The sequence below is a fragment of the Haliotis rubra genome, unplaced genomic scaffold, assembly GCF_003918875.1.
Source record: "Haliotis rubra isolate DU_JTF1 unplaced genomic scaffold, ASM391887v1 Scf690, whole genome shotgun sequence".
NCBI lineage: Eukaryota > Metazoa > Mollusca > Gastropoda > Lepetellida > Haliotidae > Haliotis > Haliotis rubra.
In genome coordinates, this window is record NW_025767402.1 from 347,731 (window position 1) to 406,877 (window position 59,147).

At 42.6% G+C, this 59,147-nt stretch overlaps 2 protein-coding genes across 2 annotated transcripts; one reads left to right on the top strand and one right to left on the bottom strand.

Moving 5' to 3' along the window:
• Positions 1-2,365: 2,365 nt before the first annotated feature.
• Positions 2,366-35,494, bottom strand: LOC124258388 (probable methyltransferase-like protein 24). Its single transcript, XM_046692483.1, has 6 exons — positions 35,032-35,494; positions 17,935-17,999; positions 16,455-16,583; positions 4,045-4,125; positions 3,216-3,345; positions 2,366-2,845 (listed from the first exon to the last, which is right to left on the bottom strand). The coding sequence occupies exons 1-6, from the start codon at positions 35,188-35,190 to the stop codon at positions 2,528-2,530; spliced, it is 882 nt and encodes a 293-aa protein (XP_046548439.1). The 5' UTR covers positions 35,191-35,494; the 3' UTR covers positions 2,366-2,527.
• Positions 35,495-38,112: 2,618 nt separating this feature from the next.
• On the top strand, positions 38,113-54,767 carry LOC124258386. The gene is made up of 6 exons (XM_046692481.1): positions 38,113-38,198; positions 48,331-48,729; positions 50,061-50,177; positions 50,628-50,771; positions 51,940-52,204; positions 54,289-54,767. The coding sequence occupies exons 2-6, from the start codon at positions 48,342-48,344 to the stop codon at positions 54,605-54,607; spliced, it is 1,233 nt and encodes a 410-aa protein (XP_046548437.1). The 5' UTR covers positions 38,113-38,198; positions 48,331-48,341; the 3' UTR covers positions 54,608-54,767.
• The last annotated feature ends 4,380 nt before the right edge of the window (positions 54,768-59,147 follow it).

Consider the following 59,147-nt stretch of genomic DNA (forward strand, 5'->3'; position numbering starts at 1 on the left):
CTTCTAGATTCCTTTTAAAGATGTATGCCAATCAGATCTTGGTGTAACAGATCTAACTGAATGATTGATTACAGGTATAACTAAAGCATGAACAAAATGACGGATGATGGAACAAGATATGATGACTGTTTTAATTGAACTGTATATTTTACTTTTACAATGCATATGTATATGTAAATATACAGATAATATATACATGGTCTTATGTTCAGTCTCCAAGGATATAAGCACTTGAGATGGGAAAACCATGCTAAAACCATCATACATTTTTATTTTGACAGTTAAGAAAGGTTGAAAAGGTTTAACTGCAAGACATCGGGTTTAACTGCAAGACATCAGGTTTAACTGCAAGACGACAGGTTTAACTGCAAGACATCAGGTTTAACTGCAAGACGCAATGTTTAACTGCAAGACATCGGGTTTAACTGCAAGACGACAGGTTTAACTGCAAGACGACAGGTTTAACTGCAAGAAATCAGGTTTAACTGCATGACATCAGGTTTAACTGCAGGACATCAGGTTTAACTGCAAGACATCAGGTTTAACTGCAGGACATCAGGTTTAACTGCAAGACATCAGGTTTAACTGCAGGACATCAGGTTTAACTGCAGGACATCAGGTTTAACTGCATGACATCAGGTTTAACTGCATGACATCAGGTTTAACTGCATGACATCAGGTTTAACTGCAAGACATCAGGTTTAACTGCAAGACATCAGGTTTAACTGCACGACATCGGGTTTAACTGCAGGACATCAGGTTTAACTGCATGACATCAGGTTTAACTGCATGACATCAGGTTTAACTGCATGACATCGAGTTTAACTGCGAGACATCAGGTTTAACTGCATGACATCAGGCTTAACTGCAGGACATCAGGTTTAACTGCATGACATCGGGTTTAACTGCGAGACATCAGGTTTAACTGCAAGACATCGGGTTCAACTGCGAGACATCGGGTATAACTTATCGTCATGGTAGTATTTATAAACATCTATTCATTCGATGGTGCATGCATGTGAAATGGTTTCGAAGAATTGAACTGATTAATACCATGTGTGGCAATACGACATTGACCATCAATAATTCTTTCATATTCAAAATTATATGATTTCTTTTATAGAAATTATGATTATTATATATTGTTAAGATGTTGCTCGTTTCAAGTAACTATTGACATGAAACGTGTGACCCATGGAGATCCCGATTAGAGATGGTCTTCAACAATTCAAGTCATCGGGTGGTCAGGCTCACTGACTTGGTTCATGCCTGTCATTGTATCCTACTTGTGTTGATCGATGCTTATGATGTCAACCACTGGATTGTCTGTCCCAGACTCGGTTATTTGCAGACTGGCACCATATAGCTGGAATATTGCTGAGTGTGGCGTTAAACAAAAAACAAACAAAGAAAACGAGTCTACTGCATTTCCGTACTATTTTTATGTTAGGTTTTTCAAAGAATTAAATCCATCGGGAAGCTAAAGTTCATCATACATAGTGCCAGAGTTACTAGGATATAGACAACCTAGAACTTGATAGCATGTGATCATCCTCCGGCCAGGGGGGCGGTGGGGTAGCCTAGTGGTTCAATTGTTCGCTCGTCACGCGGAAGACCCGGGTTCTATTCCCCACATGTGTAAAACTCACTCACTCGGGGAAGGGTGACCCACAACACACCAGGTAGCTGTCATCGGCCATGAAGACCTCTTTGACTGCTTGCTGGCTCGGTAGTTTGTGACAGTGTAAGCACCAGGTATTTCGTGTGTAGTTAAATCCGTTGCATGGGTTACGAACCAAGGTACTTTGATGCTGCCAGGTGTGACGTATGTAGCAGAGTGTGACGTAGGTACAGAGTGTGACGTAAATAGCAGACTGTGACGTATGTACAGACTGTTGACGTAGGTAGCAGACTGACGTAGGTTGCAGACTGTGACGTAAGTAGCGGGATGTACACGAATACACCGGTGGCTCAGTGGTAGAAGCGGCCACATGTGTCACCGAGGGCCAGGGTTCGATCCCCAACGTCGGTAACATCCATCCATCCATCTATCCATCCAGAACATTATCATGTATAAAATGTATTCCAAATGAAAGAAATTAACAGCCAAAATCAGACTAAACAACGGAGAAGAAATGCACAAAATACGTCTTAAAGGGGAGTTACGCTCGGGTCTGCAGGCCCATGAACTTAGATATAAGATTTTCCACCACTTACAGAGTGAGACAGCATGCATGGATCTCCATCTCACGTGGACAAACAGGCCCCAGTTACACGACCTCTGTACTGTGTTGAATACAGCTCTCAACGCTTAGTGGTTCAACTTCGACCATATTTTCAGTCTCAAGAATGAATTCGAAGCTGCTTAAGCAGGCAAATCTCGACTTTATTATGTATACCAATTCAACTTTACAGTCAGTAGTTGCACGTCGTTTCGCTTTCTCCCGTGTAAGTAAATACAGTGCTGGGTAGGGAACTGACACTACATTGCACAGATGGCACCAGTGTATTCAGAATTAAAGTACAATCATTGTGTTAGGAAGGTGTTGACATAATGCACTTCATAACACCCCGTATCAATGTTCGTCCACAACTCTTCAGGGACACCATTCATAAAGAGTGTACACTCCTGGTTCTTGCGGATGTTGAACCGTTTGAACCCGGCCTCTTCTATCGCCTTCAGCGTGTAGAGTCGTCTGAGGAGCTCGCCTGTGCTGGGATTTATGTCGGTGTTGTACTCCACAAACAGCTGCCGGACCTGGCTGAGCTCTCTGTTCTGGATCATGTACCGGAGCACCTTCCACTCCCTGCCATTCAAGTCTATCCTCAGGACGTCTATCGTCGTCTGAAACAGGTGACCAGGTGTGTCAACCTTGCATGTAGGATACAAGTTTGTGTTTACTCATGTTAGTACATACTACTCAATGTTTGGGTATTCGGAGTGTCCACACATTGACAGCTTGCGTCTGATCGCTGGAACAAGTTGCCACACAAATACTATACGATATAGCCCAGGAACTGACTCGGTAATTAATTTATCATTCACTTAAACTACTGTTTTAAGTTTTGTAACGGTATGAAATATATCAATGCCCCTATCAACAGTTGAGTATCTATCAGATCAAGCAGCTCGTATAGTTTTGTACATACATATGTTTATGTGCATTGGTAAAGGGCTGACATCATGACAACTCATGTCAAATGTAGAGACTGACCTCGTCGTGATTGAGTGCATGTCTGATCTCCGTCAGCGTCATCACGCGGCTGCTTTTACTCAAACTGTTTCCCAGAGCGTAGTCGAAATACTGGACCGACTTGGCCTTGACCTCTTTGTCTTGCTTCATGCTGAGGACAAGAAGATTCACGAAGTAGACACACGTATTTGAACAGTGCTTCAGTCATATCATGTGTCATGATGTGTCATGATGTGTCTGCATAATGTGGGAGGAAATCCCGAAAGGCAAGTCATTGATGTTTGTGGTGCTGAAATACCATAGATGGACGAATCTGGGATTCGAACCCTGGCATCGTGAATGGATCAACAATGAATGGCTACGACGAATGGATGTAATGTCTTACAGAATATGTCAGTTACTGAGTTAGACAGTAACACTATCACAGGAATTCTAGGCTAGCTATTCTCGAAACGTTCGTAGCCCTACAAACTTCTTAAGCCCATTCTTAACACATTGGCTACGATCAAAGTTAAGATTTCTTGGTGAGTTAAGACAATCAGCATCGTAAGACATTAGTAAGTCCACGGGTGATCAGGCTCGATGACTTGGTTGACACGTCATCATATCCCAATTGCGTAGATCGATGCTTATGCTGTTGATCACTGGATTATCTCGTCCAGACAGACGCCATATAGCTGGAATATTGCTGAGTGCTGCGTAAAAGTAAACTGACTCACTCCTGATTTTGTCTAAAGATGAATATCGCGGTAGAAAGTCAAGCAGTGAGTGCAATTACTAAGTGCGGTAAAAACAATGACCCACATAACAATGTTCTGAAGGAAACACAAAGAGATCGGGGTTGTCTTACGTCGGGTCGAAGGAAAACACCTCACAGTCGTACAGCCGAGCGAGATCCTGGTCAAACTGGAAGCTTTTACCCCAGTGTGAACTGTAAGGGAAGGAATAAACAATATTGGAAAGTAACTGTATATAATGATGTTTTCAGTATTGCAAACAACACGTGCGTATTGACTGACATAGAGTCTCTGAAAAATAGTACATGTTATTCTATAAATCAATCCTCGAATATTAAGGGACCTTTTTTTATTTTCCATATTTCATGGGACAGGCAAACATGTATAGATATGTTTTATATTAATACAATGGTATGTGTATACATGTATAAACATGTAAAATTTGCTCAAAATGTTCAGTTGGTAGGATTATTTTCCCAGTAATAAATATAAAGTTGAGCAATATTGAAAATACAATTGCCTTCAAGTCTTATTTCAGGGCCTATAGGGGGCGGTGGGGTAGCCTTGTGGTTAAAGCGTTCACTCGTCACGCTGTTGACCCGGGTTCGATTCCCCACATGGGTACTGTGTGTGAATCCCATTTCTGGTGTCCCCCGCCGTGATATGATGGAATATTGCTTAAAACGGCGTAAAACCAAACTCACACTACAGGGTCTACAGCTGAAGGAGTGATGAGTAAAGGCTGCAGGAGAAGAGGATGGAATTGGCTGATCATCTTCTTGAAGACCTGCTCTGTGGTCTCTGGGAGGGATTATGGATTTATGAGTTGTCAAAACATTGAACGCACGTACCCGACTGAGTTAGCAACACCATCCCATTGCCACCCGGTTAAGCTTAACGTTGACTGTACCTACCCACACTGTCAAGCAAGGCTTACGAAATAACTACGAATGATCAAGCTCAGCGTTGAAGTGTCTACCTGAACGATCAAACGTTTAAAGTGCCTACCCGATTAATCAAGTAAAGCTTTGAATGCATCTTCCCGAATGATTTAGTTAAGCTTTGAATGTACAAGTAGTAGATATTTACCCAGTTCCGGACACAATAGCATTCCTCAGAGTACAAAGACATTCCAGGGGAGAACAATAACATTCCTGACGAGAACAATAGCATTCCTGAAGAGTAGCTCCACACATTCCTGTGGAGCAGCCTTACATACCGGTACCTGTGGAGCTAGTGGAGCACATTCCATAAATTCCTCACATATCATGAGCTGTACTTTTAACCCTAGCAGGTAAAGAGTTAAGTAACATCATTATATAACGAGATGACTCACCTGGATCGGAATGTGTTATGAAATAATATGAATAGGAGCCAAGTAAATATACATGAATAGGTGTCAATTGGAATGGTTGGAATGTTTCTCACCTGCATAAACACATGCTGTGAACAATAGCATTCCATTTAAAGAATCATTTTATCCAACCAAACTGTATGTGTACTACCCTAAACCAATCACACAGTGGATGTTCTACACAATCCCATGTTGCACCTTTCACTATAAGGCATTTTAAATCTCACTAGCCACAAGGAGTTTGAAAGAGCATCTTTGCTTGTGAATTCAGTATGGCACAGAAGAGTTTGGACATATGCCCATTTCAAATGACCAGTTACTCACTTGTGTGTTTCAAGAAGTGAAGGATATTCTTAATACTCAGGTACATTTGCATGAAACTATGATGCGGACAAGCGAGTTGTACAAGACCACCTAGTATAGAATACGTGGCGATGTCCTGCTTTTGCCGGATCCTAATTAATTATGCACGATAACTCATTAATATGCAAATGTAGGCATGACATCACAAGTCAGAAAGGTTAATGAACAGGTGTTTGTTTTTATGCACTCTTGCAATTAATGAGCCAAGCTTTCATTAACGGAAAACAATGCACAGTAATTATCATAGTACCATATTTAGACAAGCGAGCGCTCATAAACCTATTTAAAAAACGCGCGTGCTAAGTGCTGATTGGTTTATTTAAATCATGGGTTAATTTAATCATGCACATCGATGCAAATGAGGTCAGCAAGGTGAAAGAACCAGTGTTTGTTTTGACGCACTCACGATATTAACAACCCGAGCCTTCATTCATGGAAAGAGATGCATAGTAATTAAGCGTAGTAGCCATGCCATATTTTGAAAAGCGTGCATTTCACGTAACCATGCGACCTTCCTGACATGACATTCCATGCAACGTGAATCGGAGATAATAAATAAGCTTCAAGACGTGATGAAACATAGTAATGCACTAATAAGCTATCTTAAATTACACCCTTCGTTAAGCGAACGCATGTAGCTTACAACACGATCGCGGCCTTGTGAAACTGAACACGTGTGTAAACATGGGTGTGTCTTAACCACCAAGAGAGAGTCCACATGAATCGCTCGCTATAACACGTCCTATATTATTTCAATGTCTGCGACGAGAAAATCTCGCCTATGCACCTTGTAACGAAATCAGACCCTATATGACTCACGTCTGTATCAACACTTATAGTGTCAAATGGTTTTATTTGGCCTGAAAGTATTAAGAAATAAAGTTTAATCCTGAATACATTTTGTAGAAAACAGTTCTATCATCGCATAATGCTAAGTACATTGGATATTACAGTCATGTATATATGCGCATATCCCTGAACATATACCTAACGATACCAACCCTCTGTAATTTCAAAACTGTCAGGTAACAGCTGTTTATACATTCTCATTATATAATCTAACATCGGGAATGAATATTAGAAAATGTATAAAGGTCAGAAAGGTCAACAGGAGTTACGTATGGTTTGTGACACCTATCACTGATCGTTATAAAACAGCATAGTGTAAAGAATGGAATGAATTTTGGAATGGAATTTGGAGTGACACAAATTTGCTATTTATAAACAAGTCTCCACTCTAATATGCTAAGACAGTTTATAAACAGCTGGTCACTGATATAGGGCTCGTAAGCTAAGGGACGGGTGTCAGCTTCTCTCTTCCGCCATGGCCCATCCGCCACACACACAAAGGCACATGACACAGGGGGAATAAGTTTAGAGTTTAAATAACATTTTCTAGGTTATGTAGATAATAAGAACAATAATAAGAATGGTCGATGGCATGTGCTGTCTACGTATCTAGACTTGATTATAATGGGGATAGAATTACTCATATATATCCCTGCAATAATTATTCTCTACATCTTTGAAGCAAGGCTAACTGCATGCCTGTATGGTGGCAGGCACGTGTTTAAAGGTCCATCTAACAAATTTAAATTTAGTTTCAATTGTTATCTGAATCCAGGATATAGAGCAAGTCTAATGCTGAAAACATCCATTTATGAATCAAGTATGGTTTATGAATGTAATTCATTTGTCTTGTACTATAATACGGTATCATATTAATCAGACATATAAACCCTACTGTTAAAAGAGCTGTTTCACTAGTAGGTCGATTATTCCATTGAACTTGAAGTAATATTTAAACTTCAACTGAGCAGGCGCTTGCATGCGAATCGCTTGTAACGAGGTCACTCATAACAAAACAAGACCGGCTGTGTGTCATTTACACTGCAGCTTGCCTTGTCATAATTGTGGTTTAACTGCATTACTCTTAACCGCCAAGATATAGTCCCCCTCAACGAAAACAGACTGTCCACGTCTCCTGTAACACATATGGAAATTTCACTTGATAAATATCAAGAAATGTAATTCCTGGATCCCCAAAAATATACATTTTGCATTAATTCACCATATTTCCATGCTATATGTTATTTTTGGAGGTCTTTTTTTTCAAGCTAAAAGACAGGCTTGGTTGTTATGGTTATATAAAAGGCACAATGTTACGCATTTTCGATACTATTTTGGCCTATATTTTATATATTGGGGACATATGCACTCACAATAGCTTCCAATGGATGCAGTAAAACATAAGAAAAGCAAGATTTATGGATGTCAACACTTCTTTATTGTGAATAACACGACGTTTTGGAGTGTATGCTTGCTCCTTCATCAGGAGGGAGTATAAGGGAGAATATATATATATATACATACGTGAGGCACTTATAAAGAAAACATGTTTAATAAGTTAACAATGTTGAGGAAAGAATATTTAATACAAACATGAGGGCAGTGATACACTAAAACAACATGGTAATAGATCCTAGTAGTATAGGGAATGGGGGTTCTGTGACAGGCCGATTAAGAGCGTCATTATATATCTATTCCCGCTTCCAGCCCCCAGTATAAATTAACAATTTCAAGCAGAGACACCATTCGATGCACATCCCAGACCCCTATAGGAGCCTTAAAATCTGTAGGGTACCATGAGTTTCGGAAACCCCCGGGCGGGAACGAGGACTGCAATACACGGTGTCGGATGCTAAGTTCCCGGTCATAGAATGGGGATTCTGTGACAGGCCGACTAAGAGTGTCATTATATACCAATTCCGCTTCGAGCAGAGACACCATTCAATGCACAGCCCAGGCCAACTAAGAGCACTAATTTCACCACTCAGTGGTTTATGAGCGTGTGCCCGTACGCGTAAGTCGTGACGCCGTCGGCGGCGATCCACCGTTTGGTGTCCATGGGCGACAGCGACGTCTTGTTGAGGGTGATGCGCCGATGATGTTGTGTTTGTCGCTTCTCAACGCTCAGCGTTCATTCGGTGTTTGAACGTCTTATTCTTGAACAGAGCTTGTTTGAAGAGGACGTGCTTGATGTGTTGTTTCACCACGTATTTCTTGACCCCTTTTGCCTTTCGGATCTCACCCTTGTCAGCTTTCAAGATGGAGTACATCTTAGGCCTCAAGCCGACGTATTCGGCGATGGGTGTGCCCGCGCATTCGTCCTTCATCTTACCAAGGACCTTTTTGTTGATCGTGTTGTGTAGGGCATGGTCCTTGGGGTAATCGCTGGTGTCGTACAGGTGTATGTGTTTTGCCATGTCCTTGTACACGTCCTGGGTGTGTATATCCAGCAACAAGGAATCCGTGTCCGTGTACAGCAGCTCGCATCGATCACCGTATTGCTTCTTGAGCTGGTTGTAGTAGAAATCATACATGAGATGTTTGGACAGGTCGAGAATGCTCATCCCCACGAGGCGGTCGGTTGAGCTTGATGTGACTTTTTGTTCATGTGCAGCGCGCCAAGTCGTTATCGAATAGCTTAGCTTGGTTGAAGGCCGGGCTAGCGATCAGTTTCCTGAGTTTTCCTCCTGCTGCGATCGTCTGAGTTTTGACCGTCACCCGTTTTCTCAGGTTCTCCATCGTCTTACCAAACACCGAAGTTGTTCATGAGCTTATACAAGTTCTTCTCGAAGTCACTGGTGGCCAGCTTTCGCGGAGTCCGTGTTCATTCTGATGTAGGGCTCCATCCAAGGACTTTGGTCAAACTTCAGCACCCTATGAATTTTGGTCAGTTTCATACCCAACGATAGGTACAGCTGCAGGTTGCGATAGTGCACGACATACTTGGTCTTGTTCATCAAGTTAGGGACGAGTTTTTCCACCGAGCCAGGGTGTTCTCACCCAACAAGTCCTGCTGATAGTCGGACATCCAGTCTCGCAGACCATCAACCGTTCGGGGCCAGCGGGTAGCTGTTGTGAGCAGCGTGCAATGCCTCGGGATACTCCAGATCCACTTCCAGGATGTAACCCTTCCCGAATCCGTAGCGATGCTCGTGATATCGATCTCATCATCCAACCACTCAAACCCACCCGTAGGCAGAGACTGACTCATAGCCCAGCCATACAGGTTGTTGGCGCCTAGGTAGAGGAGATGATTGGTGGGTTTGCTAGAGTCGTAGCCTTCCACGCATCATTGTTGGCTCTTGCGCACCGTTTGGCGGCCATGGAAATCCCACCTCGTAAGCCTTTCTCGATGAACAGGTGCATGTGTCGTAATCCGTGAGCAATTCCAGCTTAACTCCGGTTTTCTTCAGCAGCGCATCCCACGATAGACCGGGCTGGTGTAGTACCATGCAGGGTCGAGTTGATACTGTTTCAAACACGCCCTCCTAAACGCCTCAAACACATCGGCTAGCAGGAGCACGTCCGTTCTCAAGTACAGGTCATGGTAGTCACCCAGATTCTTACATCCCAGTTTCTCCCCACGCGTTCTGCGGCGTGGACGTAATCATCCTGGGAGATATGGGATTCGGTCAGGTTGCTGTAAAATTGGTTGATAGGAGGTAATCGGGTCTCATCGAACTTAGACCAATCATCCATGTACTCGTATGGGTACACACCCTTCCTCATCAGCAGGGGCGAGTCACCGGCATTGGTGTATCGACCAGTGATGGGGAAGGTGTCATTGGCTTTGACCAAACTATCGGCGATGACAGGAGGAACTGAGCTGTCAATGAATCTCAGACCGTTGAGCGAGAACGAGATGTATTTTTCCATGTTGTTGGGGATGCACTTGATATCACCATCGACCTTCGAGATGGCCTGCATGATCAGGTGGGCATCGTACCCTCTCAGATTGTGGAAGACCACGGGGATGTTGATTGTTTTAGGGTTGATTCTAAGCTGGAGATTGCATCGCAGCGTTATGGGCGGCACCTCGGTACCGGCCGGTGATGTGGCAGTGATCTCTCACAACATCCCCATTCAGCGGCCCCTGACATATATAGCAATTCTCAGCACGCTTGTGGACGACTTGGTCCTTCGGCGTCATGCGCATGGGGGCAGCGGTGTACAGTCTTTTCCTGATGATTTTCTCTTCCTGTTGCAAACACATCAGGAATCGTTCGACGCCAGGACCTCGGTAGATGACTGGAGCGTTCGCCTGTCCATCGCGATCGACGACTCACGTACCGAACCCGCAGGCTTGGTGTTCTTGGGTCTTGCACGTAAAACTTTGCTCAGTGTTGGGCGCGCCGTACGTCGAGCCGTTTGATGAGGGCTCGAAGTCTGCGTAGATCATGTAAGGCACAGGCATCTGATGTTTGTGGTTGGTGAATTTCAAGATGTTGTCGCCTTCCTTAGGCATGTCAATTCGGATCGCCGTCTCTCCTACACCTAGGCAATCTCCCTGGTGTGCTTGCAGCAGGTCGGCTCGCGTAAAACCGTGCAGACATCGTTCGCAGAAGTGTTTCTTTTCTCTGTGCATCGATTGATCGTGCAACAGTCGGCTCAGATTTTTTATTGCCGTGTAGTGATACTGGCCGTCTTTTTCGATGAGGAATATATTGGTTCTACGCACGGTTTTATCACCCACAGGGCTTATCCTATGCACGATGGTTTTGTCACCTTCGTGACCGAACACGTTGACGGCCACCTTGTTCTGCTTTTCGAATTGCGCCCAGTAGGAGATGGGTGTTAAGCGTTCTACACCCGTGAAGTCGAACCCGGATTCTTCGATCGATGGATAGCTGGAACGCCTGCCCGGATTGCCCGTTGGTTCATGCGTAGCAGCTATGACCGCCACCACCGCACAGTAATCATTAACATCGCCGCCTTGGGTTTTGGGGTTAACGAGGGCCTTTTAGCCTTGAAATGCTTGGGCACCGGTATGTGCGACCCACCTTTGAGCGGCATGTAGTTCGCTATGTCGAGATAAATGGTGTTGATTTTGTCTACCACCCATCCAGAGCCCAGGTGGGTATATCTCTCCAACGACTCTTGTATTTTCTGCAACGACGCGTCGATGGAGGATTCAATCAATTCTGGTTGGGTTAGGGCTTCCTGTTTGCCTCTGAAATAAGGTGCAACGCATCAGTACTACCGTCCGTATTCTGTTTTGGAGCTCCATTTTCATCGTTAGTTGGTACTTGATGCTTTTCAAGTCGCCTAGTTCTTCGCGGAGTTTACTAGCAATGGGGGTTTGACTGTACTGGTATCAATATTGGAATCAACTGTCATTATCCAACCCCGGAGATACTTACCCACGGCGTGCTCCGTCTGCACAAATCTCAACTCGACTGGCCTGGTGTCTTCCAGCAAGGTGACCAGCTCGGCTCTTCTCATGCGGGAATAACCCTTCAATCCCCGTTCTTTAGCACGGAGTTTGAGGTCTCGCACGGTAGGGGGCTTGGTATATTTCATATCGAGCAAGGTGAGCAGTTGGGGTTTCCTAAAGCTGGAATAACCCGCCAGTCCACGACTTTTGGCGAGAGCTTTGAGTTCTGACGACAGTAGTCATGGTGTATACCATATGCGGAGCCACATGTCTAATAGGCGTTTTCAATGTGCAGATAATCCCGTCAGCCTTCAAAAATATGAATCACCCTTAAACTTTCGGGTCCTGAGCAGCCCGGTTACGTTCGTTGAGGTAGTCTTTCTTCTTATTGTAAATAAGTTGGTTTGAACTTCGTCCCTCCCATGGTCTTTGCACAGCCCATAATGTCCTTTGACCCCTATGCCGCATACTTTGCATATCGTAATTGACATGACCCTTTCTCACACAGTGGGCATGCGGTGGCAATATTCAGTCATACAGCGTTTATCGCAGGCTGTCGGTTTTGCCGAAAGCAATACCCATTTGCAATAATGGGTTCCCACGGGCCACATGTTGTATACCTTATGCGGAGTCAAATGTCTAAATGAATGTTACTACATGCGGAAGGGGTCCGGGGTTTGGGGCTTGGGTGTTGCTGGGGAAACTGGTTTGCTATGCTTCCAGGTCTTGTGGATGACCTTCCAGAGTAATACGGCAGCTATCGAAACATAGGTTAACTTTTGGGCTGATTCTACCATCTCCCGCACCTTCTGGACACCCAGACGGGTGTCTTCTTGTTCCTCTTCTATTTCTTCCAGGACTTCGTCATTGTCATCATCCTTGTCCAACCTCGATAGGATGTCAACCAACAAATTCGACGATGTATTCGCGGTTTGCTCCACACAAGTCTCGAGACTCCCCAGGCATCGTAGAAGTCCTGGATGGTTGGTAACGATGATACCAGGTATTGTTACTTTCGATCTATCCCGAAGTCACCTTTTGTGGTTAGATCAACCGCAACGATACTTGTTGGTTGTCGCCTGGCAACGATACTTCTGGTTCTTCGATTGGATCTCTCCATATGTCGTAGAGTCTTGTGGACCCAATACCGAAGCGCTTTTTGACCTCGCTTGCTGGGAGCACCCCTCGAAGGGAACGTATTTCTTTGATCTTATCCGAAGGTAAATCTCTTTTTGGTGGCATGGTTGTTTTTCCTGGGCATATATATATCCATACTTCCTATATACCTATATGGGGATCCCAATCCTCTCCCAGGAATCCCAATCCTCTCCCAGTAATCCCAATCCTCCCAGGAATCCCAATCCTCCCAAGGAATCCCAACCTTTCCCAGGAAACTCCTAGCAATGCTTATCAAATGCTTAGCAATGCTTAGCAATACTTAGCAATGCTTAGCAAATGCTTAGCAATACTTAGCAAAACAAGCAAACTTCTAGGTTCTGTCTAGTGTACCCCAGTATGTCTAGTGTGCCCTAGATTCCCATATAGACAATATTTTGCGAATGTAGATATATAGTACAACCAAATGCCCCCAAAACGACAACTATCGCAAGCCCAAGTGGAGGAGATTCGCAAGCTGCGTGGAAAAGCCCCAGCACAAGAAACTAGACAACGATTCGGCATCGGTTCCAATCGACTACGCAAAATATGGAATACAGCCCCTGGAGGGAAAGCGTCGACCCCCCGCACAGACGCAGCCACTAGCGAGAGCGTATTGCCCGCTGCAGAGCCGACTGTGCTCCCCGTCCAGGACTTCTATGAATGCTTGGGGAGGCTTGTGTGGAGAAAACTGCGGTGATGTGGGGTACATCGAATGGTGTCTCTGCTCGAAAACGTAGAGGTGCATGGGCTGTACATCGAATGGTGTCTCTGCTTTCGAAATCGTAGAGGTGCATGCCAGGGGTTTGCGTTGTACATCGAATGGTGTCTCTGCTTGAAATCGTAGAGGTGCATGGGCTGTGCATTGAATGGTGTCTCTGCTCGAAGTGGAATTGGTATATAATGACACTCTTAGTCGGCCTGTCACAGAATCCCATTCTATGACCGGGGGTAACTGGTGGCTGCTTAGCATCCGGCACCGTCTGCGGCTTGGGGACGTATTGCAGTCCTCGTTCCCGCCCGGGGGTTTCCGAAACTCATGGTACCCTACAGATTTTAAGGCTCTTATAGGGGTCTGGGATGTGCATCGAATGGTGTCTCTGCTCGAAATTGTTAATTTATACTGGGGGCTGGAAGCGGAATAGATATATAATGACGCTCTTAATCGGCCTGTCACAGAACCCCCATTCCCTATACTACTATCCTCCCTCACCAGATGTGCCAAGTCCATCTGCCATTATTGTGTTATTCACAATAATAGAGGTGTTGAAATCCATAAATCTTGCTTTTCTTATGCATTCCACTTCTAAATGCCCTTCAAAGATTTGCAGTAAAACAGTTATTATCCCTTACAATTGCCTGTAATTGATAATTGAAAGTTCCAGGCGAACAGCTTCCAGGTAGGAAACACTTGCCATATATGGAACTTAAACAATTGCTCCTTACATCGAAAACTGATGCATGCGGTGTTGTGGGTCTTTGCCGAACTGGTGTTCAATCACTGTAGTATTACAGTATATTAGTAAACAGTGCTCCAAGGGACATGATTCTAAGGGGTTCATAGTTGCATAAATTCATTTTAACTTTTCAATTCATATTGTAATCTAAATACATAATTTCTTTCGGAATAAATTTATACAAACCTGTAGAGGTTATGAATTCTTTGAAGAAAGTCCTCCTTGGGGTACATATAAGCATTTAAATGTCAATTTAAAATCCCACGACAGTTGTAACTATATTTTTTTAATAAAATATTTACAAAACAAAAAACTTGTTTTTGTCTTGTGAGACCACCCCTACAGGGCCGCCTCGGGGCCCCCTACAGCCAATGGAGTGATAGGTGTCACAAACCATACCTAACTCCCTTTGACTTTTCTGACCTATATACATTTTCTAATATTCATTCCCGATGTTAGATTATATAATGAGAATGTATAAACAGCTGTTACCTGACAGTTTTGAAATTACAGAGGGTTGGTATCGTTAGGTATATGTTCAGGGATATGCGCATATATACATGACTGTAATATCCAATGTACTTAGCATTATGCGATGATAGAACTGTTTTCTACAAAATGTATTCAGGATTAAACTTTATTTCTTAATACTTTCAGGCCAAATAAAACCATTTGACACTATAAGTGTTGATACAGACGTGAGTCATATAGGGTCTGATTTCGTTACAAGGCCCATAGGCGAGATTTTCTCGTCGCAGACATTGAAATAATATAGGACGTGTTATAGCGAGCGATTCATTGCGTTCGCTTAACGAAGGGTGTAATTTAAGATAGCTTATTAGCGCATTACTATGTTTCATCATGTCTTGAAACTTATTTATTATCTCCGATTCACGTGCCATGGAATGTCATGTCAGGAAGGTCGCATGGTTACGTGAAATGCACGCTTTTCAAAATATGGCATGGCTACTACGCTTAATGACTATGTATCTTTTTCCATGAATGAAGGCTCGGGTTGTGAATATCGTGAGTGCGTCAAAACAAACACCGGTTCTTTCAACTTGCTGACCTCATGCCTTCATTTGCATCGATGTGCATGATTAAATTAACCCATGATTTAAATAAACCAATCAGCACCTAGCACGCACGTTTTCTAAATAGGTTTATGAGCGCTCGCTTTTCTAAATATGGTAGTGGTACTATGATAATTACTGTGCATTGTTTTTCGTTAATGAAAGCTTGGCTCATTAATTGCAAGAGTGCATAAAAACAAACACCTGTTCATTAACCTTTCTGACCTGTGACGTCATGCCTACATTTGCATATTAATGAGTTATCGTGCATAAATAATTAGGATTAAATTGACACCTATTCATGTATATTTACTTGGCTCCTATTCATATTATTTCAAAACACATTCCGATCCAGGTGAGTCATCTCGTTATATACAGATGTTACTTAACTCTTTACTTGCTAGGGTTAAAAGTTCAGCTCATGATATGTGAGGAATTTATGGAATGTGCTCCACTAGCTCCACAGGTACCGGTATGTAAGGCTGCTCCACAGGAATGTGTGGAGCTACTCTTCAGGAATGCTATTGTTCTCGTCAGGAATGTTATTGTTCTCCCCTGGAATGTCTTTGTACTCCAAGGAATGCTATTGTGTCCGGAACTGGGTAAATATCTACTACTTGTACCTACACCAATGATCAAGCTAAGCTTTGAAGGTACCTGCCGAATGATCAAAATAGCTTTTAAAGTGCCCACCCGTTTAATCAAGTAAAGCTTTAAATCCATCTACCCGAATGATTTAGTTCAGCGATGAACGTACCTACACCAATGATCAAGTAAACCATTAACAGTACCTGCCAAATGATCAATTATAGCTTTGACAGTACTTTCCCGAATAATCAAGTTAAGCTTTCACACTGCCTGATCGAAGGAGTATATGCTACAAGTTGCCGGCACCTACCCGAAGGAGTACGCCAAGCAAGGTTTGACCGGTCTGAACTTTTCATCGTCACAAACCTCCCATCCCTCGTCACCAACTGGACCCGCCTGCAGCATACGTTCACATGGCAGTTCGATGTTGTCCAGATAGCTGAGGAGAAATAGTTCATTGTCAGCCTCTGTACTACCATAGTCCGTGTTGAAGGAGAAATAGTTCATTGTTAGCCTCTGTACTACCATAGTCCGTGTTAAAGGAGAAATAGTTCATTGTTAGCCTCTGTACTACCATAGTCTGTGTTAAAGGAGAAATAGTTCATTGTTAGCCTCTGTACTACCATAGTCCGTGTTAAAGGAGAAATAGTTCATTGTTAGCCTCTGTACTACCATAGTCCGTGTTAAAGGAGAAATAGTTCATTGTTAGCCTCTGTACTACCATAGTCCGTGTTAAAGGAGAAATAGTTCATTGTTAGCCTCTCTACTACCATAGTCCGTGTTAAAGGAGAAATAGTTCATTGTTAGCCTCTCTACTACCATAGTCCGTGTGGGAGATCATGTGACAGAGCTGTGTAATTGACCTTTGTGAATACCCGACTGTGGAGTGAATGACTTATGTGCCTACACGACTGTGGTGTGACTGACCTGTGTGCCTACATGACTGTGGGGTGACTAGCCTGTGTGCCTACTGTGGATGACTGTGGTGACTGACCTGTGTGCCAACACGAATGTGGTGTGACTGGCCTGTGTGCCTACCCGAATGTGGTGTGACTGGCCTGTGTGCCTACATGACTGTGGTGACTGACCTGTGTGCCTAAACGACTTTGGTGTGACTGACCTGTGTGCCTACCCGAATGTGGTGTGACTGGCCTGTGTGCCTAAATGACTGTGGTGTGACTGACCTGTGTGCCTACCCGAATGTGGTGTGACTGGCCTGTGTGCCTAAATGACTGTGGTGTGACTGACCTGTGTGCCTAAACAACAGTGGTGTGACTGACCTGTGTGCCTAAACGACTTCGGTGTGACTGACCTGTGTCCCTACATGAATGTGGTGTGACTGACCTGTGTGCCTACCCGAATGTGGTGTGACTGACCTGTGTGCCTAAACGACTGTGGTGTGACTGACCTGTGTGCCTAAACGACTTTGGTGTGACTGACCTGTGTCCCTACCCGAATGTGGTGTGACTGGCCTGTGTGCCTACCCGAATGTGGTGTGACTGGCCTGTGTGCCTAAACAACAGTGGTGTGACTGACCTGTGTGCATACCCGAATGTGGTGTGACTGGCCTGTGTGCCTAAACGACTGTGGTGTGACTGACCTGTGTGCCTACCCGAATGTGGTGTGACTGACCTGTGTGCCTAAACAACTTTGGTGACTGACCTGTGTGCCTACCCGAATGTGGTGTGACTGACCTGTGTGCCTACACGACTGTGGTGTGACTGACCTGTGTGCCTACACTACTGTGGTGTGACCGGCCTGTGTGCCTACACGACAGTGTTGACACTGACCTGTGGTAAATCTCCAGGACTTCCGCTTCCTTGAGTTGCTCCAGCTCCTGGGCTACATCAAAACCCTGTCAACACACAAAAGGTCATCAAAATGTTGCAGACAGGAGATGGACGGAGGGAATGTAAAGCGTGATGGGTGGTTACCTGTGTACAATTTCCTTTTGCCCGCCGTGTGCATGCGTTAATTGTAGTTTGATTGAATTGTGGTGTTGGCTAGTGGTAAAAGCGCCCGCTCGCCATTGCTAAAACCCGAGTTCGATTCCTCATATGAGTACAGAGTGTGACATTCATTCTCGTGTCCCCTCGCCGCGATGAAGCGGGAGTAAAATCAGACACTGAGACAAAAAAAAACATTTTGTACCGAATAAAATAAACTTAACTAAACCTGCAGAGGTTTCCTAAATTCTTTGAAGAGAGTCGTCCTTGGGGTACATATGTGCATTTTCTTCGGCTGAAAATGTCCTGTGACAGTTGTATCAATGTTTTAATAAAAATATTATACAATAAATAAAATCTTTTTTTATCTATTATACGGCCCCCACCACGTGGAGTTACCTCCCTGCTACGCATGCGCAGCCAACCAGGTAAGCACCTAGGCCCGTATCATCATTCCTTCTGCTGAATAAATCAGTGAACAGAATTGCGGGGAGCTGGGCGGCCCTACCCCAAAGGACGACTCTCCTCAAAGAATTAGAAACCTCTGCAGATTTAGTTAATTCATTTTCAGAGAGACCGTCCTAGGGGTACATATATGCATAAACTCAGACTCCCAAAGACCGGAGGCCAGGGAGGAGGGAATTCTGTCAAAGTACACATGAATAGCGATCGTTAGGAATAACAGACGCCACACCACTCATCTGTCACATGTCCCGGAGCTTCAGCGAGAGGCATTATGGGAGGGTAACCGACAGGGAGGATAAGTACTTAGGACCGACCTCGTAGGTTAAGCATAGCAATTTTGCACACAGTGCGAAAATAAACAACCCCACCCACATCATGGTCTATTAGAGAGCACCGTAGGGGGAAAAAACCAACTCACAACCAACCATAATCTCCGGAGAGAAGTGATAGGAGTTAGATCACACAACAGCAGACATATCAATAAAACACAATTGAAAGAAGTGTCAACTAACCAGATAACAAAGACTCACTCGGTCAGGGTGGCAGGACACTGTCAACTGGAGAGAATAAAACGGCCAAAATGCGCACGATCACGTGAATGTGTATCGAGCTGATAGTGCCTGATAAAAAGTGCTAGGCCTGCTCCAAAAAGCGGCAGAGCATATCTCTTCAATGGGTAGTGCCAATGCAAAAGCTTCTGACGTGGCTACTGCCCTGACCGAGTGAGCCTTCAACCCCTCAGGGGGAGGCTTGCCTCTAGCCTGATAAGCAGCACAAATGACCGAAACAAGCCAGCGAGACAGGGTCTGTTTGCTCGCCAGGACCCCAGCCTTCCCGTCACCATAACAGCAGAACAGATGGGTACCCGTACGGATCCCCTGTGTTCGTTTGATATAGGCCTTGAGAGTCTTCCAGACATCCAACGGGTGAGTGCTCCCCGATGTGGAAGGCTGGATAAGAGTAGGAAGTTCGATAGGAGCTGTCACATGGAAAGCGTGATCGACCTTCGGGCGGTAAGTGATAGCAGGTCGAACCCGATCCACGCCAGCTAAAAAGCGCTGCATGAGAGGGTGGTGCTCCAGAACCGGGTGTGAAAAGTGGAAATAGCGGTGAAGTAGCCACGAATGGTCAAAGCCGCCAAGCCTTCTTCCAAACGAGCTTGCAAAAACTCCAATACTCGGACTAAATCCGCAGAAAAGGGATCTGCAATCCCCTTATCTGAACACCAGCGTGCATAGCGGGACCACCTATCCTCATACTGAACGTTTGTCGAATCCCGCCTCGAGGCCAGAATTTTGTCTGCAACTGCTGCAGGAATACTGCGTGCATCGAGGCTAGACCTGACAGAGGCCAAGCCACCCACTGTATTCTTGGATTGGGGTATGGCGCGCCGTTCTGAGTGAGAATGTCCGGTCGCAAAGGTAATAGAACAGGAGGCTGAGCCAGAAACCTGAAGATTACCGGAAACCAGCTGTGACGGCCATAGTGGTGCCAGTAGCACAAGTAGCCGAGCTGGCTGGGGGAACAGCTGGGAGAGGACCCGGGAAATGAGTGGTACCGGCGGGAATGCCCAGAGCACTTTGCCAGTCCAATCCAGCAGGAAGGCGTCGGAAGCCAACGCCCTGTGGTCCGGTATTCGAGAGCAGAACACGGGTATCTGATTCGTCCCGCCAGACGCAAACAGATCCACCTTGAACAATCCGTACAACTGGGAGATAACTCTGAATATGTGCCGGTCGAGCATCCACTCGCGCGGGGCCAGGATCCGGCGAGAGAGAGCGTCTGCTCGCACGTTCTCCAGCCCCGGGAGATAAACAGGAAGCACCTGACAGTCGCACTGGTCGCACCAGAGGAGAAACTCTCACGCCTCCCAAAGGAGCGCTAGGGACACCGTGTCGCCTTGCTTCAGGATATAGATCATGGCCGTACGGTTGTCCAACTGAAGACGAACCACCTGGCCCTGAACATGCTCCCGGAAGCACTCGAAAACCAACCGCACAGCTCTCAGTTCCAAGAGGTTGATGTGAAGGCGGGCTTCAGCTTCGGCTTCGGACCAGAGTCCGGACACCGACAGACTGCCCAGAACACACACCCCCCAGCCCGTGAGGGACGCATTGGTTTGAATTGTAAGAGCTGGCGTCGGGATTTCCAAAGGGATCCCCTTGGAGAGATTCCCCAGATTGGTCCATCACTGAAGGTGAGGAGACAACCACCCGGGGACTGTGAGACACTTTTCCAGATCCTCCGAGTGAGCCCAGACTCGCCAAAGCTTGCTGTATAGGGCGCATCCTCAACCGCGCCCGCCACACTACAGAGATAGTGGCCGCCATATGGCCCAGGAGCCAAGTCCAAGCTGGTGCCTGGGGCTGGGAGAGGAACGAAGACACCATCTCCCGTACTCTGGTGACCCGGTCGGACGACAAGGAGACAAGATCCTCGTGAGTGTGGAACCGTGCCCCGAGAAAAAACAAGTCCTGGGTGGGTACCAGGTCGGATTTCTTGAGGTTTATGATCCACCCCTGTTGGAGTAAACTGTAGTTATATTGTTTTGTGAATATTGTACATACGCATCAGTCACTTTACTCATTTGTTTTTAGCGGTATGTAAAATACAAAAACAATTAACTCCCTTGTATCTTCCGGAAGTACCTGTACATGTGTTTCCCATGCTCAGTTCAAATGTAACCGCCGATGTGCGAAGAAGGTATATTAAACTTTTAACCCCAACTTGGATGCCTTTGTCGTTCCTGAGTGAGAAGCACGATGTCAACAGGTTATGGGCCCAGGCAACGGTTGATGTTCGACGGAGAGGAAGAGAAATATGAACTATGGGAGGTGAAATTCCTCGGACATAGCGCTTTTGCAGAAATTATACTGACGTGATATTACCGACCGAAGAGTGCGCCGGAGAGCCCTCTGCTAGCAAAATGCTGATGCTTTTGCTGAGTTGGTGCAATGCCTGGACGATAGAAGCTTAGCCCCTCGTAATGAGGGATGCTAAGGATGATGGAAGAAGAGCACTGAAAATTTTACGAGAACATTATTTAGGGAGCGGAAAACCACGAGTCATCTCGTTATACACAGAACTCACATCGCTGAAGATGGGAACGGAGTGTACAACTGACTATGTAATCAAAGGCGGAGACTGCCGCTAATTCTTTGAAAATGGCAGGTGAGACAATTAGCGATAGCCTCTTGATAGCAATGGTACTTAAAGGTTTACCTTCTTCATATAAAACCTTTGCTATAGTGGTAACACAAAAAGATAAGACCATGACTTTTTCGAGTTTAAAAACGGCTCTCGCGAAGTTATGAAGAGACTGACAAAATACAATATACACGTAAAGGTGAAGACAGTATTATGACATTCAAGTGTTATTCATGTGGAAAGCCGGACATAGAGCATCAGAGTGTAGAAGAAGGAATCAGCAACAGACACAAGGACCAAAGAAGTATTATCCAAATGGAAACAAGAAACAAGGCCGATGGTGTGACATATGCAAAAGTCCAACACATGACACAAGATTTTGCCGGAAGAGAGATACTGCCAAAAGTGTGAGTAATGAGAAAGAAAATTGTGAGCCAGATCATTCATATTTAGCATTCAAGGTTAGTGTTCAAGATGAAACTGGGGATCTTCTTAACAATCTTCTTGTGGACTGTGGAGCTACAACACATATCATAACTGACAAAGACAAGTTTGTTAATTTTGACGAGACTTTCCGCACATCTGAACACTACATCGAAGTTTGCTGATGGAAGTAGAACTAACGGGATTGTCCAAGCTAAAGGTGAAGCATGTGTTTCTTTGTGTGATGTCGACGCGGTAAGCAACACAAAGTGATTCTGGAGGATGCGTTATATGTTCCATCGCTCAACCAAGACATTTTGTCTGTGCAGGCAGCTACAAACAAGGGAGCAACCATCAATTTTAATCCTGACAGAGCATGTTTGAAGGCTCCAGACGGTACTACCTTCAACATACTAAAACATGGTAAACTTTATTACTTGAACAACACTGTTTCATCTAAATGTGTTACTCATTCAGCCCAAGACTGGCATAAGATTCTTGGACATTGTAACATGAAGGATGTCATGAAACTAGAAGAGGCAGTAAATGGTATGAAGATTGCTGGTAAGGCACAGAATGATGTATGTGACACTTGTGCTAAGGGAAAGATGTTCCAGTGGATAGATAGGAAACCCTGACGAAAGCGAGCAACTAAGACACTTGAGATGGTTCATTGTGACTTAGCGGGACCCATTGAGCCATCAGCTCGTGGTGGTTTTAGATATGTTCTATCATTTGTTGATGATTACTCAAGTACTGTTACCTTGTATCTCCTGAAACAGAAAAGTGACACACCAGCAGCTACAGAAAAATTCTTAGCAGATATGGCACCATTTGGAAAAGTGGTCACCTTGAGGACTGACAACGGGACAGAATTCACCAGCGAAATTTAGGCACATTCTCATCAAGAACAAGATCGTCACCAGAGGTCAGCACATTACTCACCCCATCAGAAGCGTGAACAGTAGAAAGGGCATGGCGTTCCCTATTCGACATGGCGAGATGCCTCATCATTGAAGCCAAGTTACCCAAGACTCTGTGGTCATATGCTATCATGACTTCAGCGTGCATTCGAACCGGTGTTACAACAAGAGACTAAACAAGACACCATTTGAGGTTATGACAGGTCAGAAGCCAAATCTGTCAAATATGCATGTTTTCGGCACAGCTTGTTTTGCTTATGTTCAAGGGACGAAGAAACTGGACAATCGCAGAGCTTAAAAAGGTGTTTTCGTTGGATATGATCGTGAAAGCCCAGCCTACCTGGTCTACTTCCCTCAACAGGATGAAGTCAGAAGAATAAGATGTGTGAAATTCACAGAAACATTTACAGAAACTGTTTATGAACCTGACTATGAGGAAGAACAGGAAATCTACAAGAGACCTGAGGCTGAAGAAACTAAAGAACAGGAGAAAGAAGAAACACAACATGAAGAGAACAAAGGTCCAATGACAGAAGGAAACCAAAAGCAACAAGAAGTCGAGCCAACAGCCAACGTAGATATCCCAAACGACAAACTACAAAACCCAAACGCATGGAGGACTATGTATGTGAATCAGACATATCTGAATCTGAGGATAGTGCAATGTACACTGTACACTACTGCTACAAAATGGCGAGCATTCCAACTACATATGATGAAGCAATGTCATCGCCTGACAAAAGAGAATTGGTATCAAGCAATGGAGGAAGAAATGACAGCATGCACGTGACAATGAGACATTCGAAATCACCAACCCACCAGCAGGTAAATCGACAGTGGGGAAGATGGGTATTTGACATAAAATCTGGTCACGCGGCGGTGAGAGATATAAAGCAAGGTATGTAGCCAAGGGATATTCACAAGTTCCAGGCATCGATTACCATGAGACTTTTGCTCCTACTGCCAAAATGACCTCAATTCGACTCTATTACAGCTTGCGGTTCAGCGAGATATGGTAGTTCATCAGATGGACGCCAAGACAGCATACCTGAACGGCTAATCGACTGTGAGATATATGTTCACCAACCAGAAGGATTTGAGGTTCAAGGTGAAAATGGTGAAAAGCTTGTGTGGAAATTGAAGAAATCATTGTATGGTCTGAAGCAGAGTGGTAGAAATTGGAATTCATTGCTTCATACATTTCTCATAGAAAATCTGCAGTTTGAACAGTCACTTGCAGATCCCTGTGTGTATTGTCAGAGTATGGATGGTTCTCCTGTGATTATGATAGTGTGGGTGGATGATATCATAGTTGCTGCTGAAAATGATACAAACCTTCAACATGTGAAAAATGTATTGTGTGAAAGATTCAATATGAAGGATCTAGGAAAACTGTCAAGTTTTTCTTGGAATTGAATTCAGCTGGGAAGGAAACAGTGTGGAAATGAAGCAGACCGAAACATATGGAGAAGATGCTGGAGAAATTCGGTATGAAGGACTGCAAACCAAAGGCCATTCCTTGTGAACAAGGTGTCGATAAATCAGGCTTAACGAGCTGGCGACACAACTTGATGATCGAGACTGTACCGGAAATCGTAGGAAGTTTGATTTATATCATGACTTCGACAAGACCAGACCTATGTTATGTAAAGTAACTAAACTCTCTCAATATATGGCCAAGCCAACATCAACTCATCTTGGTATGGCTAAACAAGCATTGAAATACATCAGAGGCACCAGTGACAAAGGTTTGAAATATTTTAAATCATCTCTTCCACTTGAACTTGTGGGATATTCAGATGCAGACTGGGGATCATCACCTGATAGGAAAAGCATTACTGGTTATGCATACCGGTTGAGTGATAATGGAGCTCTGATTTCATGGAGAAGTAGAAACAACCAACTGTGGCTTGTCAACCTGTGAGGTCGAATATATGGCCATGGCAGCCTCAGTACAGGAGGGTAAATTTCTCCGACAATTGTGGAAAGACATGAGTGGAGACTGTGACTCATTTACTGTAATGGTCGATAATCAGGGCGCAATTGCATTAGCTTAGAAACCCTGTGACCCAGCAGAGGTCCAAGCATATAGACATTAAATACCATTTCATTAGATCTGAAGTCCAGAGCGGTATGGTAGAACTTGCATACATTGCGTCAGAACTGAATGTGGCTGATGTCTTCACCAAGCCGGTGTCATCAATCAGACTGAGAAGACTTGTCAAACTCAGTAACCAGTAAGACATTGATCATGTGTATATAGTACATAACTACAGTTCAAGTGGGGGTGTTGGAGTAAACTGTAGTTATATTGCTTTGTGAATATTGTACATACGCATCAGTCACTTTACTCATTTGTTTTTAGCGGTATGTAAAATACAAAAAACAATTAACTCCCTTGTATCTTCCGGAAGTACCTGTACATGTGTTTCCCATGCTCAGTTCAAATGTAACCGCCGATGTGCGAAGAAGGTATATTAAACTTTTAACCCCAACTTGGATGCCTTTGTCGTTCCTGAGTGAGAAGCACGATGTCAAAGTAGAATGTCTAACACTGTGTGAGTAGAATCTAGGCTCGCTGGCTGAGTTAGAGCGCTGAGCAACCAGTCGTCAAGGTAAGGGTAACAACGCCACATGAGCTTGGTGAACACCCTGGGGGCAGTGGATATGCCGAAGGGGAGCACCGTGAATTGGTAACCCATCCCGTCGTAAGAGAACCGGAGGTACTGCTTGAACGATGGATGAATTGGCACATGTAGATACGTCTCCTTTAGATCGAAAGCCAATCGCCAGGCGAAGTGTCTCCATCTTGAAGGATGGAACCTCTAGCATGCGATTCAACCCCTTGAGAAAGTACGTGGAATAAAATCCCACCTGTTCCTCGCCCAAAAGCACCCAAGTGTTGCTGGTAGCCTTCTCCCACTCCCGCAGGAATAGAGAGAGGCGGCCCCTCACTGGGACATGTGGTAAGAGAGCGTGAGTGGTCCCTTGCAGATGAACTGACTGGGACGGACCCACTGCGACGGCGAAAAGGCTGGGAGCCAAACGAAGAGGGCTGCTCCTTGCCCTTACCTTTGGCGGGACAGCTCCTCCTCCTACCCCTGCTCAGCGGCCTAAGCCAGCCGGCAGATTCGGGTGTAGGCTGCACCCTGGTGGAGGAACCCGTGACGGGAGCACGGGGGCGAGAAGCCCGCAGATGCTCCAACAAGGCCTTAGAGTCCTTAAAGGAGGTAGCTGCAGCAGCAGCCTCCCGAATGACCTGCTGAGCCCCAGGAAACAACGTCGCTCCCAGACGGAACAGATGGGCTAGCAAGGTCTTCTGTGTTGCTGCCGAGTAAGGAGACGTCGACAGCCACAGCTTGCGCATCCCCATGACAGCGCACATTTCCGTAGACGCCGCAGACCGCAAGGAGTCACTCGCTAGGTGGGCCTGCACTTCGGACAACTGACGATGCAGAACAACATACGGGGACACGTCCCCAGTGCTCCCTTCAGCCTCCAGAGCCGACCTTTGGACAGAGGAAAGGTAGGCCTCATGGATCACCACCCGCACCTGCTGCATGGCATTCCGATAGACTTCCTGATAAGTCCGGTAAGCCTGCCGCAGAGGGGCGCCCACAAGGGCAAACGGTGGTACTAAACGCCCTTGCTTGGCAGCCGGGGCTGCATCAGAGGCAGCCTAGCCTCCCCCCAGGGCCACCGAAGTGAACACGCACACGTCAACCACCGTTACAAAGAAGAGGGAATAGTCCCTCAGCTGGTACCTCTTTACGAGTTCGGGCAAATCAAACCGGAGGCGTGTCCCAACCAGGAGGGGATCCATCACGTCCTGCACCAGGGAAGGCAAGTTGCGGAGCAGTGTCTGCGAGGGTTGCCTAGGGGCAAACGCCTCGCCCGGCAGTCGGAACTCAGATGAGTCCGAGTGACTGGTGGGTACCGCGGCTTGGGGAATGAACTCGGCAATACGCTGCCGCACCTCCCTGAAAGCCATCGAGAAACGGAAGTGCCCTCCAGCTCCTCGACCTCCCCAACGTCCATAGACTCAGCACCCCAGCCCGAGTCAGAATCCGGGTCTCCTCGCGAAAGAGGATCCGAACCCCGACCTGGTGGGAGGTCGAGCCCCAGACATCGAGGGAAGGGAAGAGCCGAAGGAACTCCCCGCTCCGGCAACTGACACCACACTCGAACCCCGGTCCCGAGACACTGGAGGAAGACCAGGCAGAACCCTCCTCCACTCTCATGGGGCGGGGCGGCGCAGGGAACGGAATCCAAGGAATCCTCAACGGACCCTGCCCCAACACCGAGAGGGGAACTGTGGGAGCAAACCCTCCCCCTCCAGGATAGCCGAGGCGTGCGGACCAGAGGCAATGGATCGACAGATGCCTCCAGGCCAAGGGATCGAGCCGGGCTTGCCGATCCCACCCCCGGACTCTCCGTCCCCTCCAACAAACTCGTGAACAAGGGACTTCACAGAGTCCATATGCTGCTGGAAAAGTTGTGTAATTAAAGACATATCAAAACCACTGTGTGACTGAGGAGGCGCCTCATGTGACTTAGGTTTCTTAGCCAGCTTAGATTTTTTAGCTTTAGACGGGGGGACCTCCTGGGTCAGTTCCCCTCCCGCCTCTCGCAACTCTTTGTAGAAGAGAAAATCCACGGGCCTCCGTTTCTGGGCCCGGGGGGAGAAGGCCATGCAAAGTTCACAAATATCAGTGTTGTGGACGACTTTCTCGAGACAGCACAAGCACTTGTCGTGCTTATCGGCTCTGGGGATGTTCTGCCCGCGGACAGAACATCCAGTAAACGCCTGAAAGCAAACACGCAAGCATGTAGCTAACAGCGGAGCCAGCAGCATAAATATACACGTACAAAACATTGAAAATTACGTGAATGCGACCACGGGAAGAAATACTTGGTTAATAACGCAATATGACAACCACGTGGCATGCTAAACTTCCCGCCATGGAAAAGCAACACGTGCGTAAACCACGGGAAAGTTAGCGTACAGTTAAATACAAAGTCACATTAATGAGAAATAACAGACTGCAACAGTCTTATAAAACTGTTCTGTCAAGAACAAATACAGACCATACATACAGTTGAAGTCTCACACATTATTCTTTATACAAGAGGTATTCAGCAAGGCAACTCAAAACACGCCTGAACAGTTGAGTGACAGCAGAAGGAATGATGATACGGGCCTAGGTGCTTACCTGGTTGGCTGCGCATGTGTAGCAGGGAGGTAACTCCACGTGGTGGGGGCCGTATAATAGATAAAAGGATTTGTATTTATTGTACAATATTTTTATTAAAACATTGATACAACTGTCACAGGACATTTTCAGCCGCAGAAAATGCATATATGTACCCCAAGGACGATCTCTCTGAAAAAGAATGAGTCATTTCCAATTGCTTTACATTAGTAAGTGATAATTTTTTCTATCACGGTAACAAACATTTCTTTACTTAAGACAGAGACCATATAATAGAGGGACGGCCCTCCCCAACAGTTTTTCACTAACTATCAGCGCTACGGTAACTGATACACATCGACACCCTGCTGCTAACTTCCCGCTACCGGTACACATGCACAACAGATGCGCAGACATTCGCAAATGAGCACTCTGGTAACCACGTAAACAATATTGCGTAATATCCGGGCCGAGAGTTAATTCCCTTAGCGGGAACTCACCCGTTGCGTTTGACAGTTAAACATTACATGGACAGCTCCAATAAACTGATTACAATAATCTTAATTTTTATCTTATCTCTCATTTGCACATGTCAACTGACAACATTGCAGAACATGTATCATTCGCGAAATGCGTGTCGTCATAAGCCTGGAATATTTGTTTCAACATTCGGCATTGCCATGGACGACTTAATTCATTCACTGGGATGATTCCGACTTGGACCTTGATACTTTACTTGGACATTTGTCAAACGAAAGGGGTTGTAGGCAGGGTGATCCAATCTCCCCATATTTATTCTTATTCGTTGCCGAAATACTTGGGATTATGATAATAAATAACGAAAACATAAAGGGAATTGTGCTAAACGAAATTGAGCATATTATTGGCCAGTATGCTGATGATACTAAATTATTCTTGGATGGATCGGAAGCATCTCTTGATGAAGCTATGAAAACACTTATAACATTTTGCAATATGTCTGGTCTAAAAATAAATATGGACAAAACCAAAGCAGTTTGGCTTGGGGTAATGGCTTGCAGTAAGACAACTTTATCCCATGATTTTAAGCTAGATTGGCATAGTGAAAATTTTGACGTTCTGGGAATAAAACTTAATGCAGACTTACAAAACCTATGGGTGATCAATACTAAAAAGAGACTTGAAAATATTAAAAGAATTCTTTTGAGCTGGAAAACACAAAATTTAACCCGGGATTGGAAAAATAACTGTTATAAAAACTTTGGCTCTATCTACTCTTGTTCATATCCTCTCTTCTCTCCCAAATCCACCAGATGAGTTTATTACAAACTTGAATAAGCAATTTTTTAACTTCATATGCAACGATAAGAGGGATAAGGTAAAACGAATAAATTTAATGCGAAAGTACGAGGAGGGTGGCCTCAGGATGGTCGATGTTAAAACTTTTATTGATTCATTAAAACTTTCTTGTTTAAAGAGATATGTTTTAAAATCAAACTGCTATAGACTAGCCGGTTTTCCAATAGAACACATCATTAAGTATTAAGTTAGGAGCGAATATTAACAAAAAACTACAAAATTACAAATCCGTACTGGAAAGATGCACTTGATGCCTGGCATAGATATGTAAAGGGATATGTAGTTAATGATATTAACATAAATGAAATTCTTATGCAACCTCTCTGGTTAAATCACCAGTTTCACAATCCATATTTGATAATCAATAACTGGTTCAAACAAGGAATTGTTCATATAAAAGACATTTTCAATGACCAAGAGTTAATCTCATTTGCAGAACTTAAAACAAAATTTGATATTAAGGGCACAGTACTTGACCTAAACCGGGTCACTCTAAGTATTCCAAAAAAATGGAAAGAAGTCATTCAAAAAGCTGGACACCCAAGCATAAAAAATGTATCGATATGTTCCCCTTGGAATGATCTTATTAAACCTAATAAAAGATCTAGGTCATTTTACGATTGTCTCATATCTAAATCCAATTTTCCAAACGTATGCGATAAATGGGAAAGTGAATTAAACAATCATATCGATTGGAAGACCATATTTTTGCAATATACCGGTAAACAAACCATTAAAGACACAAAGCTTTTGGATTTTCAATACATATTTATACATTGAGTTATTTATACAAAACGAGAGTTGTTTAAAATGAAACTAGTTGATAATGACATATGTACATCATGTGGCGTAAGTGAGAATATTTATCATGTATATATTGAATGTCCAACCATTAGAATATTCTGGAAAGAATTCACCAATTTTGTTAATTGTGTCCTGCACAGAACATTCGTCTCTCAGCTCAAGATATTCTATTTTGTGCTAATAGCGACCCTTTGCTCAACCACATGATCATATTAGCCAAACGCCACATTTTTGTCATGAGTGTCAAGGGTGTGAAACCAAGCTTCACCACATAGAAAGGGTTACTAAAAGACGTATATGACATTGAGAAATATATTGCTAGAAACAATTTCAATATGAATTTATTTGAGAGAAAATGGATTATACTCCAAAATGTTCTGTGAATGTGACAATGAAACTAAGCTTGTACCCAAGTGTATCTGCCATTGCTCCAGTTTTACATGCTCTTTTTCCCCCAGTGGAACTTGAAACAGAGTGACATGCCACCCATTATATTATTTCATTACAAAACTATGTCCACAGAATGTTTCATACAAAGTGTATCCAAGTGAAGTGAATAAAAAAAAATGTGAAAAAAAAACAAAACCAAAAAATTCACTAACTGAAAAGTCATGACTGAATATTTCTTGAAGACCCCAGAAGGTTTATGTTCATGATATATCAACTTTAAAGTAAAAAGGTGTATCATGTTATAAATATCTGCAATACCAGCCTGAATAGGAAAATCTGAAAATTGACGCTAACCAATTTTTAACGATGATTGTTCGTGGTAATGAAGCAATCATCAATTATGAGATTTCAACCAATTCCCAACACTATATTGTACTGTGAAGCATTTCAGGGTGTCATCTCAAAAACAACATTTTTAAAATCATTAATTCTCGCAAAGACACGAGGGCCTGTGACTGGCTGGTGTTTCACTAAATGACACTATTAGTCTCTGATTCTAATTTCATACTAATTCGCATAATTCTATATTATAAAGTTGATAGTCCCAACGAAACACGATTTCACATTATCCAAGAGTGTTAATGCTTTTGTAATGCAAGTTTGGGGCTAGCAGTGATTATGCTTTGGGCCGTACAGAGACATTTGGGGTTTTTTCAAAGGGAAGCCACTAAATACTAAAGCCATGAGGACGTATGTAACAATTTTCACAAACGTCACTTTCCTCCGAGCCAATGAAATATTCGTGTTATGGGCTGTACTACATTACGCAATCTATTTTAAAATTTCAGCAAAGTGTCAACTTTAACTTGGCAGGAAACTGCAACCAATAACATTAAAACAACATCATACGTTCTTATATGTACAATGTATTATTGTAGAATAGGACCATAGATCTATATGTACAATTATGTATTACTAAATTCTAAGCCCAGGTTAACTCATAATCAAACTTCATTAGGAAGAATAATGATAACAAAGTCATGATAATCATCACAATTGAACAATAAAGGAAAAAAATACATTTATTTTCAACCGATTAGGTGAATGAGATTTTTGTAGAATGATTTAAATATATATTCGGGTCAACAAACAAAAGGAATGTTATGTCGTCTGCTACAAGGTAATTGAAATGTTCAGTATACGACGCAAATATGGGTTTACGTAAAAAATCATAAAAAATAAAATACTGATCGTAGCCATATAAAATTAGTACCAAGCAAAAGAGGAAATCGCCGTGAATGTTGACATATTTATTCTAAAAATGCTAGTAGTAAACATTTCTTGTGAAAGCGTGCGAAAATCAAGTGTTGTGGAGTAAATATTTCGGAAAACATCATATTTCGTCGCATTGCAGGAGTCAAAATAAGGAATTACGCGACCGCCACAGACTTATAAATGCCACTTAACCAATCTTTATCTTATCTGCTTTTATTACACCCCGGTAACTGAGGATTTGTATTGAGAATTAGTAGCCGTTATTGAAAATCAAAATCGGGACTTTCCCCGATTTTACACCTCCGCCATTGTTCTCACAGAACAACGAGCACACATGACAGTATTCATCAAATACAAAGACAAATATATGCTTTAGCACTGTTGCTAATGAGTAAACATGAAATAAGATGCACTGTTGAAAATATAAGTATACACATGAGAATAGGCTGCGCAAAAAATTAGCATCTTACCTTTGCAATGAAAATACTGCGAAATCGATGACTAAAGTATAATTACACGTTTTCGCCAGCTGAAGAAACTACTAACCGGATAGGCTGCGAATAAGTACAAGCCGTATCCGCGCTGATGGTTTTGCGCATTCTACTCGAGGGCCGTCCATGTAATATAAATATTATCAGTGGTTTGGCTGCATATATGTTTCTGGTGTCCGGCTCCAACTTAACCTCCTTGATGCCACAGGGACATATATGTTCTTCTCCTTCAACCCTCAATTTCAAGTCCAATAGAAATCAATATATCCCACGCACACAAATACACTTCACAGTTTCGAATTCAGCGGGAAATTTCCTGTTTCTTGATACCATCCACGATTATTTTAGACAAACAATTCGTAGCACAGTGCTTTTATGGGTGCGCGATATAAAGCGGAGAATTTTACTGTTTTTTAACGCATAACAAAATGTGGACAACATTTAGCAAGATCTATTTCTCAAACCGCAGAGGTAGTTGCACTTATATTTATACCAACGGATAGGAAATTTAATATTCTACATTTCTGTGTAATTTTATAGCCATACGTAGATCCAGGACCACGCGATCGCAAATCTCGCGTAACGTTAACTTTTCAAACTGTATGAAAATGTGCGCCTGAAAAATAACTCGGCATCCAGGGGGTTAAGCTCCATACCATAGCAAAATCGCGTCAAGCTCCATATCTTGGCTTCCTTGGACAAAGCACTGAGGTGTTAAAGAATGGGAGTTAAGGTTAACCTTAGTAAAGGTTTCGTGAAAGGAGCCCCAGGATTATATGGCGTCAAGCTCTATACCAGGAAGTGAAAATCGATTCACCCTCATCCTGGTTCTTGGAGCTTGTTCCGGATCAGAAAGCGCCATGTTTATCATCTCCCGGGAGAAGCCAGACACTTAACATCAGTCTAACAGTGGATGTATCTCCTGTCTCTTCCTGGGGCGGTGGGGTAGCCTAGTGGTTAAAGCCTTACGCTGAAGCCCCAGGTTCGATACACCAAATGGGCCATTTCCGGTGTTCCCCGTCGTGATATTGCTGGAATATTGCTAAAAGCCAAACTCACTCACTCATCCCTCTTCCCCCGTAGAAGGCACAGTCTGTTCCATCAGCTGGTAAGGTGTTGACCGTTTTCTTGCACTCCTTAGGACTCCTACCGAACTATCCCCCGCAAGATCTGACCATTAAAGGTCAAGGTTATTTCAATCTTGGGCAACTGCATCAAGGTTATACGTCATAGAAAACTCACAAGATTGGTGTTGTTCCACAGGGACAATTCACATTGTCCGTTGTTTTCAGAGAGAATAAAATTAAACATATTTACTTCTATATTTGTATGCCAAAATGGATGAACTTCCAGAGTCTTCATTGTATTGCATTTACATCAAATTTATTATATAAAATATCTTTGAATAATTCAACTGGGTGGCATAAACGATACACTGGGCACAGATGTTTTGGTGAGTGTTTGTGCCCTCCGCACAGAGAGTAGTAGGACTGTAGACGCTTCGTGCACCAATGTGCATCTACGTACGTCCTAACTGTGCATCCATAGTATGTGCATATTAGTGTTGGGAATTGGTTGAAATCTCACAATTGATGATTGCTTCATTACCAACGAGAAAGCATCGAAAAAAATTGGTTAGCGTCATTTCTCAGATTTTTCTATTCAGGTTGTTGTTGTAGATAAGTTTATCATCCAAAACTGTGTTCCACAGTAGATATCGCTTGTGTGAGATCAGACGATATCTCCTAGGAAATATCGTTTTGACAGTAGATTTTGTACAATGCCCTGACAATTTTATGACATCGCTGCACTGCAAATCTAATGGCAGTACTGAGTTAAGAGATGTACAGTTTTCATTGAAAACTAATGAAGAGTGATTTTTGATGATAAATAGAATCTCACCCTCGTGTCTTCTGATATCAAATATATCAACACTCGTTGATGAAAGTAAAAATATCCTCGGCAAGCCTCGGATATTTGTTACTTTATCAACTCGTGCATCATGTTCTCTATATAACATGATGCAACTTGCTACTTTAAAGTGATGACTAATATATCATGAACATAAAGTTCCCAGAGTCTTCAACAAATATTAAGTCGTGACTTTTCAGTTAGTGAAGTAAGTTTTCTAAGAATTAAACACATTTTCAGGCCCTGACAACCTCGAATATATGTTCCATCGACAAGAGTTTCAAACACTAAAACAGTTGTTCCAAAATCGTTTGTGTTCGATTATGAGAACATGTGATCGATTACTTGGTCGTTTGTCTCACTGCGACCAATCTTCGATTATTTCAATTAATCGGAACACCACTAGTGCATATACAAAGTGAATTTGGGATAAAAATCGAATTGAAAATGAAATAACGTGGATATTTCAGTATGTTTATGTAACTACCGATATCGTAGAACGACTTCATGTGACGTACATGTCGGCGGGGTCTATTCAACCAATCGTTACATCCTTATATGAACCCTCCGTGTTCTACTCACGTGGGGAGGGCTCAGAACTGTTCTGCTGAACCAATACAGCAACCAGACCACTGCTGCCAGCACGCCCACGAAGGACCAAAACTTCATCCCCATTATCTTCCTGTAAAGCGTACTGGTCAAGCCTCCCATCGAGGACGTATTGCGTTCAATGTCCATCATATCTTACTGGTGGCAGAATCCGCAAACTCCTTGAATACACGTGTTAGTTTTTTTCCACGTTACGCCGACCGGGAACAGAACAATATTCTTCTAACAGATCGCGTTCTTTCCGCCTAATGATGCCGTTGACGAAGACGTTCAGACGCTGTGAGTGTTTTGCCAGTGTGTCTTCCCCTCATTGGTTAGTATTTTACGTGGATGAGTATACACTTGTGTTTTACCCCTGGCCTTTTACGGCGTCCTACTTACATGCACACCGGTGGCTTATTTAGATGGCCAGGTGATACTGACAGTACGCCGGAAGACAAAGCCATATTCCAACTGGTTCGCGAACTGCGTGTGTCTCTGTCATTCAGCAGATATCAGTAATACCAGGGATAATCTAGAACAGATCGGCGATATGTCATATTTTTCACACACCTCAAATACACCCTAACAATTTTTTTTAAAGTCATAAAATTATCACCATTACTTGCAAACACCTTTCAACTAAAGGTGTATTTCCGTTCTAAAAAATAAACGAATATGTGAAAGAAGTTTTTAGCGGTAGAATTTAGTCTTTCTTCGCTGTGTACCCATTCTCTTCCCACAGAGGTTACTCCTGTCATATCTTCCTACGTAACCTCTGTTCTAATACGGCCCTTTCATGGTGTGAACGTTCAAGACTCGTGATTGGAGGCAATCAGATTTAGTTGTGCAATCAGCGACGTTGTTTCAAAAGTGATCATTCGCAAGGCCTCGGTAATTTCCGTATACTTCGAGAAAACTAAACCTCTACCCCTGCGCGATGCGCAAACGTTTCTTCTAGACAGAACTCAGTCATGTTTTGGCGGATCAGTGGCGTTTCCATCGCCCTCGTTGACAACGGACAAGCTAGCCATTAAACGTCTTGTGTGTAACATCAACACAAGTCCCCGGCAGATGGGGGATATTTGTGGCCTCACATTTGCTTGTGTTAGTCAAGTTGAATCTAAGTCGATGTAACACGTTTTCTGATTGGATAGAAAGAAGGGAGATAATTCGTGTTGGGATCTTTTGCCGCTAGGGGATTTTACGAGAACCGTGAAATATGGCCGTATTAGAACAGAGGTTCGTAGGAAGATATGACAAGTAACCTCTGTGGGAAGAGAATGCTGTGTACCGAGAATTGAAGCCATGCAGTGAGCTATAACATGCCGACTTGAAACTTTACTACAAATCTACTGTACTAATACTGACACTAATAACAATTATTTGACTTAAAATGAAGTGACAGAATTGGTAACTTATCTTCTACATATAGGTTCTCAGTTGTCACAACACTCAGCGAATGTAATCAGCTGTTGAAAATACACCGGGCTCAATCTTAAAAACTAAGCTGCCGCCATATTGGCTACACTGGTCACGTGACGAGCCGGGGCATACGCTTAGGGTCTTTTCGAGGAGTGACCACTCCCCGTTATATTGTCTCCCTGTTAATACGAACAGTGTACCATGTAAGTAGTGTAGCAGCCATAAAATTTCCGAGGCCCGTCCTGGGATCCGAACCACGGGCCTTCTAATCCGAAGTCGAGCGCCTTGTCCACTTGACCAAAGAGCTTACGCCGTCAGCAAGCTGACAAGGTAAGGGTGTCATCTGCGGGGTGACTCCACGCCCTGCTACATGTAATAAAGAAATCTGGTCCAAAATGTAATGCAACTCAATTCACACGACTAGGGGCGGTGGGGTAGTCTAGTGGTTAAAGCGTTGGCTCGTCACGCCGAAGACCCGGGTTCGAATCTCCACATGGGTACAATGTGTGAAGCCCATTTCTGGTGTCCCCCGCCGTGATATTGCTGGAATATTGCTAAAAGCGGCGTAAAACCAAAACTCAGTCAGTCAGTCACACGACTATGGAAAAATAGTTAAGTTTTACGAGTTAGATGACAAAACGGAAGGAAAATCTACATTGTTGGGTTAATTAACACATCAGTTGTAACAACTACATCAGATTGCTTGTGTATATTTGCGTCGGGGCAAAACAAGCCCATCCTCATTAATCTAGGGTATATAATTTCCAGTCTGACGATAAATCCACCAGACCTATATTCTCTACCACTAGTTTTACACACATACACACACGGGATTCAGAAGACTGTTATTTTGGAAAAGACACCATGTCATCAGAACACCAGATACAGTTTGAAGCGGACATATGGGTCAGTGTATTTATCCGTACGCAAGATGTATGCGAAAAAGCTGTGGCCACCATACAAAAGCCAAGACTAAATATGCTTGACAAACCGATAAAAGTATCTGAAGCAGACATAAAATACACCCAAACATGATTAACATAATTATTATTATGTTACATTTGAGATTACACTTTCTTATCAAAGTGCAGATTCTAGTACTTTTGTTGGGTTGAGTCCCATCTGGGATTCGAAAACACACCCTCAGAGCCAGCTGCAGGCGTCAGCCGCCGAACCCGCTCAGCCACCGCGACTTCCACTGACATTGTGTGCTGGCAGTTAGGTGCCGGACTCTGAGGGTGTGGGTTCGAATCCCATATGTTACTCAACCCAACAAAAGTACTATAATCTGTACTTTACTAAGAAAGTGTAATTCCAAATATAACATATGTTACATTTGACCACATTCTAAATGGCATTGTCTAATTATACCCAAATATGATGTAGATCTACATACTCCTTTAAAAATTGGAAAGAGTTGTTTATTTGAAATCTTGCTGTAAAGTTTCGCTGTTAACACACTTTTGTTATTGTCACAATAAAATCACTTTGGGTAAAACATTGAAAGACATTGTGATACATGAAGAGAGAGTTAACACGACCAGAACATCTGAGGTTGAAAAAAGAGCCATGCAGATATCGACCCGAACACTTGCCTGACATGCAACACTGGTGGTTTGCGCCGAGTAAATGTTTTACTGTGCAAGTTACTTCCCTTGGTGTGTACTGCGACCACAAGTGCGGCTAGCATCCAAGAGACAAGTGGTGATGGACGGGTACAGCAACAGTTTCTAGAGGTGATGTATCTATTTATATATTAACGTCATCAGTCAGGGACAGTGAGTCAGGGTTAGTGTCGAGGTATCTTGAAGTATGTAGGCGGGCTGTAGAAACACGTCGATCAGCTGATCTCGATTATTGACACCGACTTGTAGGAATATTTAGGTCTATAGATACGGTTGAGAAGAGGTCTCCTCTGTTTATCATGGGCTTAGATAATTCGCAGTCATTCGATTACAGATGATTACTAACGTTTATATCTGAACCGATGTCTATTTATGTCTATGTGTATGAACAATATATGCAATCTGTCAATTACAAAATCGATCCCGTTTCACGAGAAACGGATTCACGTACGTCACAGATTGCGATTAAATTTTTCTCTAAACGAGTATTTTCACTCTTGACAATTTCAGATTTTCCTTTTTCAAAGATATAACTATCTGATCACTTGACTAACTTCCTTAACTTCCAGCGGTGGTTTGTTAGCATAGTGGTTAAAGCAGTGTTCATTCTTCACATGTGTAAAATGTGTAAAGGCAATGTCATGGCAAGAGTTCCACCCGTAAACGCTGATTGAAATGTATTCTATTTATTAGGATTATTTAGAGGGGTTAGGGTAGGATTAGTTCATAGGCTTAGCCTTTTTTTTTTTTTTTTAAACAAACAAAAAACAAAATATATTCTTAGGCATAGAATGATAATCTAAAAACCCGGGACCGCCTCTGTGGTGTAGTGGTTAGAGCATCCGCCCGGAGAGCGGAAGGTCGCGGGTTCAATCCCCGACCGCGTCATACAGAAAGACATTAAAATATGGTACTTGTTGGTCCCTGCCTGGCGCTCGGCATTAATGGGTACAACAAGGACTGGTCGGCTCAGAGTCAGTATAATGTGTCTGAGTGGGGTATTCATGCTTCACTGCGGCATGGTACCTCAGTGGGCTAGTACTATAAAACCAGCTTAAGTCTGGGCTAGTACAAGCAGCCGCACATACACATACACACGCATGCACGTCGTCATATGAGCGAAATATTTTCAAGCACCGCGTAACACCCAATTTCACCTCACCTCACCTAATATAGAAACCCGGGGTTACGGGCAGAAATCCTTCTGATTTCTGGTGTCTCCTGCAAAGATACAGCAGGAATATTAATTTATACCAGAAATATAAAACTATGCTCACGCACAGTGTTACTCACAACACTGTTATTACATATGAAAACAAATCTATAGAACCATATATTGCTGTTAGAATTAATTTGATTTACCATGTTTGATAAACTTGACAAATCATCCACCACTAAAGCCTATTTTACGCCCCAACCATCCACTGCCCCACCCCCAACCTACCCCAAACCACCCCTGGTGAGGTGGATCTGGAATTTTATCAGGGTCTGGTTTCATAAAACAGAATTCCATGTAAGCAATACTACACAGTGTATTTGCATAAAATATATGTTCTGAATGCATTACCGTAGCCAGGGGCATAGCTACCATTATAATATAAAACAAAGCCCAGGCTTACACATGAATGCTGGTAAAAAGGTTGGGCAAGCCCCCAATACTATATAACTGTATTTATATTAAAGCTTTGCAGCATATCGGGCATACATGAAAAAATTGGCTTGCTAAGCACCTGACAACCTGTTACCAGTTGCATACAGCCAACATGTGAAAACATTATCATGATTATGTCAGTCATTTTCACGAAGAGTGTAAATTTGAAAAGATGAAAAGAGAAAAGATAATTGTGGGGTAATGATGATCTGTCCATTGATTTTGTAAAAGTATCAAATGAAGTTAATGAATTCACAAAAATGCAAGCTTAACCTTTCTTAGATTTTTTTAAAATGATCATTTTTCAAGGTATTTACATGAAAAATGTCCTTACCGTTACCACCATTAAAAGCAATTAAAACAGTAAGTTCTATTTCATTTTCACATCTATATTTGTGCTCCAAGATAAGAATGTCTTTATATTTTATCATAAATTGAAAAAAATAAATGATTGGTTAAAAATATTTTAAATTAAATATTTTTAGAATTTGCTTTGACGGAAAAACCGGAAAGCTGCCAGCTATTATGTTGTATAAAATATATTGTCCATGCTTCATTATCTTTGAGAGTCACAAGTCATATGCAGGTAAATAAATGAAAGTAATTTATAAAATATTTCACATGCGTTTGTAAAATAATAAAAAATTCTGAACAATAGTCATGGATATTGACGGTAACAGTAAGGATGACAATAGTAACAGTTTGGACATCAAAGTAAATCTTTTCATATTACATAATGCAAATGGATCAGAAGGACAAAATATTATTTTGTATTGCTGAGTTGAAATAGATAAACATTATGGACATTGTAGAAAGAAATATTTTCACAGAAGAATATTGAACAAAATAAATGTTTATTGGTTACAATTTCCCAAAGTAACAGTATGGACATAAGTGATACTCGTATTGACATCTATGACAGTTAATAGGATATGTGGTTCTGGAAATATCTCTTTACTTCTATCCCTTTACTAAAAACACCACTTATATATTCTTTTAATTATTATTAGATAATTTTGTTTCAGTGAACCCATCAATTTTACATTTTTGTCTAACACTATACCATTACAAAAAAACAAGTTTCAATGAAATTTGGATGAAAGTTTAAATTTTCCAGCAATGACTAAAGTTTCCAATATTTTTAGCAATGAAAAAACATCAATACAGAATGACAAGTATTATCAGAATTTTAAATATAAATATTTATGGATTTTGAATAATTTTGTCCATACTGTTACCAAACATTAAGTTTCAATGAAAATTTAGATAAAGTTGATATTTTCCAGCAATGATTACAGTTTCCAATACTTTTTAACAAACCAAAAGCTTGAATAAAGAATTCAAAATATTATCCGCATTTTAAATGTAAAGTTCTTTTGATTTTGAATAAATTTGTCCATACTGTTACCTTTTTAGTTCCATACTGTTAATGAAACTAATAACAGTGATGAACATCTTGTGTAATTTAATGACATACATAGAGAATACTACACGAGGTCTCATTACATACAAATTATACGAAACAAGTGTCCCTCCTATTTTATTTATTACCCACGTCTTACATGCATTAAATTGACAAAATAGCGTATTTTTGTTGTGTTTTTGGTTTCAAACCAAACCGGTTTCATAAAGAGGTTGCGACGGATAGAGTTTTGTACTGTGTAATTTAGCACTATAAATGGTTTTGGTGACCAAATTTAATACTTTTAAAGATAATTACGATTAATTTAAGGCAGGCAAACAAACAAACCTGGGCTGTTCTATTAAATGTCCGCCCCTCGTTAAGACTGAGCGTTACCAGAAAAAACAAATGATAACAGTTTGATACGGTTTACGTTGGATTAAATATCTTCTCTGAATTATTTTAATTACATCTGTCATTAACGTAAACCATATGGGGCAATATGAGCGTTGCATTTCTACTACCAGACGTTACGTGTCACTGAAAACTTGTTAGTCGAAATGACACATTTTAACCGTCGTAAAACATAAGCGTAATGTTTCCACCAGTGATGTTAGCTGCGTGGAAGCAACAGCAAACCAAGAAACTGGATGCAACGTGTAGTTTACTGTAGGAGGCCGTGACTGGCGATGACAACTGACATGCATCGTGGCGCCGCTTACATTGTGACGTAATGTAAAATGGTTCGATTGAGGGGCACACTAGAATGGCGCAGTGGCGGGATAATGTCATTCAATTATTCGTCATCAAAAACTATACCTTTATTGTCTGATAATGTATTTTTTTTTTCGATTGTTCTAACCGCTAGGCATCTTAGAAAGTGCAATATTTGCATGACGCCACTGCCTTTGGTAACCGGCGCCACGATGCATGTCAGTTGTCATCGCCCGCAGACAGCCTCCTACAGTAAACTATTCCAGAGCATCTTGTTTCTTGGTTTCCAGCTGCTTCATTCGCTAACATCACTGGTTCTTTTTCTAAGATGCCAAATTTAATACTTTCTAAAGATAATTACGATTAATTTAAGGCAGAAAACAAGCGGCCGGTGTCGGTGACCTAAATTAAGAATCCTCGCACAGGGCTAACTGGTAGCTGTTCTATTGATGTGTCTGCCCCCTCGTTAAGGCCGAGCGTTACCAGAAAAAACAAATGATAACAGTTTGATGGCGGTTTCGTTCGGATTAAATATCTTCTCTGAATTATTTTAATTACATCTGTCATTGCGTAAACCATATGGGGCAATATGAGCGTTGCATTTCTACTACCAGCGTAAGTTTAGATCAGTACATCAGAGGAAGTTGAGTAGTCAGCGACATTCCACAATTGCATTGTGGGAATGTAAACATTATTCTGAGAAGCGTTACCGTGTAATGGCTGAAAACTTGTGAGTCGAAATGACACATTTTAACCGTCGTAAAACATAAGCGTAATGTTTCCACCAGTGATGTTAGCTCGTGAAGCAACAGCAAACCAAGAAACTGGATGCAGCGGTGTAGTTTACTGTAGGAGGCGATGCGAGGCGATGACAACTGACATGCATCGTGGCGTAAACTACATTGTGGCGTAATGTAAAATGGTTCGATTACGAGGGGCACACTAGAATGAAGCAGTGGCGGGATAGCGTCATTCAATTTTTCGTCATCAAAAACTATACCTTTATTGTCTGATAATGTATTTTTTTGATTGTTCTAACCGCTAGGCATCTTAGAAATAGTTACGCCAGAATGTGACCTAAATGAGAGGTCATCGGTTATCCAATCAAATCGTTAGAATCTCAGGTCAAGTCGTTACGACACCGGTCAACGCGATACGACACTCGTGTGACGTACGAGATTAGTATGCAACTATCAAAACGTTGACCACGTGGGTAATAAAAAAGTTTATATAAAGGCACATACACAGCTTGAAATGTAAATAATAGCAATTATTGTCAGTTTTAATTGTTCTTTTTGGTAGACATTTGTCCATACTGTTACCAGGTGTAAAAAAATCAACAATAAACTTTTTGTGAATCAAGTTTTTTTTATTCACAATAAAAAATGTTTCAAATGTTTATTCTGAGTAATATCAGTGAAGGATTTCAAAACACAGTGACAAATATGTCTTTAAGATCTTTTTTTTAAAAACAATTCCATACTGTTCCTGAAGTTGTCCTAAATGTTACTGGTTTATATTGTAACAGTAAGGACAGTAACAGTGAGGACAATTCTTTAGAAATTATTCAATATTTAATGAATGCTCCCTTCAAATCCCTAAAAGCACATGTTAATAGGGACTAATAAACAAGTCAATTTATATGCAAATTGATTTTTTTCATAAACTTAATTTATATACCTAAAACATGTCAGTATGGACATACAGATTTAGTACGATCAACTTTTCACTTACTTGAGATCAAAATATGACTAAGTGTTCAGAGGACCCAAAACATGCTGCATGCCATTCTGAAGACATGAAGTGGAAGGTTGAAGAAAAGAATTGGCTTTACCAAGGGATGTATCAATTTTAAACAGTAAGGACATTTTTCCGTGGCACAAGCATAAGTGGGGGAAAATCTTAAAAATATATTTCAAAGTTTGTTATTTCAGTGTATTTTTCACTTTATGGTTGTTTAGTCATTCAAGAAAACCTGCATTATTAAACATTTATGTACTGTTAATTCATATCTAAGAAATGATGAGAAAAATTGAAAACTCACCCTGAGACAAGCAATTTTCAGCAAAATGGCACCATAAAACATCGCCCAAAAATTAAAATATCAAACAAAATCGTTATATTGCAATTTTAATATGCACTTTCAATGGTGTTTTTTATTATTAAAACTTAAAATAGAAAATTAACAACATATACAGTTTGTTTATGATGGACAGAAAAGTACACTCTTCGTGAAAATGACTCATATATATACATACACAACAGCTTTTATAGCATTACATTCCATTGCTCAGTGTACAAACTCAAACTTTTTACTTGTGGCAAGCTTATGCAGTTTTTGACTTGGGGAAGCAAATGAACGGATGCTTATTAGACTTAATATCCTGAGGCGACTAATGGGATCGGGTGGTCAGGCTCGTTGACTTGGTTGACACATGTCATCGGTTCCCAATCGATGCTCATGCTTGTGGTTCACTGGATTGTTGGGTCCAGACATGATTATGATCCGACATTTCTGTATAGATTCTTATACCATTGTGACAGCGTTATAAGAAGCTATACTGAAATGTCGCCTCATATATAATAAAGAAGTTGTTATCCATAAAGTATCTTACTTTCTTAATATCCTGTTTGACTGAAACTGTGGAAGCCAGCCTGACTGAAACTGTGGAAGCCTTCCTGACTGACACTGTGGAAGCTAGCCTGATTAAAACTGTGGAAGCTAGCCTGACTGAAACTGTAGAAGCTAGCCTGACTGAAACTGTGGAAGCTAGCCTGACTGAAACTGTAGAAGCTAGCCTGATTAAAACTGTGGAAGCTAGCCTGACTGAAACTGTGGAAGCCTTCCTGACTAAAACCGTGGAAGCTAGCCTGACTGAAACTGTAGAAGCTAGCCTGACTGAAACTGTGGAAGCTAGCCTGACTGAAACTGTAGAAGCTAGCCTGACTGAAACTGTGGAAGCTAGCCTGACTGAAACTGTAGAAGCTAGCCTGACTGAAACTGTGGAAGCTAGCCTGACTGAAACTGTGGAAGCTAGCCTGACTGAAACTGTGGAAGCTAGCCTGACTGAGACTGTGGAAGCTAGCCTGACTGACACTGTAGGAAGCTAGCCTGACTGAAACTGTGGAAGCTAGCCTGACTGAAACTGTAGAAGCTATCCTGTCTCTGAAACTGTGGAAGCTAGCCTGACGGAAACTGTGGAAGCTAGCCTGACTGAAACTGTGGAAGCTAGCCTGTCTGAACCTGTGGAAGCTAGCCTGACTGAAACTGTGGAAGCCTTCCTGACTAAAAACCGTGGAAGCTAGCCTGACTGAAACTGTAGAAGCTAGCCTGACTGGAAACTGTGGAAGCTAGCCTGACTGAAACTGTGGAAGCCTTCCTGACTGACACTGTGGAAGCTAGCCTGACTAAAACTGTGGAAGCTAGCCTGACTGAAACTGTAGAAGCTAGCCTGACTGAAACTGTGGAAGCTAGCCTGACTGACACTGTGGAAGCTAGCCTGACTGAAACTGTGGAAGCTAGCCTGACTGAAACTGTAGAAGCTATCCTGTCTGAAACTGTGGAAGCTAGCCTGACTGGAAACTGTGGAAGCTAGCCTGACTGAAACTGTGGAAGCTAGCCTGTCTGAAACTGTGGAAGCTAGCCTGGCGGACACTGTGGAAGCTATCCTGTCTGAAACTGTGGAAGCTAGCCTGACTGAAACTGTGGAAGCTAGCCTGTCAGCCGGCCATATTCTTACCTCCTCTGACTGAAAGTTGAGTGAGCATATGTCCAGCATCAGCAAGCTGATTTTCAATATGGCGAGTCAGCAGCAGCATGTAGAGAATCCTTCCTGACTGACTGACTGCCTGAGTTTAGTTTCACGCGCTTTTTTAGCAATATTCCAGCAATATCAATGCATGGGGACACCAGAAATGGGCTTAACACATTGTGCCCGAATCCTTCCTGGGCACAGGTCAGCCATTGTTGTTCATGTTGTTGTTGTTGTTCAGATCTTCTCCCATCGATGAAGATCGGGAATTGGTCTTCAGCAGCCCATGAAGATCGGGGTTAGAATTGATCTTCAGCAACCCATGCTTGTTGTAAGAGGCAAATAATAGGATCGGGTGGTCAGGCTGGCTGACTTGGTTAACATATGTCATCGTATCCCAGTTGTGTAGATCAATGCTCCTGATGTTGATCACTAGATTGTCTGGTCCAGATTTGATTAGTTACAGAGTGCGACGTTACAAAGCAAGCAAACAAAATACATTCTCCAACCACTGGCTCCACATACTTTCAAATGATCATTCTCAACTTCCAAGGGAGTATACAACCCTAGGAGCGCTAGACCTTTCTTTGTCCACCTCACATATCTGGCATTCATTTCCTGCTAGGTGAACCAAGGTACATTTGAACTGTCAATCAGAACATCTCAAAATGTACTGTAATTCTCTTTAGTTCTCCCAAAGTTGACTTGTTTGCTTTGTAAGCATGTTTTCATCTGAAGTTGCTGCGGCTACTGAGGTCCCAGAGGATGATCAACTCAGGATTAATGTTTCTCCTTGTGATTACATCCTATTCTGCATCATTCCTGTTGGGGTGTTCTCTTTTTGCCTGCAGGCATTGTTTAGGTATCAAAATCAGTGGACCATGCTAATCCTTATGGGGATTAAGGCTATAGTCTGTATTAGAAGTCAGGGGGGGGAATAACTTTAAAATTGCTTGTGTACTCCGGTACAGTTGCACATGTAAAATCACTTGCCCTGATAATTTTCCACTATACCGTACGTTTTCTTGTTGATTTTTTAAATAAACAACATAATTAATATTGGAAAGTCAACTGGACACCGGTACAGTGTGATATACAAATTTGCTTGCCCAACAGAAAAAACACTGGACTCAGGGCGTCGGGCAATGGGTTATTTCCACCCCTTGAAGTGCAAGTATACCAGCAAATAAGGAGAAACGGTAAAGTTGATCACATTTTGTTTATTGCATATAACACCTGCAAATACGATAAATACACAAATATGAATCATTTGACAAATATGGTGATATTTCTTGTTTTACTGATATTGCAAGTAACATCAACAAATACACAACCTTTCTTATACGGGGCAGTTTGGATCTTTCTTAATTTCACTCTAAACTCAAAACCATTAAATACTAAACTCTGGCCACCCCAGGAATTGGGAACAAATTGATCACGTGTCTTTGTCATAGTAGAATGACTTGTAAACTAAATTGCTCTTTTATAACCCCCATGCCTCATGTCATATTTGATTACTTTCAATTGACTGAGTTGACTGTGTTCAGTGTGGTCAGTGAGTGTCCGTGGTGGTCATGAGTGAGACTATAATTAGTCATCACTAGCAAGTAGACTTATACTTTTTCATGTTGCGAGTAATCCGGATAGGAAAAGACTATAGCAATCCAATTGTGATTTCAACCAATTCCCAACACTAAGTGGCTGAGTGACAGGCAAAACAGAATACACCTTCCTGTTGTAGTGGCTGTGTTGACAGACAACAAGAGTACATTTTAAGAGGTTTTCCTCGTTATCGTTTCTGTTGACCACATGTCCAGGTGAGCTACAATAGTGTGGCAAGAAACTTTTACAAGGCTTTTTGTTGTTTACATTTGATTTATTTCAAAATATGTTTTCAAAGGCTATGACTAAATCTCTGTAGAATGACAATTGACAACCGACTATGACTGACATGGTGCATGAACTGTTAGCTTGTGTGAACATGATAAAATAACAGTCTAATAGTTTATTCATGCTATCAGAAAAGGTGAGGTGAGGTGAAATTGGGTTTAACGTCATGCTTGAGAATATTTCAATCATATGACGACGTGCATGCGTGTGTATGTGTATGTGCGCCTGCTTGTACTAGCCCAGACTGAAGCTGGTTTTATAGTGCTAGCCCACTGAGATACGATGCCGCAGTGAAGCATGAATACCCCACTCAGACACATTATACTGACTCCGAGCCGACCAGTCCTTGTTGTACCCATTAATGCCGAGCGCAAGGCAGGGACCAGGTACCATATTTTAACGTCTTTTGGTATGACGCGGTCGGGGATCGAACCCGCGACCTTCCGCTCTCCGGGCAGACGCTCTAACCACTACACCACGTAGAGGGTTAAAGGTGAAAAGAATAACTTGCAATATTAGATATGATTTATAGGCAATGAAAACACTGACTAATCTGAATAACTGTACCAACACCATGCATAAGATCTACCAGTATAAAATATGTTCTTGATAGCAGATGTTGCACCACGTTGATCTTTTGGCTCTGTATGCATTAGCTATTTCATATAGAATCATATGTCTGGAACTCCTGAATATATAACGCTGATGATTATCATAAATGACAAAATATCAGGATTAGATTGATGTCAAGCTAGAGAGACAACTCTGGCCTATCCAGGTGCTGGGATTTTTCTAGACACAACGTTTGTTAAATCTTCTGTGTTCTACCTGCAGGACATTTGACAATGAAAAGAGCGCCTGTGTCAGATGGAGAGAGTCAGGATACAGAGTCTGTTGGGAGCATGGCAGACAGAGGGGGGTCAGTACGTGCTGACAGTAGCCATGAGACACAGCTGTCAGGTGATGAAGGTGACGGGGCTCAGCAGCAAGATGATCAGGAAGGGAGACAACTCTTACATGCAGGATATCATGTGACACAAATGGCTGAAGATGGTGATGAAGGGAGACAACTCTGTCACCAGAAGAGCCCTGATGTTGAAAGTAGCAACAATGTGGCAGAGACAAAACAGATTCAGTTTGATTCAGAAGAAATCCAGGGAGCTAAGACTGCTGACTATGGCTGCTACAAATGGGTGGTTGTGTTTTCGTGCTTCTTTCAACATGTCATAACAGGTATGGCCTGGCGGAGATTTGCTCAGTAAAATGTCAGACGTCACATAAGGGGCGGTGGGGTAGCCTGGTGGTTAAAGCGTTTGCTCGTCACGACGCCAAAGGCCGGGTTTGATTCCCCACATGGGCACAAAGTGTGAAGCCCATTTCTGGTGTCCCCTGCTGTGATATTGCTGGAATATTGCTAAAAGCGGCGTAAAACCATACTCACACACTCACTCACTGAGATGTCAGCATGTATTCATGAATTTCACAGAATCATCACAATATTCTGAGCCACTAGTATATTTAAGATGTTTTGTGAAATATATTACAAATTTTATGCAGCATTTCATGTTAGTAAAACTGGAAACATGTGTTGAAATCAGCCATTGCTGAAATCATTGAAGCCATTGAAACTACGTAGTCATTGAAACTCTGCAGTCATTGAAACTATTCAGTCATTGAAACTATTCAGTCATTGAAACTACGTAGCCATTGAAACTATGCAGTCATTGAAACTATTCAGTCATTGAAACTATGTAGTCATTGAAACTATTCAGTCATTGAAACTACGCAGCCATTGAAACTATGCAGTCATTGAAACTATTCAGTCATTGAATTTATTCAGTGAATGGAAACAGCTTGTTGTAGTGATTTATCTGACCTTACCCTTCACATAAATACCAGTATTCATTTCACATTTAAAAGTATAAACTGTACCAGATGGTGACACTGCTCACGGTAGGAACCACCTGATGGTTAACCAGGCTGTCCACATCCTATCATTCTTGCTTGGCTTCCTTCCTTTGTAAAGCTGTGGTTTTGTGAGGCTCTGGTTTAGAGCAGTGTTTCCGCTGGCATTTTTTGCAGCTGGACATTGTGACCAGCTAGCATTGCAAATACCAGTCATTGGTAAATTTTACTAGTCAAGTGATCACGCTTTGCATTGTGTGCGAGACTTTGCACCCTAACCACCAATCAGAAATGTAGAGGGTATCACAGTGCGACAGTGCCGCTATTTTAATCCTGGGCTTTTCCAAAACTGCTCTTTTTATTTGACAACACCTCAATTTCATTGTGAAAATGTAATCTTTTTCGAGGAGAAATAAAATTGACAGAGATAATTAAAAATTTAAAATTTGCTTGACACGATGACCAACAGCCTTTGAATTTACTGGACATTCTAACTTTGTACCGGTCAAAGTCTGGTATATGTACCAGATAACGGAAACATTGTTAGAGGTATCTTGTTTCTGAGGTTCCAGTTTGTGAGGTTCAAGTTTATGAGGTTAAGTTTGTCTTTCAAAATACTTGATGGAAGTCACAATGTGGTGTTGTTACATGTTTCGTAGGGGGATTCGAGAGAACTGATGGTGTCTTGTATCTGAAGCTGATTGACAGATTCAACCAGAGTGCCCAAGCAACAGCCTGGGTTGGGTCCTTGGCTACCACCCTAAGGCTAGTCCTCGGTAAGTTGAGAACATCAAGCATTGAGCTTACTGTCTGCACCTTACTACAGCATGTTATCATGAGGTTTCTTGATGTCCAGTGCCTTCAGTAACATATCCAGTGACATATCCACTTTTCCAGGCCCCATGTCCAGTGCCTTCAGTAACATATCCAGTGACATATTCACTTTCCAAGCATCGTGTCCAGTGCCTTCAGTAACATATTCAGTAACATATCCACTTTTCCAGGTATCGTGTCCAGTGCCTTCAGTAACATATCCACTTTTCCAGGTCTCGTGTCCAGTCCCTTCAGTAACATATCCACTTTTCCAGGCCCCGTGTCCAGTGCCCTCAGTAACATATTCAGTGACATATCCACTTTTCCAGGCATCGTGTCCAGTGCCTTCAGTAACATATCCACTTTTCCAGGTCTCGTGTCCAGTCCCTTCAGTAACATATCCACTTTTCCAGGCCCCGTGTCCAGTGCCTTCAGTAACCGGTTCTCAAGTCGAGTGGCTACCTTAACGGGCGGCATCATCATGACTGTCGGTGTCCTCATCAGTGGCTTCGCTCCAAACCTCATCTTCCTCTACTTCAGCTACGGCGTCATTGGAGGTGTGTATAGGTCCAAACTTCTCGCATCTGATGATGTGATATTTAGCTCACCTGAAACCAAATAATAATGACTATCCTTCTGGCATTTACAATTTTGTGATAAGTATCTGGTAAACTTAGTAACATATTGTCGATATTGGTAGCTCACCTGTTTTATTTTGTAGCTTATCTTATGCTTTCTTCAACATCTGTGAAACTATCAGGTCGACAGCACCCTCTGTGTCTCCACTGCGGACAGTTTGGTAAACCTCCACTAACCATGGATTCCTGACATTCTCGCAATCTCAGATTATTTGCTCTTGAATTCCATGAACCAACTTTTTTAGACAGACCAATCAAACTGTACGTTACTCCCAAGCCACAGTAGCAGCCAGAACCGGTAATTATGACAGAGTTTGCAAGGAGGTCAACATTGACAACATGCCTGACAATAATAAAGTGACATGCAACAGAAAGACAGATATCTTCACGTCCACCTTCCTTACCCTTTTGCCTCATCTTGACATTTGTTTGGTTGGTCCATTGTCAATGAAAATCAAGGGCAAATAATTTGAGATATCGAGGGCTGTGGGAATGGATCGAGGGTTTAGTGCACGTGTAGCGAAATATGAGCAACAAATATGTAGGTGCTTACAGAGTCAAATGTGAGTCCATGAGTTCATTCAAATTTGTTGGCATTATATCCTCATTTTCTATATTTTTTGTATTTTTGAAGCCACTATGTCCTTTTGACTGAACTTCGCCATCTGGGTTTGTGTCTGACCCAATGATTTACATAGCCACCATCCCATCCATGTTGAGAATCTCATTTTGGGCCATTTTATTTCATGAGATTTGATTTGCAATGTGCAAAGTAACATGTGATGAATATTGACGTATTTTGATTCCTGATCTAACTATGACCTTCCTTCATGAATAAGTAATGCCTTTTTTTTGTATGCTAAATATCTGTTATATATGTTTTTTTAATGGTTCAAATTCTAGTTAAGCCTTCCTTTGAAACCAATGGAAACAGTCAAGAAATGTACAGGAGAGCTATAGAGCTTTTGGGTACTGCTTTTCAGTATTCATTAAAAATATATTAAATTAAATATTCCAAGCACTTTTATATGCCTTGAAATCTGAAAACACAGGATGTTTACCAATTCTCTCCTGACTCTGCTGCCAGGAATCGGAAGAAGTCTCACCTATGGTCCTGGCATTGTGACGGTTGGCGAGTATTTTCCCAGGAAACCAGGAATGGCCATTGGCATAGCAACATCAGGGGCAGGAATCGGAACATTCTTCCTCCCACCATTGACTGACTTCCTCTTCGAACAGTTCCACTTCTTTGGTGCTTTTCTCATCCTCAGTGGAATAGCTTTCAACTTCTGTGTTTGTGGGGCTCTATATCGTCCACTGGTACTGCATAAGAAAATATTAGGATTGGAAAGGTTGGTGTAGTATTTGATTCATTTGAAATTAATTTATTACTTTAATCAGGTAACTTCACTCCCTGGTTATCATCCCCCGCAACGCGTTTAGCGGGGGGTATTAAAATGGACTCTGTCCGTGCGTCCGTCCGTGGGTCCGTCCATCCGTCCGTGGACATTTGTCTTTTCCGGAGCAGAACTCTAAAAGCGTTCAATATTTCTTCACCAAACTTGGCACATAGATTGGTCTGTTGGTGTACTGGTCCCTTATGGCAGTTTTGGAATTCTGAATAAATATTTTTGGCGTTTCCATGGCAACAAGTTCGACTTAGACTGAAATTGGTGGTAGTGCTCTTTTCCAGAGCAGAACTCTAAAACCGTTCACTCTTTCTTCACCAAACTTGGGACATAGATTGGTCTGGTGGTGTACTGGTGCCTTTTGGTAGTTTGGGAATTCTGAATAAAATATTTTTGGCGTTTCCATGGCAACAAGTTTGACTTAGACTGAAATTGGTGATAGTGCTCCTTTCTGGAGCAGAACTTTAAAAACCTTTCAATGCTCTCCTTCCACTTTTCTATATACACACCTAAATATTTGACATAATCATAACTCGTAGACATAATCATGAAGAGTATTTTGCCATTGCGGGGGATATTGATGACTTTGTCATCTTGTTAAAAGTTTTCATTGATTATCTGTGCGGTGTTGTAGCCTAGTGGTTAAAGCGTTTGCTCGTCACGCCGAAGACCCGGGTTTGATTCCCCACATGGGTACAATGTGTGAAGCCCATTTCTGGTGTCCCCACCGTGATATTGCTGGAATATTGCTAAAATGCGGTGTAGAACTAAACTCACTCACTCACCCCCCGAGATAGGGGTGCATATTATACATAGGTTCTCACTTGACTACAAAAGATAAGGTTCTGTGTTGTGCTAGAAATTAGCTTCTGAAAGAGGAGCGATATGTAGAGGACGTAGTTAGGTTATACACTCTATCAGCCTACACCAGCAGTGTCAGCCTACACCAGCAGTGTCAACCTACACCAGTAGTGTCAGCCTACACCAGTAGTGTCAGCCTACACCAGTAGTGTCAGCCTATACCAGTAGTGTCAGCCTACACCAGTAGTGTCAACCTATACCAGTAGTGTCAGCCTACACCAGTAGTGTCAGCCTACACCAGTAGTGTCAGCCTACACCAGTAGTGTCAACCTACACCAGTAGTACACCAGTAGTGTCAGCCTACACCAGTAGTGTCAACGTACACCAGTAGTGTCAGCCTACACCAGTAGTGTCAACCTACACCAGTAGTGTCAGCCTACACCAGTAGTGTCAGCCTACACCAGTAGTGTCAGCCTACACCAGTAGTGTCAACCTAGTGGCTAACTTCTCTGATTGGCATTTTAGAAGTTGGGACGTACAATATGGAACGAACTTTATGGATGACAACTTCTTTTTATTCGTGAGTGCGACGTTTCGATACAGATTCTTGTACCGTTGTCAAGCTAGATAGTTCCCATATATACTTCATTCCATCCGCTTATGATGCACTCATCCACCAAACCCAATCTACTGTATAAACTCTGCTGTATAAACATCTCATTATTATTTGTACATCATTGGCTTCCACGCCTGTCCTTTGTCTACTCTCTGGCTTCATCAGCTTTCTGCCTAGCCAATTATGTTAATTATGTTGTTTTCTTTGTTACATTGTTACATCCAGTATATATATACTTCCCACTTCTTCATGTTCCATTATGCTTGACAACGGTACAAGAATCTGTATCGAAATGTCGCACTCACGAATAAAAGAAGTTGTTATCCATAAAGTTTGTTCTATATTAGACGTATGGCTATTGTCCACTACAGCAACGCCCATCATATGTTAGTCAGCTGTGTTTGATAAAATGTTGACCATGACAATAAATATCAACAGAACCAGTGACTGTCTACTGCTGCTCACTGACTCGCCTAGTGTTTGACATTTCAGTGATGAAAAGGTTTAAATCCTTCAAGGTGGAAAGTGGAGCTTCAGCCACATGTTTAGCCATGCTCCTCTTCCACTGGATGAGGATGTCTGCCAGGACTAACTGTTGCCTTGGTTACAGGAACACTAGACTGATGTCAGGAGGAGATGATAAAGATCACATAGGGTGTGATGAAGAAGGACGAGGATGTGATGAAGATAAGAGAGGTGAAGCTGCAGTGCTTCTTGCTGAACGTGGAGATGTTACCATGGCAACACAAGATAAATCACAAATCCCTGAATGTGAAAAAAATTATGAAAAAATATTACCTAGTGGTGAAAGCAGATTGAAGCCTACTAGAAAAAATGACCAAACAACTTGCTGGCACAGAGTTCAAAAATGTTTTCAAAAGAAAATTCAAGAACCTCAAAAAGACCCAAAAAAAGTCAAATGTGCTTGATCTGTCTCTTCTAAGAAATCTCCCTTTTCTATTTTTCTGTCTCAGTATAGTTTTGTTTACAATGTCTTTTAAATCAATATTTACATTTCTACCTGCCTTGGCCAAGTCCCGAGGATGTACTGACACACAAGCTGCCCTGCTCTTGTCCATTGCCGGGGTCCTCGACACCATTGGACGAATATTGGGTGGAGTTTTTCTGGAGTTGAAGCGAGTGAGACGAATCAGACCATATGCATACAGTGGGGTGCTGTTTGTGATAGCTGTTGCATCGTTTGTGTGCCCAGCCCTTTACACGTTCTGGCAGTTTTGTATAATAAGTGGAGTGTATGGCGCTATGACCGGTGCCTACGTGTCGCAGAAAGGCGTGGTTGTGGTGGACATTCTTGGGATCGATAAACTGTCCAGTTCCTTTGGGATATTGCTGTGTTTTCAAGGAATCGGAGCACTTATTGGTCCTCCTTTATCGGGTAAGTAACACATATTTTGTCGACATGATTTAGTTGTTAGAACACTTAGGGGCGTTCCAGGACAGAATATGAATACTATAGAGATTCCAGGACAGAATAGATCCCCAGTAGCCCGTACTTGTCTACCCATGAAGATTCCAGGACAGAATAGATCATCAGTAGCCCATACTTGTCTACCCATAGAGATTCCAGGACAGAATAGATCCCCAGTAGCCCGTACTTGTCTACTATAGAGATTCCAGGACAGAATAGATCCCCAGTATCCCGTACTTGTCTACTATAGAGATTCCAGGACATAATAGATCCCCAGTATCCCGTACTTGTCCACCCATAGAGATTCCAGGACAGAATAGATCCCCAGTATCCCGTACTTGTCTACTATAGAGATTCCAGGACATAATAGATCCCCAGCAGCCCGTACTTGTCTACCCATAGAGATTCCAGGACATAATAGATCCCCAGTACCCTGTACTTGTCTACTATAGAGATTCCAGGACAGAATAGATCCCCAGGTAGCCTGTACTTGTCTACTATAGAGATTCCAGGACATAATAGATCCCCAGTAGCCCCTGTACTTGTCTACTATAGAGATTCCAGGACAGAATAGATCCCCAGTAGCCTGTACTTGTCTACTATAGAGATTCCAGGACATAATAGATCCCCAGTAGCCCGTACTTGTCTACCTATTTAGATTCCAGGACATAATAGATACCCATCCCCTTGTCTACCCATAGAGATTCCAGGACAGAATAGATTAGCCCCAGACTTGTCTACTATAGAGATTCCAGGACATAATAGATCCCAAGTAGCCCGTACTTGTCTACTATATAGATTCCAGGACATAATAGATCCCCAGTACCCTGTACTTGTCTACTATAGAGATTCCAGGACATAATAGATCCCAAGTAGCCCGTACTTGTCTACCCATAGAGATTCCAGGACATAATAGATCCCCAGTAGCCCGTACTTGTCTACTATAGAGATTCCAGGACAGAATAGATCCCCAGTAGCCCGTACTTGTCTACCTATAGAGATTCCAGGACATAATAGATCCCCAGTAGCCCGTGACTTGTCTACTATAGAGATTCCAGGACAGAATAGATCCCCAGTAGCCCGTGACTTGTCTACTATAGAGATTCCAGGACAGAATAGATCCCCAGTACCTCTGTGACTTGTCTACCCATAGAGATTCCAGGACATAATAGATCCCCAGTAGCCCGTACTTGTCTACTATAGAGATTCCAGGACAGAATAGATCATCAGTAGCCCGTACTTGTCTACCCATAGAGATTCCAGGACATAATAGATCCCCAGTAGCCCTGTACTTGTCTACTATAGAGATTCCAGGACAGAATAGATCCCCAGTAGCCCTGTACTTGTCTACTATAGAGATTCCAGGACAGAATAGATCCCCAGTAGCCCTGTACTTGTCTACCCTATATAGAGATTCCAGGACATAATAGATCCCCAGTAACCCGCAGACTTGTCTACCCATATAGATTCCAGGACATAATAGATCCCCAGTAGCCCTGACTTGTCTACTATAGAGATTCCAGGACAGAATAGATCCCCAGTACCTGTACTTGTCTACTATAGAGATTCCAGGACATAATAGATCCCCAGTAGCCCGTGACTTGTCTACCCATAGAGATTCCAGGACATAATAGATCCCCAGTAGCCCTGCACTTGTCTACTATAGAGATTCCAGGACAGAATAGATCCCCAGTAGCCCCGTGACTTGTCTACCTATAGAGATTCCAGGACATAATAGATCCCCAGTAGCCTGTACTTGTCTACTATAGAGATTCCAGGACAGAATAGATCATCAGTAGCCCGTACTTGTCTACCCATAGAGATTCCAGGACAGAATAGATCCCCAGTAGCCCGTACTTGTCTACTATAGAGATTCCAGGACAGAATAGATCCCCAGTAGCCCGTACTTGTCTACCCATAGAGATTCCAGGACATAATAGATCCCCAGTACCCCGTACTTGTCTACCCATAGAGATTCCAGGACAGAATAGATCCCCAGTACCCCGTACTTGTCTACCTATATAGATTCCAGGACATAATAGATCCCCAGTAGCCCGTACTTGTCTACTATAGAGATTCCAGGACATAATAGATCCCCAGTAGCCCGTACTTGTCTACTATAGAGATTCCAGGACAGAATAGATCCCCAGTAGCCCCGTACTTGTCTACTATAGAGATTCCAGGACAGAATAGATCCCCAGTAGCCCGTACTTGTCTACCCATAGAGATTCCAGGACAGAATAGATCCCCAGTAGCCCGTACTTTGTCCACCCATAGAGATTCCAGGACATAATAGATCCCCAGTATCCCGTACTTGTCTACCTATACAGATTCCAGGACATAATAGATCCCCAGTATCCCGTACTTGTCTACTATAGAGATTCCAGGACATAATAGATCCCCAGCAGCCCGTACTTGTCTACCCATAGAGATTCCAGGACATAATAGATCCCCAGTACCCTGTACTTGTCTACTATAGAGATTCCAGGACAGAATAGATCCCCAGTAGCCTGTACTTGTCTACTATAGAGATTCCAGGACAGAATAGATCATCAGTAGCCCGTACTTGTCTACCCATAGAGATTCCAGGACATAATAGATCCCCAGTACCCCGTACTTGTCTACCCATGGAGATTCTAGGACATAATAGATCCCCAGTACCCCGTACTTGTCTACTATAGAGATTCCAGGACAGAATAGATCATCAGTAGCCCGTACTTGTCTACCCATAGAGATTCCAGGACATAATAGATCCCCAGTACCCCGTACTTGTCTACCCATGGAGATTCTAGGACATAATAGATCCCCAGTACCCCGTACTTGTCAACCCATGTGATGCTACACAGCAAATGACAAACACTTGTTTATATCTGTGCTGCTGCTGCAGGCATGATGAAGGACGTGTTTGGCGACTACTCTGAAGCGTTCTACTTCGGCGGAGGGATGACTCTGTTGGCAGGCATCATCATGGTTATCTCCAACATCCTGCTCGTCGCCCAGAGACGGAAACAGTCGCCATCGCTTGATGTATGCAAGTCACAATGACACCTTGGGATCAGGTTATCAGCTCTTGCTGCTTGTGATGGGAATCTTGTAGCTACCTGCTCATGTCAAGTATCGTCACATGTCAGGTATCTTCTCATGTCAAATATTTTCACATGTCAAATATCTTCACATGTCAAATATGTTCACATGTCAAGTATCTTCACATGTCAAATATTTTCACATGTCAGATATCTTCACATGTCAAATATCTTCACATGTCAAATATCTTCACATGTCAAGTATCTTCACATGTCAGGTATCTCCACATGTTATTTTCTGGTGATATTGTTGATTCTTAAAGAGGAGAGACATATATTGTTCAGATTCACAACTCGGTGTTTATAAGATGGTTGTTTGTGCGGGCTTCACAGAGATTACCAGCTCACAATACTGATGCAGGGATGGGAGGGGATAAGGTAGGGGTGGGGGTCGGACGAGTGGGGGTAGGAAGTTGGAGAGTCAATGTATCATGTCTCGACTCGGTTTTAAGGTTAGATGCCCCACTTCCAAACAATGACTGAACAACAGGTCATGCTGTTGGGATATTGCCCCAACCCACATAAACAAATACTCACTAACTCCTTCATTATTCTTACTCAGGGTTCGTTGTCAGGAAATTATTCCCGGTGATTAGGCATTGAATTTGTCTGAAGTGGTGGACAAAATCATGTTGGTGTTTACTGTTTTGTAATCTCCATTGTTTATACTTAAACAACCTTTTATGGCAGTAGAAATGTTTGGGATTTTATCATCTTTATATACCAGTGTTTAGTGGTCCGGTCCCTGATATCACCACTAAGTGTGGTGGAAACCGTACGTTATCAGGTTTGTACAGAGGTGCTGTAGCTGTACAATGTTACACCTTGTTTGGATTCGTCTGTCCTGTGAAGACATGGTTTATATTGCACATTGAGTTTGAGAGAATACTCAGCAACAGTTTACACATATTATATGGGATATTATAGTGTTGGGAATCGGAAACCAAATCCACTATT

Excerpts from the sequence above, each read along its gene's own strand:
- LOC124258386 (XM_046692481.1), top strand. The coding sequence starts at position 48,342 with ATGAAAAGAGCGCCTGTGTCAGATGGAGAGAGTCAGGATACAGAGTCT. Across the intron at positions 48,730-50,060 it reads CTTTCAACATGTCATAACAG|GGGGATTCGAGAGAACTGAT; the intron begins GTATGGCCTGGC and ends CATGTTTCGTAG. Across the intron at positions 52,205-54,288 it reads AAAATATTAGGATTGGAAAG|GAACACTAGACTGATGTCAG; the intron begins GTTGGTGTAGTA and ends CCTTGGTTACAG.
- LOC124258388 (XM_046692483.1), bottom strand. The coding sequence starts at position 35,190 with ATGATGGACATTGAACGCAATACGTCCTCGATGGGAGGCTTGACCAGT. Across the intron at positions 18,000-35,031 it reads CAGTTCTGAGCCCTCCCCAC|GGTTTTGATGTAGCCCAGGA; the intron begins GTGAGTAGAACA and ends GTGTGTTGACAG. Across the intron at positions 4,126-16,454 it reads TGCTTGGCGTACTCCTTCGG|TTCACACTGGGGTAAAAGCT; the intron begins GTAGGTGCCGGC and ends CTTCCCTTACAG.